Genomic DNA, 70,645 nt, shown 5'->3' with positions numbered 1-70,645 from the left:
CCCTCTCTCTCCCTCCTTCCTCTGCTGCTCTCTGTCCATGTGAGGTGATTCAGCATCAGTGGAAGTCTTTAAGGCAGCACGTGAGTGACCTCATCCTCACACATCTGCCGGAGTGTTTTACCAACCAGGGCACCATGAAGGGCCTCAGCACTCTGCAGGGGTTACGATCAGGGCTATGACACACACACACACACACATGTAAATACATTTCTTTTGATGACTGAATTCACACAGTGAACAAATATTCATCTATTCAGACACATGAACATTGGAGCACATTGGAAAACGAATGGACACATGCATGGATACACTCTGACACACACACACACACACGTCTATACAAAAGTAATTACTTTCGTATTTGCGCTGGATTTTCAATGAGGCTTGGTATAAACAGTCAGACAATAGCGACACATGTAACTGTGGAAGAAGTGCTTGTTGTCAACATTACATCAGCTTTTTAATGCCTCATTAGTGGCATAAGATGAACCTTGTTATGGACAGAACTCTACTTCAAACAGTGTAACAATATGGGTGTGTGTGTGTGTGTGTGTGTGTGTGTGTGTGTGTGTGTGTGTGTGTGTGTGTGTGTGTTTTAATAATGGTAATGATCAAATAACTGCTTTGTTAATTGAGCTGTGACATACATGCTGAAAACATAAGGATTCAATGGAAAATTTGATTTAACCCTACATATACATATTAAAGCAAAACTTTTGCAAAAATAAAAAGGCTAACCTTCATCACTATAAATAAAAAATGGTAAAAATATATTCAGTATTAAGTTATGAGGTAAGAATTTAAGACATCATTATACATTATATATTATTTATTATTACCTGGATTTCCCTAAGTATCTATCTATCTATCTGCATTAAGAAACAGGTTTTTAATAAAGGAACTGCTGTTTAAACTTAAGCAGCGGATTTTATTGGTCAACTTCAAACCCCTTGAGTACAGTGAAGCCTCTAGCCTCTAAATATATGTTCTGTGGGTTTATCTGTGCTTTTTTGCTGAAAACAGCTGCCTGCTGCCCCTGATTGATGATAGCGATGAGACTGCACTGAAACAGTAAAGTTGTGGGCTGTAAAACCAAAACAATGAGCTGAAAGATGCTAAAATGCTCTGCTGAACTGAAGCAAACTGCAGGATCGGTGATAATTCTTTGCAGGTTTGTCACTAAGAGCGACCCATCTCACATTATACATAGTAATTTGATTCATTGTTGGTATAAGATTTTGATATAAGATCAAAGCTTTAAATTAATTAGAAATCACATTATCAAAGTTGCCTCACCCAATTTTAATGCACACATTCAAACAAACAGGCGCAGCAGGCGCCTTGTCCTTGTTAAGCTGCAACCACAACATTCATAAACATCCTATGTTGTGCACCTTTTGTCCCTCCCATGTGCTTCCGTTTGTTGGCCGCCGTCTTACCTCAGCCAGCCAGCTCAGACAGCTCCTGTTGTGATGTGGCTTTTTCAACTGAGAGCTGTGAGACTCAGCCAATCAGTACGAGAAGAGCTGCTCTTTCACAACACCTCCTGGCTCCACAATCGAGGATGTTTTTTAATGCAGTGATTAATAAGACATTAAATAAAATATCGCCTTGGACCACTCCTTGGGAAACTGCATTCTAAATTTTACATGTATGACTTCCCTCTGGTACAATGGCTTTTCAAGATGTGATGTTTTTCTCTTTTTTTTTAAAATCCAGATTTAGTGGTGTGATGCAATTGCCAAGAAAGGAGGAGAACAACGCATATCTTCAATCCCCAGTTTCAGATTTTAGACAACTATAATGTCTGGATCAAGCATCGCTTCCCCTCATGGAGTCAGTGGGTATAGTCATGTTTGTATTATTTCTGTGTGTGTATTGTTTGTGTGCGATCTCTTTGCAGGCTTATGTGCAATGTATGCCTGCACACACCGAAGTACTTGTGTTTCTGTTAATTCCACATCTGTTAGGGTCCCTGTGTGTATAAATAAATCTTGTCCCTTAAGTGCTTTCCAATTATTGTTAAATGGTAAGTAACAACGTCTATCATGAGCTCAGGGACCAAGCTGATTACGTACTTGAGCAAAACTGCCGCCTATAAATCCAGATTGTTTCTATGTGTTGTTGTGTTCTCTGTCTGTCTCTTTCTTCAGCCACTGGCAAAAGGGTGTGACATTTACAACCCCAAAAAGTCAGACAGGGTGGGAGAGAGTATAAACGTCAAATAAAAGAAAATAGAAACAAGTGTTGGTGAAAAAGGACAGCAAAATATAAAATTCAACAAGGACAAGGCAAGTGTCGGTCAGAAACAATTCTTCACATTTCTTTTAACATGTGGGACAATACAATGTGCCATCAGTAAGTCGGTTTAGCATGTCTTTTGGCGGACTACCTACCCGACACCATCTGAGTTGTCTTGCTCTACCTGTGTGGCACTCGAGCATGTTTAAACAAATGCTAATAATTATTTGCAGCAACGGTTTTTGCCCATGTTTTGGCCAAGGCTGATTGACTTTGAAGGATCACAGCAGCTGAGAGGCGCTACTCAACAGCCCAGAGACATATGGGGATGAATTCCAACAGAGTAACGCACATATTCCACCTTCATCTAACACATGGCAGAGAGGAATAAGTCAACTTGTCAGATTTTCTCAGGTCTATAATGTTTCCATCCCACACTTGCATGCATAGGCAGGTCTGCTTTATGTTATGCAACTGCTAGTCATGCCTTATTTTATTGTGTTTACAATTAAACCTATTCAAATGACTTCATGTGTCTTACTGTACACAAGATTTTTGATGTAACAACCCTTCAAATTCTAAAATGTGATATTTAAGCACCAATTTAACAGTGTATTACAGTCTTTGGCTTAGACGTGAGTCATTATGACTGCATCGAAAAAGGCAACCTCCTTATTCATTTCAATGAGACCACTGTGTTGGTGAGAGGGTGTACCACAGGCAAAAGAACAGGCCAAAAAAGTTGTCTCAGTTTTTGTTTCTGCACAGTTTAACGTTATGTGGCAAAGCAGTGCATTGGCCAGCATTGGCTTTTACAGTGAAGCATTGTGCTTTAGGCCAGGGAATACTCAAAAACAACTATATATCGACCTATCATGTCACAAAAGTGTCCAAAACTTTTCAGAACAGCCACACTCAAAGAGAAATGACAGCTGTTTAATTGGGGATATAAGAACACAATTTCATACATTCTTTCGTAATGTTTTTCCAGGAAGTGTTGTACTCTGTACAATTGAAAAACAACAGAAGTAAATGTATAAAGAATACTTTAAGAGAAGATACCTTAAGAGATGTGTTCAAACCCCCTTGCCTGGCCAAGAACTGCTTGAAGTGGGTCTGAATGTTGTTGGTTTTCACATGCCTCCCCAATTCTGACATCAGAACGTTAGAAGGTAAGGGATATCTTATGCTGTTTGACCCCCCGACAGTTACTTCTCTTGGGGTACACTGGCGCCTTAACCTTACTGTCTCCAGATGGAGGAGAAAATTATTGATGCCTCAATAACTTTCAACAACAGCAACGGCCTCAAAGGAGAATGGTCCGCTGTGCAGTGTCTTGAAATCTGATGAGCCTTAAAAATACATTTCCTGGATTTACTTTTATCTTCTTACTGGTACACACCAACACAGCCTATCTCATGTTTGTTTTTTAAATTTCTGACACCTGAAGTGTTGGCTTCCACAGAGACTGTGGAACAAAGATGAAAATGCAGAGAAAGAGGAGAGAACTCCCGATGATCACATATTCTCTCCTTCATCTAAAGGGAAACAAGGAAACAAGCAACATATGGTTCGGTGCAGTGGTGACCTATATGTTCCCCTGACCTGTCATCGTAAAATAAACATGTGAATGCATTTGATGATTGGGTCCAAAAATCTAATATTTTACAAAGGCAATAGTTTGACATCTTGTGAAATATGCTTATTGGTTTCTCTCCAAGAGTTAGATGACAAAATCAATACTATTCTCATATCGTGGGTTTAATACGGAGCTGTAGCTAGAAGGTGATTAGCTTTGCTTAGCTTAGCAGCTTGGTATCTAACTCTTGGCAAGAAAGGAAATACGCATATTTCCCATTCTCTCCAAGTCTTCTTTTAATGCTGAACATCTCCCCAATGTGAATGTGTAAACATGAACCATTTGCTGAAAAACTGAGAGGCACATTAAAAATAACAACTTTATTTTGGCTACACCTGATTTTACTGGAATATTTGCACTTGTGTCTATAGTACTTTTTGCACACAATCATTATGAGATGTTAAAGTGTTTTGGAGCAATAAAGTCATATTAGAGCAGTGTGAATATTATACTACCCTTACTGATTATGATGAAATCATATCTTTGAACTAAACAATGGGGGTTTCCATGTTGGAAAGTTAACATGGAGAAAAAAATGTCTTCCAAAACAATAAAGTTGTCAAAGGTAGATACCCTTGCCAACGTTGTATTTTGATTATCAAGAAAAGCCGCTCCTGGCCTTGGCTTCCACTGGCATGGACTTTTCCAATGACGTATTTGTATCTGCTGCAGAGGTCGAGGATAATAATGAAGTAATAGAAAACTTGAGCAACTTGGCATCTGACAAGAGCAGTGGAGGTGATTTAATGAGCCTTAGTCCAAAGGTTTGTAACTATGCCCGAGGTCTGCAAAACAGTGTCAGATGAGCTCAGTATCAGATAGTTAGGCATATTCTTAAGTTAGCTCAATTGTCACTCACAAAATATACAAATTAAATTCATGTTCGTCGTCTCGACTTTTTAGCACTGATTCTTGCTCTCACACCTTCTGTAGGTACAGGTATTTGGTACAGTGTTCTGACCATAGTGAGATCAGAAGATCAATACCACTTTCATATCCCTGTTAAATAAGTTATGAACCTAGAGTCAGGTTAGCTTAGCTTCTGAAGTCTAGATCTGTCACAGGCTAACTGTCAACACTATTCCATATTTTTACACCCCAGTTTTTGTACCAATTAAACAAACAAGACATAATGTGTTAATTTGTGAGTTTTAGAGATGCACATAAGTGGATTTTGTGACCACTGGACAGAGCCAGACTCGCTGTTTCCCACTGGTTCAAGTCTTTATGCAGTTAGCAAGCAGCTAGTCAGCTAAGCTAACTGTCTCCTGGTTGTAGCCTCAAATTCAACAGACAGGAATAAGAGTGATATCAATGAGAAAAGCTGTTGTTTTTTTCAAAATGACAAACTATTATTTTAAAATCGAAGCAAATGGCAAACTCAAGAAGTCCTCCCTAGCCCATTTATCCATAAAATTGAGCCTGGCACAATAAATTAAAATACACAATGAATTAAACATTTTCTCTTTATTTCATTGCTTGCACATAAAACAGCAGAACTCTTAATGCAGTCATTTAACAGTCAGATAATTCACAAATTCTGTTAATGTGGTTCTTATTTTTGTTGTTTCGTCCATCATTTTTATCGCTTTTGATAACATTTTCAAGTAAATGCTGAGGTCCAGGAGTCAAGCAACATTGCAACAACAAAACCCAACTCAACAGGGACACGAGAGTCAGATGATCTTAAAAGTTGCAAACATTGTAAACCACTGAAAAGTAAAAGCACCAAAAATGTGGATAATAATTACTTATTGCACAGTAAAACTTTATATGCCAGTAAATCTGTCTGTAAACTGTGATGGATGTTCACAACAGACAGTTTGAATAAGAATTTTACCATTGGTCTTTGTTTTCTCTTCCAAGTTCAGCTAAGCTAAGAGTTTGTTTAAACCGGTCGGATCCTCTGACTGCTTGTGTTTGTTGCTTCGTCAGACTCTTTGTCATGTTGCCACGGTCCCAGATCGCAGCAATTATTTTGGTGATCAATGCTACTAGTCCTGATGGGAAATCTTGCCTTTATTTATTATTCTGTATCTTTCGGTATTTGTTTGTGTCGCTAAAGTATAATCATGGGTTTCAGATGTGAAATCTTTTGTACCAGGACAACAGTTGAACTCGTCAAACAGTCAAGCATAAATTAAACTTAATGTTCCCTTTCTTGAGGAGCTGGAGCTTTAGTAACCCAATTTCCCAGTCTTCTATCTTAATTTCTGTTTTTTTTTTCTTTCTCCCCTTCTCTGAATTACTTGCCTCCTCACTTCTAAAAACCAGACAGCCGGACAGCCTCTCAATACATCACCTCACACCACTGATTTATTTACAAGGCCCTAACTCTCGTCATCTGCTCAAAGAATAGAAACAAATCCAGAGGATAAAATGCATCATTCCTCTGTAGCTCTGATAGAACTGGAACTTAAAAGACGTCAGGATAGAGAAAGCACAGCAGCTGAAGTGCGTCTCTGTCCTGGCAGTCTGGAAGTTTGGAGCCTCATTAATCAATCACAGTGTCTAAAATTGACTTCATTAGGGCTGTAAAAACACCACAACTCAGTCAAACCCTCTCACTGCCTCTTTATCAGATCTATATAAGCCAACACAGTAAGATAGGATGACATAGTGGTTTAGTCAGCCAACAAACCAAAGCCATGGGAGCAATTACCCATAATCCCAAACCCTATCTTTGTGGTTTATGGGCCAATAAAAAAGAATATCATCTAGAAGCTGCCGGATTAAGGAAGATTTGCTCGGGTGAAGCTGAAATGTCATGAAGGTGTGTGTATGTGTGTGTGTGTGTGTGTGCTGTGTATTGACACACATGTAGTTGTTTATGAACAGCATGCATTGGTATGTGTTGTCGCCACTCGCCGGTGCATATAATGACTCGCGGGAGATGTTAAATGCACCTCAGACCTCACACACAGCCACAGAGTCAGTAGCAATCAACGTTAATGCTTAAGTGAAAGAAAATACCCTCCTCTCCTCGAGTAAACGATGTCTAAAATCATCTGTTTTTCCAGGTTTGTTTCCATCACATAAAGTAATTTTAGACATCCATGTCATTAAATGACTTTAGTGTTGACAGAATTGGGATATGGGGCAGCACTTCCTCCCAGCCTGACCTGATTACCTGGAAATCAGTTTGCCTTAAAGATATATCCTTATTTTACTGCCTTAGATTGTGGGACGCTGACACATAAAGCAACAAGTCTTTCCTATAAGAGTGTGTTTACTTTTTAAAGGCAAGTTGAATGAATGTTGGCAATATTTCCTGGACAACAGGAGCAGAGTTTAAAGACTTCCACAGTTCTATTTCATGACGACAATAGTATGTCTCTAATTTATAAAGCTCCCTCTAACTGTATTGTGTCTGCCCTTTTTCCTCCTGCTTCTCTCGCAATAGGAAATGAGACACTGTGGTTCGTATTTCACATTTCAGACTCTCACGTCTTCTGTGTAACCCTATACCCTTCGATGGAGATAACAAAAGTCTAACAGCTGATAATCTGAGAAGACAATGATGATTTTTGATTCCTTTACACTGACCTCTCAGTTTCCCCCGCAGTGCTTTCTTAGGTTTACACATGACTCATTCTTGTGCCAAAAGAATGATATAATGCAAGGCACAGCGGGCTGGGTTCATAAGTGACTTTTACAATGAGCTCAGACTAGTGAACACAAAAGAGCCCCCACTCTCATCCAAACACCATTAAAAGAACAGTGAGCTGAAAGCAAAATAACCAAGTCTCTATCACTGCAGCCCTCCTGTTATGTCATCCTGGAGTTCGGTAAATATTATGTCTCTGAGCAATTGAGAATTCCCAGATCTTTTACTTTCATGGCTGTTTTTTGTTTTTTTTTCATGAAAAGCTTGTTCAGAGGGATAGGCCATTTTCTCTCTCTCTCTGTTGTTTATGACTCCTGTTTGTGCGGTCCGGTACTGTCACTCCACCTGATACTGCCAAGGATAGATGATATTCCCCCAGATTCTCTAGATATCTTTTCTCTCCTGCCAGTACAACTTCTCTTCCAATACATTTTTTATTCACCTTTACAGAGCCGAAACCTTAGAACAAGGGTCTTACAACTTCCTTATCCGTCACCGAGTTGATGTTTAAACCATAGCAGCAAGGGTGACAGATTCAGTCTCATAATAAACAAAACAGCTGAGGTTTAGATTTGTCATAGAAATATTTTTCTAGAATTTGAACTCCGTAACAGAAAATGATTCCTACGTTTTTCCAGATTGTTGAAGGAAAAAATAAAATACAGAAAAAACAATCAGGCATTTGAATAAATGCCTGTGATCACTTTGGTAAATTGCTTTGATGTTGTTTTATAAAGTAATAACACAAGATATTTTGAATGTATATTCACATATTGGAACTGAAAAAACAAACAGGCCGAGGATGATTTTCCTGCTGGTGCTGTTTTCAAATATTTGCTGAGTCCACTCTTAAGAACTGGAGTGTCTCCAGTTGGCCTTTGCAGGCCTGAGTCCTGTGACCAATCTGAACAACTGGACAGCAAATGATGCCGTCAAATCAGATATCATGAACAAATAAAAGCCATATTTAAATTCACATAAAGGGAAAAGTCAAGCCTAAGCCATTTTAATAAAATAACTTTTGTAGTATTTCTAAACCTGCTCTAATCAATATTCTTACATTAACAATTGATGAAATAAGAATGTGTAATGAGAAAGGAATTGATTGTAGTTACAAACCCTCAGAGACCCAACTCTTCAGTTTCCCTCCGCTCTACAGATCATTTTAACGTGTTTCAGCTCCTTATTTATCTATTCATATATGTATTTGTTTTGATTCTGTCCCAGCCGTTCTCATCAACATCTGCAGCTGCTTTCAGCAACTGTGATAAACATACTGTACGCCATCTGCCCAGCACCAAACAGCACACTGACAAAGTTAGCGAATACAGTGGAGCATTTATCAGCTAAAGAGCCAGATATTCCCTTAGGAGTTAGTGTAGAGCAACATTTTGATAACACATTCAACACATCAACTTTATAAGGTGATAATATGTTAGTGCTGGGTTTGCAGCTTGTTGCACTGCAGCCATAAATCAATTAACGCAGGTCTTCGAATGTAAAACATGAGTGGTGAACTTTATATTTTGGTATCAGACCAAAGACACACCATGTTGCAGTGATGTTCAGCATTATAAAGGGAGAACAGGCAGATGCCAGTTTCTCCACAATGTAATGCAGCCACAGCCTTAATTAGCAGTGTGTGAGATAAAACTTTTTTTTTTTACAGATACTTTTATGTGTTCTTAAGTTAGAAAACATATATTTTGCATTTTTGAAGAATCACACTGAAGGAAAATTGATATAACAAAAAGACAACACTTTCACAATCTATCTTTCTTACTGTAAATATTTCCAAATAACAGAAATAAAACTTTTCTTGTAAAATTCTTGGTTTTGAGGATCTGATTCTCGCCCTTTTTCTTCTCTTGCTTTTCTCCCTTCAACCTTCAACTTATTCTTGCGATGATTTCAGCTCTTTAGAATTTAGTCTAACTTTTTCCAGCCCAAATAGCATGTGACCCACTTCTATCAGAAAGAAACAAAAAAGCAGCATGTGGAAAACAGCAACACAAGACCTGCATTCTTTCACAACCACATTTTTTTTCTTAATGAGGTTGTAATGTTCCAGCAATTAAGTGATTTTGTGCAATATTCAAATGTATGGAAATTAGCACTTTTTAAATGAATACAATAATGCCAAGAGTAGCTTACTGGCACTGAGGAACCGATTTGAAAAGTAGCTGACTTTATAATGGAAGATCCACGTGTGGAAAGTCAGCTGGGCCTGGTCTCAATCAAGCAAGCGTGGCCCTCTGCCCCTTTTTTTTTATAGAAAGGATCTGCAGTTTGCTCTGTGCACAGACCTTGACTGAAAGCTACAGAAGATCTGACACACAATGGAAAATTGCTGACATATGATGTTTCAGTGCTGTGTCATTATGGATAGATGTGATAGCATTAGTTTGGCTGAAAATACACTCATTTTCAACATCTCTGGACTAATTTAAAAGGCTGTGTTTGTGCATGTGTGTTTTTTGTACAAGAGCCCATGAAGCTGATATTGATGGCGGTCACAATTTCATTCTCCTGTCTCCTGATGTCAACTTTTGGCTGCACGTCTTGATTTCAAAGCAGATCCAACAAATCACAATCCAGTTCGACATCCAAAATCTAATACTAGAGTGACTAAGTAAATTCTTAATGAGAATGCAAAATGACAACATCAGATTCTGCCTTCGGTTAAATAAACTCCATCTATTCCATTTCTACGCATTTCTCCTCGAGGGGCCAATGACCACCCAGACTTAGATGAATACAAACTCCACCCAAAAGGTTAAATACATCATATAAATGTGGTTTTAAATAGGCTTTATCAAAATTGGCTTCACTGGGGAGTTGCGGTACATCACTGCACATTAGTAAAAGAATCATCATAAAAATACAACCTAGGACAACATGGCCCAAGCCTTTCTATGAATGAAATATGCTTCTTCGAACTGCATGTAGGGAAATATTTGTTTGGGTTACTTGATTTCTTTTACGCTTCAAGTGCATAAATGTGTTTTGAGTTGGATCAGCTAATGAACTTGATGCTCAAAACACCACTCTCAACATTGACTTACACAGACATTTATGTGTCTTCGGAGAATTGGAAAAATAGTTGCCTCAACATGGCAGTGGTATATTCAGGTATACTTAAGTGGTATACATTAGCCTACTTAGTTATGAATGCATGCGATTTAATGTTAGGTGCAGTTTAGTTTAGAGCTCTGCTGTAACACATTGATCGAAACCATTCAGAATTGGCACAATAAGAGACATTTTAATAGATGTTTGTTTTTCTATGTTATTGTTTTTAACTATTTGTGATATCTTTATATTTGTTAAGGTTATTGGGTTGAAATGTAAATCTTTGACAATTTAAGTCATAATTTCTTTGTGGCTTATATTTTTATAGTTATATGGAATTTTGTGTATTTTCATAGGTTTTATCTACGTGATGGTTTTATTATGGCTGCACTGAATGTTGTCCTGTCCTGTCTGAGCGAGGAAAACAACTTTGTTTGCCAATAATGTTAACTTAGCTCATCAATGTAATGGAAACATCATTTAAGTCACAATGTCTGCTGTGAAAAATGATTGTAAGTTTGTGGTAGCAAAGCTAGAACAGCTAGCCATAGATATTAGCTAAATACAGCTAGCAGTGTCCAGTAGCTAGCACAGCAGCATGGCTAATTTCAAACTCTTTTCCCAACTTCTGGTGCACACTATATCAGTGTAAGATGAAAATCACTGACAAAAACACAGAGGTAGCTAGCTGGTGGAGAAATTTAGCAAGTCAAAGAGACCCATTTTCTTGTACAAATATCACACGCTGTACATGATGTCATACGATATGATGCACATGTCTGCTGAAAAATAAAACTTGATATCAAGGTCTCTTACTTTCAGTTTGTTTTGGAGTCTACATTCTGTCGTAGTCAAAACTTGATTAAAGCAGCATGACTTGCTTACTGTGTTTGCATAACAGTATCTTGGTTTGCACTCTTGAAATCAATAAGAGCTCTTTCATCAGATTTCTATGTTAGTTCAAAACCTGTTAGTGTGAAGGCTGATTTTAGTGTTACGAGGTCAAACGTCTTGTCTGAAGCATTGGTTTTTAATGTACTGTAGTGAAAATGCTTTTAAAATGCCTCAATTAGAAACTTCAGCATCACATGCTCGAAATGTTGTGTTTCAGGCCTTTCCAAGAATCCTCGGGGGAAGCAGTAGTGTTGAGTTTAAATCTTGGACCACAGTCCTGTTTTCCTGCTTGTAGCTCTGCATCCTCCCGTTGTATTGGTTGTGGTTTATCTATTTTTCTTCTTCCCCTTGACAGCCCTCATCATTTCTGACCGGGACACACACACACACAGTGACTTTATCCTTTAACATCTGCAGCAGATGTGCTAGCCCTCATGTACACGTGTTTATGAAGTTAGTTTGTCCTCTTGTCTCTTATGTTTTTCTTTTTTCTTTTCCCCTCTTCCTTTGTTAATCTGGTATTTGTGTGCATACAACACTTGCCTAGATTTATGTATTCATTTCGTATTTTCTTGTCTGAAACTCCATCTATGGTCTCAGAGCAGGACGTGGTTGCTACATAGTGCTTAGAATTAAATATCATTATTGTTCTCAGCTCAGGTCAAATGGCACTGCAGCTTGCAGCCAATGAAAATATTTTGGGGCAAAGAGAAGCTCATCACTCACTGAAAACACATGGCAGCAGAGGCTTTCATCCACACACAGCATACCTGGAAACTGTGTTTGAAATCTGACAACCATTCACCAGAGTGATGACAAATTTGTCTGCTGTCAATCCAAAAACAACCATTATCTCTCGATCACTGCCCAGGGGAAACATTTTATGCCCTCTCCGAACTCCCTGCATTTAATGACTTTTAAATCTGACTGCCACAGCACATCGCAGCCAACTTCAACAAACTGCAAACTATCTGTACTCCTCAGATAAGGGACTGGAGGTTAGACCTCTGATAATAAGCAGAGTTCAAGTAAGGGAAAGGAAGAACTGCATGAGCTCTGCTTAATGTACTGGAATAAAAGTAATGTTTTTAGTGAAATTCTGCACTTCTACCCATATAGTTCTTGCACTAACCTGAGTTAAATTTGAATCACATCCACTAATTGAATATCAGCAAAGTAGCTGGAGTATTAGGCGTCCCAGTGATAGATGGATGGAATAATGGCAAAGTCTCTCAGTTCTCTTGGGTCATAAAGCTTCTGTTCCATTCTCGGAGGAATGACGGGGATTTATAGGAGTGATATGTTAGATCTTGCTATAAGGCAGAGTTGTGCAGTATGTGTTGAAAAGGAATATCCTGGATGCTACTGGACATCATCAATTTAGCACAAAGCTTAAAGTACTGAAAAGGGCAGTGCTGGTTCTGCTGTTAGGGCTTTAGGAAAGAGCGATCAATCTCTCTTGGAATAATGGAATAATCTATTAATGGAATAATTAATGGAATAATGATTAATTGGCAACAAACACATAATGACCTTTCCATTCAATCAGTCTTATCAGTGAAATTTTTTCCACCTGCTTTCTTGTGGTGCTGACCCACTTATGAGCATACGTTTTCCTTTCTCATCACTCTTATTTCACGCCGCTGGACTACAATTCATATTCAAACAACACAGTAAAATCTGAGCACCGCAATTGGCTGCAAGCATGAAAATGAATTTAGCAACACTAACAGCTAATTTTAACAAGTCCACCAGGTAATTGGATTAATATTTAGTTTCAAATTATCCAGAACCCATACCAAGTATAACTGGTTCTACAAATTTGTGCTGTAGGCCTTTCCAAATTGAACACAAGAGATGCAGGTTCCATTCCAAGCAGTGGTGGACTAAGTACTCAGAACCTTTAATTGAGTACCAATAGTGAAAGTACTAATGTAGCAATAAGAAAATAGTCCATTATAAATAAAAGTCAGGCACAACAAAATGTGAAATAATTGAAGGAGTCTGAACACTTTCTGACTCCACTGTAAGAACAGTCCTTGAGTAAATGTACTTACTTACTTTTTACTACAGATTTCAAGTCCAATCAAATTATGGTATAAAAGGTATGTGCTACAAATCCAGTTTGGATATTTATGGGGCAGTGTGTTAATACTCTGCACATGGCTGATGGCTCTGTCCATATTTGCTGGCATGCCTCATGCCAATGAACCGATATTTTCTCTGTTTTTCTTTTTCCCTCTCACCTGCTTCTGTCCACAATATGCTTCTTTTCGACATTTCATCAGATTTTAACAGATTCTAACAGTTGCTGTTCCAGCTGGCTCTGCCAAACTTGCTCTGTTACTCATATCTTCCATTAGGTTGATTAAGTAGATCTGGATCACGTGTGGAAGCTTTTGCTAGAAAAGAATGTGGCAGCGGGAGAATATGATATGATTCATGTTTTTGGATTGCTGTGGTTTCCATAGCGCCTTTATTCAATCTCCCACAGTTCCTGAGCAAATATTTGGTCTTTTATTCTTTGTCCGTACACATACAAAACTTACACAGTAACTCTTATTGAATTCTGGTGAATACCAAAAGGGTGTAAAAACCTGTATGCTGATTTAAGAACACAAATAAACAAAAAGTAGCTGTCAGAAGCCATTACATTATGAAATACGAATCTCACAACTGAAAATTAACAGACCTATACACACTCTAAGTGCCCATTCTTACAGTTTTCTTTGCAGCTTGTGCTTTGGTCCAATGTCACTGGTTTGACCATGTGTGTGCATTATTTGATGAGATAAATAACACTGGGTAAGGACCTGTCATCGGGACAGTTTGGAATAGTACAAGGACACTTTCAGAAAGGAGTTAAACTAAGCAAGAGCACACATGCCTCTTTTTCCCTCATATACAGACTGCTTTATATAAAAAGTGCATCGTAATGATATACACTGAGTTGTTTAAAAGTACTATATTCTCTTTCTGTGAAGCTGTAATAAACTTGTAGTGGTGTCTTTTTCTTCTGGCAGGCAAAAGTCTGTGTTCAAGGGCAGGACCAGAGAAGGTGTGAGCCTGCAGCAGGATGCAGAACAGTTGCCCTTGGTAACAATGTCTCCTCCTCCTCCTCCTGTGTTACCACTTCCCGGGGATGGGCACCCCGCATTCATACCAACCCACGAACGGATGGGATGTACGTCTGCCAATAACCCCAAATGTGACTGGCTCCTGTCTGTATGCACGATAAAACCCTGTAACAGAAGCATATAGCAAATGCTGTTTATAGCCGTTAGAAAGGTTTCCATTGTGCAAGTTTGAACTGAATTTCCAGAAAATTGGCAAAAAAAAATGCAAGTTAATGTGTGTTTCCATTGACTACGGTTATGTGAGTATTAGGAGTTAGAGTGTGTTGAGGTAGACATCTCATGGCTCATTCTCTCGATGGCCATAAATCATTGCAGAAGAAAAGAGCGCAACAAGATGTCGTAATTAAAAGAGCTGCTGCAAAACCTCAAACAAATGAAAACTAGGTGGGACACATGATAGAAATATGGTATTTATATTTGTGTCATGTATTAACTTGAGGATCATTATCGTGTCCACACTGAATCACACAGATGTGATGTTTTCCGCTGCTACTATTTTTAGTGTTTCCAGTGGACATGGAAGTCACATGCTGCATGTACGAGATTTATTCACCATGTCTGTTTCCGTTGCACTTTTATTGCGTTTTGTTATTTCTGATACACCAACTTTTCCACTTCAGGCAAGCGTAAAAACATGTTTTATGACATTTTGACCCCCCCCCAACCCAACAAAAAAAGATTCTGGCATTTCCACTTACGTTTTTTAGTTTTGAATCAAAAATGTGTGTAAAAACTGGTGAATGGAAATGCACTTATTCACAGCAATGTATTAGGACACATTAACATAGTAAAAACTGAGCATATCTAGACACATATAGTCATAACTTAACACTTTTTGGCAATCATTTGGTTATGTTCTTGAATTTGTCATGTCTACTGTCTATTGAATCAATCCCACAAACACCATCCTGCTGCTGTAAAATAGTCGCTAGAGCACCAAATGTGCATTAATACAAAGCTGAAAACAATGCACTGTTAGTTTTACTGTTAGTGTTAGTATTACTGAGGATTACTTATAAATAAAACCATGTATTTGTGACCACATGAACAAGAAATGGTCCTCAAAACATCACTTACTTTTCAACAAGATAGCTATACGGGGCTAATATAACTTTGACCAAAAAATAAAAATAAAGCCAACAATCATTAGCAACTCTCAAATATTCTCCTTATGTACCGATATGACCTGAAAACAACAATTGCCAAGAATTTAGGGCATTAGTCTGAGAAGTTATGGTATAATTAAAAAAACGGTCTGCACTAATGAAAAGCATGTGGGATTTCGAATAAAACATGCAAAACCCTGGTGGGTCTTTTAACAGGTATTCATTCAAGCATTATTCTGCATTTGTATTCGGCATAGATAAGATCGATGCAGCTGGTCCACTACGGAGCCAGAGAGACTGATCATGGGGAAAATATGATAATAGGTTAGGTCTAAATATCACAGCCATAAAGGTGCCATGTGTGTACAATCTGTTCTTGTTTACCTTGTGCTGTGGGCAGATTACTAGAGAGGTAGGCCGGGCCCGTCCTTCCATCCCTGTAGGAGTCGACAAACTGGCAATGGTCCTCTCCTTGTCCAAATGTGTCTCCTATACTGTAAAAAGGCTCTGCAAAATAACACAATTTTCAATTATTTAAGGTTGATTATCTCCACAAAAATAAATAAATAAATAAATAAAACCAAATGCTTAGGTGAAGTGAGGCCGACAAACACGTGTTGGGAGATGCTGCCGGAAGCAGTGTTGGTTACTAATTATTAAACACAGCGGTCATGTGATACGTTACCTCGAAGACCGTCTCCCATGAAGATCTTGTATCTCAGAGAGTTACACAGAACCACGCCCACAAACTTCTTGTACCATGTCCGCTTGACATACTGGCTGCCCTTACAGCTGCTGTGGGCGGAGTTATATTTGAAGGTGAAAGGGATCCAGATTGGCTCTCCACCTGAGGAGCAAGGGAGAGGATGCATCATGTTGTTGCGGTAAAATATGCACACATAGAAATATCATGTATATCAGTTGTAACTCTTATGGTTGGATATGTAATGGTCTGTTCTGAAGGTAGAGGGCGTGTGGTTCATTGGAGCAGCCAGATTCAGTTTATATCTTGTAACCTTGATGTTGTGATGATTTATGCTGCTACAGGTTTATAAAACACTGAATGTTTCAGGGCCAAAATACGTGTTTGATCTGCCGATACTTAATGACTCATCCAGACATCTCTGATCATCTGGGACTGGCCTGTTTACTGTTCCCAGTATCAAAGCAAAACATAAAGAGGGAGCATGCAGTTTTTTTGTTCCACGTCTCTGGAACAAAATCAGAGAAAACCTGAAGACTGGGATCAATTTTTACCCTCCTGTTTATTTATAATTAAGTTTTTGCTTTTCACTTTTGTCTTCTCTTTTATCTTATTCTTTTAAAATACTATTTATGTGTCTTTTTATCTTCTCTTGTGAGTCTCTTATATCTTGCCTGAATGCCTTTTTAGTATATACAATATTATGTGAAGCACTTTGAATTGCCTTCTTGAGGAAATAACCTGCAATGTCTAGGGAGGATTCAGGGTACGAAGCAGATGAGTTAGTTTAGTTTAGTTTAGTTTAGTTTGTGTTTTGTATGCAGCTTGTGTGATTATGTGTTAGTTATAAATGAAATCATATAAAAAAATGTTGCTTATGTCTCACACTACAATATCTAGCATTTATTAGCACATTTTTTGATAAAGATCCTCCACATTTGGTTATTAAAGAATTGTAAACTAAATATGGCCTGACATTTTACAGTTAAAAAATAACCTTATGACAGCTCTCCTGTAAACAAACTTTGTAACGGTTTCTAAACTAGCACTTTGACGGTTATGCAGTGCAGACTTTATGTTTCAGCACAAGCCTGACTAATTCACAACTACACAATGAACAACCTAAAACATATCTTTGGCATTTCTGTACTGCAATTTCTAACTGAAAGGCCAAAATATACACTGGATGAATGTCTGCAATAAACTAATATTGGCAGATATATCATCTTGGCTGACACAATGGTCAGACTCTGGTGTTGTCTAACTTATTCAGCGTGATGTCTAAATCCATTCAAAACAGTGTTACTGGTGTGAAATGAGTAAGGAGGAACATTCACGCAGAATTGGATCCAGACAGGTTGTTTAACAGAATGATGGCTCTCACTTTAAAAGCACATTGCGGCTTCAGTAGGACATGGCTCGGCTTGTTGACCTTAAATTAGAGATGTGCAGTCGGTGTATAGACTTACCAGGTGGCCTTTCAATGAGAAGAGGATCGTCTGAAAGAAAAGAATGCGATCAGTTCACCAGGGATGAAAAAGCGCACAGACAGCACCGCAGGTTTAATGTATCCACCTGATTATGGGAATGAAAAAGCCATAATACACATAAAAAATGTAGTGCACATCTGGGAGTCTGCTCCTACCTGGAGGATGTTTTTCTATGTGAATATCTTTTATTGCAATAAAGCGAACCCCTCAGAGTGACATTTTTGTTTGCCCACTGTGCAAACAGCGCACACTTGTGTACAGTAAAGAAAGAAAATCTAAAGCCAGTCTGACTGAGGTTTGAACTGTCAATGGGGCGTCTCAAAGTTTTCTTTTGCAGGTGCTGACAGGATACACACCTGATTCAGTGACATAGGTGAGTGTATCGCTGACTGGTCCCAAACCAAACACATTCTTGGCCTGCACTTTGAAGTAGTACCTGAAGGAAAACAAACCACAACAAAAGATTTAATGAGAGATTTAGTAGCTGAAGTGTCATTCTGCCAGTTTTGTTGTGACTGGGTGGAGGTGAGGAAAATGTTAATGACCATAGCAGATGACTGGGCATGCTTCAGTCAGGCTCATTTGAGAGTAGTCTGTTTTATATTCGCATGAATCCTAAGTGAGCGCAGCACAATAAAATGGCGATTTGGCTCATGTTGAAGGGAGAAGGGGGGGTGAGGGGGGTGCAGCGAGGGGAAAAAGAGACATCTAGACAAGTGGAGATTAACAGATAGGAGGATGAAAGACAGAAAAATGAAGGGATGTGGAAAAAGTAAAGCACAGGGACAGATGTACGCTGAAAGAATGGATAGATGGGAGAGAGAATCCTCCAAAGAGAAATTTCTCATTGAGCACTTTACTATATGTTGGACAGTGAGCTCACTTTGGCAGTGGAGGAATTAAAAAATCCAATCAGATTAAAACCAACACCCCCAATGACAACTTCCAGGGTTTACAAACTTTTCCACTGGATATATATGTTTCTGTGTGTGTGTATCCATTCATGCCGCTTCACGTGCGTATATGTTTTCTTTTACTCTGCAAGGTCACACACAGTAAGTTCACGGTGTGTCGATTTCTAGCCAAAAACTTTCACCACGTACAGCCACGAGGTCTGGATCCAATCACTGTTGTCACAGCCACGTGACAACAGCGACCAAAACATATATCACCAGAGAGAGAGAGAGGAGAGCAAGAGAGAGAGAGTATGGCAGCTGCAGAGAGATGATGTAATGAAAGTAATTGGAGAAGAAATTGGAGAAGATAGAAAAAAAAAGAAAATGTAAGCCAGAATATAGAAACAGTGAATAGACCACAAAATGTTACATCAGGCCAACCTAGCCATTTGAAACTTTCAATACAAAGATCTCTGGGCTTCGTTCACATCGCTCCTGGTGCTTCTCATCAGATGAAAACATACTGTACGACACATTCAGCTTGGCCATATTACATGCTCCTCAGTGTACATGACAGCTCAGCCACGGAAACGAATCAACTTGAAGAAATTATAAAGTGTTTAAAAGAAATGGAAGAGCAAACAAAGTCACAGCATATCTGTATACAACACTGTTTTCCTGATTACTTGTTTGATCAATAAAACACCAAAGAACAGAGTCCAAGGTTGATGTCGGCAAATGTCATGTTTTGTCAAACCAAAATCAAAAGAGAATCAATTTACTGCAAAGTAAAGGCAGAAGGTTCTCACATTTGAGAAGCTGAAAACAAACAAATGTTTGTCATTGGGCTTGAAAAATGACTTAAATGATTAATCGATTATCAAAATAGTTGCAGATTAAACAATCACAGTTATTTCCAAGAAGTTAAAAGTTCATCCAATGGGATGGAAGAAGGAAGTCTTCTCAAGCCCAGTGGTTACTTGTGGGGTATCCAGTTGTGGCATCTGTCAATATGAACAGTAGTTTTAAATTTGAGAGAAAATGTGATATCATGAAGCAGCTTTAGTAGAATATGCATGACATACATAAATATTTATGACTCAAACTCAAAAGCAAGAAAGCTTTTGGATCAAAGAAAATTCATCCACGATATGTAAATGTACATATGTGTGTGTTTAGCACCATAGTAGCTCAGTATTTCTGGCAACAAGAAGGTGCCTGCAGTGTGGGAAATGCCAACACTATCCCATAAACCATCCCGAGATCAACGGTAACCACGGGAGACACACTATCGTGAATACAAGCTGGTTGCCAGGGAGGGAAACCCCCTTTGTAGCCTCCTGGAAAACTTTACTCATGCACGCGGCTCTGCTGTTTGTGTTCAGCAGCAGGTGTTTGGTTATACAGCCAAAGATGAGACACCTATCATAACACCTCAACAGAGTCATGCTTCCACCAGGCGAGAGGTTACTTCTGCTGCTGATGAACTCACGCATCTGAACTTAGTTAACTGTTTCTCAGCGTGTAAACCACCAAGTGATGGTTAGATTATATGCTAAAAATGATTTAGACTTTTCAGACAGTGTCAGGTTGGTTATACTGTAGGTATGAAATGGTCTATGTTTACATTTTTTTTCATCTCTTGGGGAGAACTTGTGCTTATCACTGATTGACTAAATATCATGTGAGGTCCACGCACCTCACACAGACAATATGAAAACCATATGTTTTTAAGGATGGCACATTTCCAGTGAGGACTTTGATTGACTCTGTTATGTGACATACAGCTTGCTTTATGCGGCTCTCTGAAGGTACATGCCATACAGGTTCATCACTGTGTTTTAGTGGATGGCAGACAACAATTCAGATTACCTCAACTTGCATCATTTTAGTGACTATTTATGATACGTAAACACACATGTATTGAGTATGAAATCTCTAGTCTAGTCTAAAGTTACCAGCACCGTTTACACTTTCTTTAAATCTTTAAACCCCTCGATGCACGGAGGTGAATGCAAAAGAAACTGGTTTCAATAACATCTCCCCTCCTCTCTACGGCCATGTGCTAAGAGCAGTTTCCATTCATTTATTTTGAAAAACGTGACCCGTGTCTCATGAGACATTGTTGTGAAAACATGGTCTGATAACTGAAACAGCCTGAAGGGACCGAATCTGTGCTGTGTTTATTTTCCACCAAATCTTCCAGCGTCTCAACAGAGTTTTACTACATTTCGCATTTTGGTGCGAATTCAAATTTCTTTCTTAACCTGCCTCCATTTAGCTAAATGGATTTACTTCACTCTGACGGCTTTCTGACCTCTCATACAACAATTATAGTATCAGTATCCATGCTCTGATTAGTGTCAGTCTGGTTTGATATTACAATTGGCAACATACTCCTGCATAAACACAGCATAACATCAGCAGACACATCCTGTATGCAGATTATATGACTCAAACATGAAGAGAAGATGTATATTCTGTCCATTATGTGATGACAGGATAATGGTATAAACACGCCCCAGTAGAATTAAACACTCCAAAGCCACAGCCAAGCACCTGCACCCGAGGCAGCAACGTGATCATAAACGTTACACGCAGGTCAGGGTAAAGGATCTTGCAACCGAGCAAATCTTTGTTTGTAAAATAAGGTTCTTGTTTTCTATGATTCCCATGTGTGAGATGACACTGGGAATCCCTGAGCCTGAAAGCATTGTGCATATGCACGCATTAGCTTCTCTCCAAGTGTGTGTGTGTGTTGCTTGTATGTATACATGTGACACAAGCCCACACACCGGGCTGTATGCGTTACCTAGAGTTGGGTTTGAGATTCTCCACAGGCAGATGTGTCCCGCTGGAGGCTCTAGAGGACCATCTATTGTTGAGGACATCATCGTATGAAGCACTGTGAACCATGTAGCCTGCGGGGAGCAACACAAAATAAAGTGAATAGCTAATTAGCTTTTAGAAGAAACTAAAAAGCTGAATTAGAGATGATACAAAACAAAACCCTGAGGCTCAAGATTAAAAGAGCAGTTTGGAGAAACACGCTTATTTCCTTTTTTTGCCAAGATTCAATCGAGAAAATCATTACCACACTCACGTCTGTACAGGAAAAGAACTTCTAAAGCTCAACAAGTAACACACTCTTGTAGCTTGTTTATTTCACTTGTAGAAAAACCAAAGTGTAAAAACAACATGCTGTGGTTTTGTGGATTATTTTTCTTTGACTATTTTGTGGCTGGGCACAGTAACTTCCTTAAGTCTCTGACAATAGCTTTATATTTTCATTTATGCTGAACTATTCGTTTAAAAACAAGGTACTTCTACAACCTTCTTTTTTTGCTCTGTCAGTCTTGGACTCACATGCCCTATGACAATTAGTTAAGTACTAAGATTTATTTTATGGTTTCAATTATTTTGTAGGTGGTCTCCCATACACATTGAACTCTGAGGAAAATGTGAGGTTCTGGCATTTTCTGTAGCTCATGCAGACCGTCCTCCTATCTGTCAGTCCGTCTGTTTTCTTCTTCTCCTCAGTCACGCAGACTAATCTTGAGAATCCCGCGAGTAACCTGAGGTCATGCAGCCCACGATCATTCACTTTAAAACTTTTGAGGCCAGCTCTGCTGCACATCAAACTACCAACTGTTTCTATTGGACTTTCGAGTTTGAGTTTCTATTTCTACTGGATCCACACCAACACAGCTGGCTGCTGACAGGAGGGAAGGGAAATACTAGCTACTTTGTTTTTCTTCTTCTGGTTTTTCATTCCTTCTCCATTTTACATTGTTAAACTGAGGTTTCATCGAGTAATATTGCCTTTGCCATCTGCGCCTGTACTCTATCTTTCCCTACTTAAGGTAGAAATTCATTAAATTGCTTCCTTAGAAGTTGGTCCTTTGAGCCAAATGCAACACTTGTTTTGCCCAAAACCTTTAAGCAAAAGGTCGTCAATGCATCACAGTAAAAGAAACCAGAAGTTGGTATTAGGTTAAAACTCACAAAATCACCCACATGCCAACAGCTGTTTCCATGCATTTGTTTTGAAAGCCATGACCCATAACTCGTATGACATGGTTGTGCAAACACTCCCTAATAACTAAAACAGTGCCTTGTGATTGGATCTGCATGTGTGAACTATACCTGTACATGTGTGAGTCAGAAAATTTGTATTTTATTTGCAGTATATCTTAGACAGATATGCCGGATCCTCTTTTACAGTGCTACAATATTCCAGTCTAACAGAAAATCCACATGTGAAACTCATATAAGTAGATGTTCACAGAGTTTTGGGTAATAATCTTTGGTTATCATAGATTATGTCACAAAAAAAGCTATTTCCTATATCCACATCATTTAAAAGTAATTGGTTTCAGGAGTGCAACATGTTATGTATGTAGGGCAAAATACAAAGTGTGACAATAGTCATCAGGTGCCAAATGGTCCAAACAAATTAAGTAGATAATACAGAAAGTGCCATGATAACTGTGTGAGCAAAGAGGAAACACCAAGGAGAAGGAGTGGAAAGAAACTGAGGAAGAAAACACCAGTGACAGTAGAGGCCATCTATCTGTTTTACACATCAGAGTGAAGGACCAGCCCACAGCATGACCAGAAGCTTGTGTTTTCCTGCCAAAGAAAACATGCTGCCTCTCTAGCTGGCCAGACTGCTCCTTGATAGTCCATCATGTCTCACGCAGTAGGCTGTTATCTTCAGTCTCTTCTCTGTCCCTTTTTTTTTTTTTTTTTCCAAGTGTCACTTTCTAGGTCAGAGGAATTTTGGTTTTCCCTGAAAAACTGAGCAGCCCAATATTCCACGTGTTCAACACAGTCTGCTTTTCCATGATTTTATTAACAATTTACAGCTGGAGTGAGTTCTGAGTCCGGAGGGATTCTAGTAACATGTAACAATATATCCTAAATCTCTGCAGCAAATTCACACGTGAGAGGCTGGAACCAGAAGAGAGTTTGGCATTTTTCTTTGAAAATTATTTAAGTGATTCATTGATTATCAAAACAGTTACCTTTTTTTTTCATCAATCAATGAATGGATTATTGGACCAATCGTTTCAGCTTTTGGATCTATAAAATGTGTATGCCCTGGACACTTTTTTCATTCTATTGTGGAATTTTTGAGGGCACGATAAAATGGATGAATTTACACACACTGCAGGTAAAATGTAATGCACTACATAGCAAATGATTTTGAACACAGCCCTACTTAATTCAGTTTGCTGGCAGACAACCACAACGCTGACGCATGCGCAAAGGGGATATGACGCCGTTGACAGGCGACCAAATGAAACAGACTGTTTCTCACTGATTTCTCTAGGTTTGAAAATTGCTGGAGAGATTGGAATGATCTGGTCGTTTTTAGACATTTTAATGCAGAAAAGTTACATATTAACCTTTAACAGGTACTAACTTAAATTTCTTCCTATTGGAATTAAAAATTTTGCCCAAGTAAGTAAGTAGACTAGTCAAAATAAACACCGAAGATATATGTACTTATTTCTTAACAAGAATTAATTTTCAATAACTTCAGCTTCTGAAAAAACTAAATTACTTACCTGACACCATATCCCCTTTCAGTGGGCGGGCCCAATCCAGGATGATGAATGAATGGCAGCCCTCCATGGCGACAATAGTGAAGTTATGGGGCTTGTTTTTGGGAGGCTGTCTCTGACTGGCTGCCACGCTGTCCTTCTTCATAAGGTCTTCAAGGACGTCAACCTGTAGGTACTCCAGAGCCTCTGTCAAGGAGCAAGGAGCACCTGGGTCCTTCCGGATGTAGTTCACATAGGGAGCTGATGGCAGGAAAAAAATGATGGAAGGGAATCACTTCCCTTATTTCAACTACATATTTTCCTAATACATGCCTTTTAGATTTTTTCAAATCATACAATTTTAAATTTGTCAGTCCTGTTCAGTCATTTTGAAATAATTTGTGGTTTGTTGATAGACATTTTTTAGCTTGCTTGCTCATGTGACCATCCCTCTATATCTGGCTGTTTCCGAATCTCCTCCCTTCTCCACTGTCCTTCTTAAAAAAAAAAAATGTTGTTAGTGACTCTGGAAATACCAGCTGAACCTACAGCTGCGAATACTTGAGATATCCCACAATTCCTAGACTGGCTGGGAATCGGGGGGAACCAGCGGAGCCTGGAGTCACTCCCACCTCCCCAGATGATTGGCCCTCTGTGCCGGCCAAGAGTCTAACACGTGTCACTATCTGCACATCAACACACAGTCTGCGAGGCTGTGTGGCTTCAGGCTGTTGCAAGCTCTTGTTGTATGTGTAAACACAATCATATGGCTTATGTATTACGCACTCATACACTGACATACACAATCTTATGTGTCCGTTTATACACAGGGTGCTTGTAAGGCTGCTTTTCTGCACAGCATCCACATGGATCTGTGCAGACTGATTCAGTGGGAAGACCCAGATCCAGATGTTTTGCTTTGTTCATGTGTTCATTTTGAAATGCTGGAAGAACCTCCCTACAGGGACACACTGTCTTCTTCTGCTTGTCGAAAAAACCAAAATCCAAAACACGGATGAAGACTGGTATGTCTGAGCCTGACGTGGATCAAATGTGACTTGGAAACAGCATCGGGTTGGTTCACATAATGTCAGCCCTAATATCTGTCTAGTAAGGCATAAATTAGCATTTCAATAGTCCAAACATCCTGGTACTCATTTTCTTGTCCAATGTGGCAAACTCCATCCATCTGGAGCTTACTGTAAAGAAGATTCACACAACTGCTAAGAATTATTAGCGGATACTTTTTTGTACTGCCTTGGGCTAGATTCATTCAAAATAAACTGAACCTGGACAGATAAAGGGACAAAGATGAGGTCTCTTTCAGACGGTGCATGCAAAGCAGGTCTGTGGACTGGCAGGCTGCTTAAGTGGACCTAAAATATATTAAACTAATAAATAGGAAAGAGGATGTCTCCACATGGAGCCAACAGTCTCTACTCTCCGTGCTGAGGTCAGCCTCCATAACTTTTATGATTTCCACTGCTCTTCTGCTCTCGTCTGTTTTTCTCTCAGAACTTGGGAGAGTAATCACTTTCAGATGGCTCTATGAGAGGTGTGTGATCACAAGAAAGCCGTTGTTTATCAAGATAAATGGTGTCCAGAGTAAGCCTTGTTATTGTTCCACTGTTGCTTCTGGAGCAGATCCTACTGATAGTTCTGACACTGCACTGATAAAGACGCAGCCCTAAATCTAAAAAAAAAAAAAAGGTTTCTAGCAAAGATCAATATAAATGGCAGTGACAATTTTCATTTAATCTGTCATTAAGTGACAGTGGCACCATTACTCAAGGTTTTATCCACATCTGTAGACTGGCAACAGGCACACATTGAAGCTACTGGCACTCGTTGCTGATTCACATCCAGAATGATTACCCATGATTCTTAAAGGCCAGAGTCTGTCAGTTTACTTGCTATGGGGCGTACTGTGAAAGCCTGTGAAAACAATTGTACAATTTCTGCTGTGGTTCTGGAGGAAATTTGTCAACTTAGAAAATTACTCATGGGACATCTGTTGTACCTTAACTTGAGTAGACAAGGGAGGGTCTAACCAAAAATGATGTTGATTTGCATTATGGGAAGTGTAGGATCAGATGGTTTTGAGGCTTGCCAAGGGACAATATCTCTGATTTCGTGCATTGATTCTGACCATCACAAGTCGCCCCAACGTTATGGAAATGCAACACTAAATCACCCCATTAATACTCATTTATGAAAGTCACTCACTTTAGCTGTTACAAGCTTATGGCTTCTCTTCTGCTGCGGATGGACTGTCCCTCTCTTGCTCGAGCACTAAAATGTCTATGTTCTGACTATGTTAACAACACAAATTCCCAAAGCTGAAAGCACTTACCAATCATGTTCTGTAAATATACGAGCAACAATTTACTACCATAGCTACTATTTAAAGAGCTGAAACGTGACAGAAAGTGCCGCCATTAAACAAAGTAATATTAAAAGGACCTCTGACTTTAGTAGTTTTTAGGAAGGTTGGAGTGATGTAAGTTTTATTTTTATTTCTGTCAGGAGAATATTTTGGTCTGTTTGTGCAACAAGATGAAGGGATAAAGTATGAGAGGCCAAAGTAAGCACACAAGAACAGTAAAAAGAAAGCAGGGGGCCAAAGTTTACTAGGATCAAGGCTAGAGACCTTTAACAATGTGTCCTCAGTTAACTTTGTTATTTTGAGCCAATTAAGGGTAGATGGAACCAATTTGAATGAATCAGTAGTCCTGAATTGTATTTATTGCCATTTTCCACAATGTAATGTCTGAATATTCATCTATAGTATAACCATATATGTAAACAGAGTAGTCTAAAATCAATAGTTAAACTCTCTGGTGTTTGACCCTTCAGCACTTTGCGTGGGCACCATATCGTAGCAGACATTTTGATGTGGATGAGGGGTAAAAAAAACGACTTACAGTGAAGGAAAATGTTTGCAAATTTTTATTTTTTTTCTTGGCCGATTGTTTCTGTAAAGTCTGACGGGGTCATATATTTATGAGGTATTGCTAAGAGAGCCAAGATAGGGGTCCAAATTTATTACTCCTCTACGAAACAAAGCAGAACTCCCATCAGTCTGTCATGATTTATGGCACCGAGAGACCATCACACAGACTCATGAACGGGGGACCAGCAATATATATGATACTCAGAAGCCAAGCATGCATGGTCAATCATGCTCCTTTACTTTCTTTGCTAAAGACATATTCTATTCATCTTGTCGTCGGGTAAAGATAACATGTGTTATTCTTGTTAGTCTCTCTGACATCTGCAGTAGAGTAATCTCACAGAGACTAATAAAAAGATATTCTCTCCTGCTTCTTGGGAGAAGCAACATTATTGGGTGAAGGATGTTTTTTCATGCATCAGGTGAAAGTATAACTTATTGTCTATCTGAGGGGGTTAAATTCTTTTTAAAAAGAGATCCATAATGCTTAATGAGAATGTGACGGTAAACTTAAAATCTGAGTTTGGAGCTACACGGCAAACTCAAATCTTAACTCTGTAAGAGAAACCAATAGAAAATTATAATCTCCTCACTCCTTGGAAGAAGCTAAAGGGATGGTTTTACATACACTGAGCGTATGAAAAACAACCAGTGTATAAAAAAAAAAGAATTTACTGTCTGTCTGTCAGATGGGGTTAAGCTCCTTTTATAGAGAGATCCATCATTCATAATGGGAATGCGATATTAAATCTGAGGCTGGACGTGCACCGGAAACAAGGCTAAACTCTGGAAGAGATTGCATTAAGATGTACATCAAACAGTGACAGAGGCTTTTGTGCAAGAGTAAAGACATATGAGCAAAGACTCACTGACAAACACACATCTATTTCTACCATTGCGTTACCTGTGAATCGCTTCTTCCCACTGAGGTCAAACTCAGATGAAGGGCCTTGGTTCATGGGTCTGGCGCGTGGCGGCGGAGTTGCCATCTCTGTGGTGGTGGGGGTTGCTGTTGTTGTGGTGGTGGTGGTGGTGGTGGTCGGCGGCAGGGTGGTCTGGACAAAAAGCTCATCTAGCAACAACACATGTGTCAGTGAGCTTTTGATTAAAAAGAGATTTATGTTAATCACATCCCAACTCAATAACATGCTGTAGTGTTTTATTAATCCTTTGTAATGGTCGCCATCATCTGTGTAGTCAGAGTGTTAAAGAGAGTTACTTAATTATGGGCAGACATGTGAGATCACTCTCACAAAGACCAAACACCCAAAGCTGTATTCTTATGTAATGTTTTGCTACCCATATTTTCCATGTGAGGGGTGGGGGGGTGGAGCTTGAAGACAACGGCCAAGTCTCCAAGGCTGACAAATGTGAAAGGATTCAGTGGGTGAAATTCAATTAGTTCCTTCCTCTTTCATCACTGTTTTTGTCCCAGTACTGCACCAGTGGAGCTTGGCATTACATCATGGTGCACACACATGCAACCAGCTTTGAGCCGTGGCAAAGAAATGCTAAGAAAATATTGTAATGCTCACATGCTACAGATTTATTCCGAAATCCAAATGCCTATAGTGAAATTACAAGATGCAAATCCTTACAACCAAGTTTTCCATTCAGCTAGTGTTTGGCCGAAACCGGGGTTCATCTATTACATTACAAAGCAACGTTAAGAACAGCAAATACATTGCATTGAATCATAAGCCAGGGCATTCTCTTCCGCTTAGTAATACAGTTCACATGCAGCCTGGGTCCAGTTTTTTGGGATAAATGTGATGAAAAACAGCCCAGAAAGGAAAATATCCAAAATCCCAGCAATGAACTAAGACCAAACCAAACAAACGTACAAGAAGAAGAAACAGAGTGAAGACCACAGGCAAGGCAAAGAGGAAGAGACAGGAAGGGCTAGCAAACAGATCCACTGACAGATAAACAGACAATGGACCAAACAGTGCGGTAAACGGTCACCAAACAATGAGCATACAGTGCGTTTTAGTCCATCCAGCCCAGTGGCGGTAGGTTGGTCTGAAGCCAAACTCAGCCAATACCTTTCTTAAGAGCTAAAGCATCAGGCACCACGGTCACTGTAACCATGTGGTCCATTTCCATTCCTGATGATTCCTCTGTCAGAGAAGTAGAACAAGCTGTAGCATCAATCTCACATGGATATGTACACATTTGTGAACTGGCATATGCACATAAACATGTACACCCACGCATCCATGTACACAAAGCTATTTGAAAACATAGGGACAAGCACTAATACATAATTCCACACTAAAGCAAGCCTGGCTAGATCTCAGTCAACATAAGTGTGTGATGTGTGAGTGAAAAAGCATTGTAAAATCCACACTGGCGCTGTTTTCTCTCTTGTAGACTTTACAAGGAAAACATCTTTCCAGCTTGAGGTTATACATGCTGCTGCTGCTCTAATAATAGGCACTGGATGGTACAGAGCTGCCACAGTGGAGAAAAAAAATAATTGTCAACATATCTTGTTTCAATGGGAGTTTACTTGTTTTAACTAGTATATCGCCAAGACTCCAATGGCAAACCCATTTTCGCCATTACAATGAGACAGAACTGAGATATTTTTTGTTGGGACTTTATCTATTGTTGAGAATGGGATGCCAAAAACTACACTCAAGTCGTAAATAAATATCACTATCCTTCGCCAATAGAACCACAAATCCACACACTATAATTTAGCCCTAACCCAAATACCGAAATACTTCATCACTTGCTTTGAATTTTCATTCACTTACTCAGAACAACTGCTTTTCTGCTTATAGTTTAAAACCCTGGCTAATTTGAAAGATGGTGAATCTATATATTACCCTGCTGTGTGTGTTCATGCATGTGTGTGTTTAAATGAGTTTCAGTCATTGTCTATATGTCTGAATGTGATAACACTAATGTTAGTGCCTCTGACAGCTCCTAGTGCTTCTAAACCAGCAGTACTCTGACCACAGCCAGGGCCCAGATGTGGAGACTTACATATGAGTCATTTGGTCTCACACACACACACACACACACACACACACACACACACACACACACACACACACACACACACACACATAGTGTTATAGAGTTATTGGACTCTGTGGGTACAGACAGGAAATACTCATGGCCTTGGCCTAGATGGATATGACAAACAATACAAGTGAGAGATTTAGTGAAGTCATACCTATTTGTGTTCTGGCTCAAAAACACTTTGCTAAGCTTGACATCAGTTCTGTGGAAAAAACTATTTACAAATCAATATTGGAGGTACGGGTATTGCTGTATTTATCACACCTCTGTATTCAGAACCTATGTTGCTATCTGCAGTGTGTTATGAATCTCAAAATAAAGGCTCACCTTCTGGATAACAGTCCAATATTCCTTCTGGATCCAGCACTGGATTCCCATATTCATCTGTTTTGGAGAAGGTTCCAGGTGGGCAGGTTGGGAATGGAAGTGCAGTGCTAGTCTCCTCTGGCCATTCGGTGGTGGTGGGTTCAGGTGTGGTAGTAGGAGCCATGGTAGTAGTGGTGGTGGTGGTTGCGGTGGTGGTGGTGGTGGTGGAAGTCCTGAGGTGAGGCAGGTCCAAGCCAAGTACAGGTTTCCCTCCAACCATGAGGACCTTGTCTTTGGGGTTGATCACAGGCCGGCTATCTCTGCCATGGCCGAACAGAGCCATACCTTCCTGGTTCACCAGAGGACTGCCCATGTGGTCTGGTAGGCGGTGGATGGGTCAAACAAGGAGAAGGGGAGACATAATATTCATGATATTGTCTTTAACAGTAAATTATCATGAGAATAAGAGATGTTTTTCAAATACATGTTCAATCTTTATACAGTATATTTGAATTTAATGTAAGATTGTCTGCAGTGTATCACCAAAAATTGTGCGTCCATCCTCGCCAAGGACCACTCTCTTGGGTTTGCCATTGGAGTCCTGGAGAACTTGTCCATCCTGGTTCATGAGAACCCCTTGCTCCAAATCTACCACCTAGATGGACAGAAATATTCACCAAAGCTATACAGTAATCCAGTAATCTATAAAAAGGATAAACTATTGCCTCATCCTGACTGTGAGATTTAGTGAAGTCATTTCTGCAATCCACACTTTGAATGAAAACAAATGATCTGTTTTACAAGAATGGATCAAAGTTAGATGAAAAGACTCCTGCCTGGCTCTGTCCAAGGGTAAAAAAAACAAAAAACCTGCCTACCAGCAACTGTAAAGATAGCTAATTAACATGCTACATCTCGTTTGTTTAATCACTAAAAGAAAACAAATCTTAAAAACAACACCTTTTGGTTTTATTGGGCATTATGTGCCAGATTATTTCTTGGATCGACACAGTAAATTACTGGGGTATCGTCATCACTGTGAGGTTGCCGGTCTGCCAGAAGAGACTATTAGACAGAGACAAGCCTAGCTGTTTCAAGTCTGCTACCAACTTCTCCTGGCTGTGGCTTCACATTTACCACAAGGATCTCATCTAACCCTCAGCAACAAAGAAAAAAAAAAGTTTAACTAATCCTTAAAAGTGATACATTACAGTACAGTCTATGGTATGTCATGCTAGAGCATGCCAATAACAGAAGAAAGTACTTAAAGACCATTAAACATAGATACCCATTTGGTTCCATCAGGTCCAGTGATAAATCTTTGACCAACAGCTTTACTGATTCCTTGAGAGGAGGAGGAATCTTTATCGTCTGTTGCTGTCAGGTTGGGCCGCCCATTTTTACCTAAACAATTGAAAGATTAAAGCAAAGTACTTCATAGTATCAAGCTGTATTATCTACACATTATTCATCATTTAATTAGTTTTTTTGCTCATGCAAATCCTTGCATCTTCTGTGTACTTTAACAACTGACTTTACCATTTCCATTGGCAGGTTTGACTGCTCCTCCATTGGTTGGTTTCCCTCTGGAGATAGGATACCGAGGCCTTCCACCCTGTCCCCTAAAACTGTCTCTAGATGAAGATGATGATGAGGATGATGAAGATGACGATGTGGAAGGAGAGTTTCCTCCAATTATTCCCCCTGTCCTCGTCACAGTAGTGCCAGTGCCAGCTTCGCGATCTGAGGTCAAAGCTGTCTGGGGTGAATTTGATGAAGAAGAGGAATCAGACGACGATGAGGATGATCCTGATGTTGAGGAACCCAGCCTTGAGTTCTGTGCTGGTTGTGGTCTGATGGGAAGCCTGGACCCACCAAACTGCCTGCTAGCCAACAGAGGAGAGCGTACCCTCCCATTCACCCCTACGCCAGGTCGACGGTGAGTCGGTGTGATTCCAAAAGATGTGCCGGTCCTGGTCCGCGAAGGAGTTTCCCTCGTATCCACACTCTCGTTGTCCTCTGCGTTTCTGTCAGGGTCAGCTGATGTTACAGCAGGATTCTTCTGGGCGACTGTGGGGTCTGCAACTTTCCCACTAATTTCTCTACTCCTCTCATCATCATAGTCCTTACCATGACTGCTATCAGTGTCATCAGATGTTCCTCTATGAATGGGCTCACTTGAGTCTCTGTGTCCACCTGAGGAATGATGAGAATTTGGATACGTGGATGCTGAAGAGGAAGCTGAAGAAGAAGAGGAGGAGGAGGAGGATGAGGTAGTTGGGTTTCTAGTGTCAATAGATGCTGAACTTTTATCGGTCACAGAAGGCTTAACCGAGCCCACCCCAACCCCATTCTTTAGTGAATCATGAGTGGAAGGAGTCTTCAGATCTTCACTGGTCTCCTGTAATGAGGACACTCCGGCAGCACCCGTGGCCCCTGACACCCTAGTGGATGTTCCCCTCATGATGGGTCTGCCAGCCCCTACAGAGGAAGAAGTCCTGGTCCATGGGGTCCTACCATCCTGCCTGGAAGATGACGTCCTTGTTCCTGAATTGAACCGGCCTGGATAACGACTAGCTAGCCAAGGGAATCTTTCGGCAAATGAGGAGCTAATTCTGGTACGAGAACTCCCGGGATTTACATTAGTCCTCTCCTCCCTTCCCTCCTCCTCCCTTCCCTGCTCTTCTGTGGGTTGTCTTTTAGAGCTTGAAGTAGGCTCTTCAACTTCGCTTGTTTCTGTATCTGTGTTTTTATTTCTATTGGCATCACCTCCCTCACCATATGCTGTGTCTCGCTCAGGCGATGTGTGTGAACTCTCTGAATTGTGTGTGTTGTGTGAAGTTGCAGAGCTGTGAGATCCTCCCTGTGACGTTGACTGAGAAGAGCCTGATCCTGCAGTGGATGGGTGCTGTGAGCTGCTTTGTGAAGTGGATGGATTAGCGCTTGAGCTGTGTGTATCTGGCGTCGCAGAGCCGTGTGACCTGGACTGTGACCTGGACTGTGACTTGTCGAAATTATATGTACCGGATGTTGCTTGGCTGTTTGAAGCACTTCCTGAAGTTGGCTTTGATGCCGTTGGATTGAACGTATGCAATGTTTCGTGGTTTTGAGTCCTGTCTGGAACAGTGGATTGTGATGTTGCTGAAGAACGTGTGTTTGTTGCTGCTTGGTTTGGAGCTCTGCTTGGTAGATTTGACTGTGAGGTGATGGCGGGTTTGTAACCATTCAGCATTCGGGTTGAATTCCCTCTAACCAAAATTCCAGGATGTCTTCGGCTGTAACCATATCTAGAACCAAAACCAGACCCACTGGTGCGCCCTCCTGAAGCCGAACCCCTACGTACAGGTGTAGCCCCAGACTGCGGTGAATCAGTTTTTATTACAACTGGAGTTGAAGGTTTGCTGTGTGCTATGCTCGCCTTATCGTAGGTGTCTTTGTTTTCCGGGTATAAAGAAGCTACATTGTCCTTTCTACTGACTGCTGACTCTTGAATATGTGAAGAAGATGATGATGAGGTTGAAGAAGGTGAGGATGACGAGGAGGTAGAGGGAGAAGAAGATGAGGAGGAATCAGAAGAGGGGGAGGAGGAGGAGGAGGAGGAGGAGGAGGAAGTGGCAGGAGATGAGGAGGAGGATGTAGAAGAAGATGAAGAAGATGAGGAGGAGGAGGAGGAGGAGGAGGAGGAGGAGGAGGAGGAAGAAGCAGCCTTGGATCCAGGTTTTTGATGGACCCTGATCTTAATGGGCCTTCTGGCTGGGCGAGCAGGTTTAGTAGGTGAGGGCGTCAAAACTTTGAGGCTGGGGGTCTCAGTAGTCTGGGGCTCTTCACCATATCCCTCTTCATCCTCAGATTCAGGGGAAACATCGTTGTCTGGCTCTTCTGTCTCCGGTACAACCTCCATGGTTGTTGTCTCTTCTACTGGAGGGGGGGTTGTGGGCTCTTCGTCTTGCTCTTCATCTTCTCTATCTTGAGTTCTTCCTCTGGATGAACCTCTGTTGGCTGTGTTCCTGACTGAGCCTCTTACAGAGGAGAAGATGCTGTGATAGGAGCGTGTCTGGGAAAGCGGGCGTACGGGCCTGTTGAAAGGTGCAGCAGGGCGTGGCTGTGGGGGTGTGTCTGGCTCCTCTGTTGACAAGAGGTCAGACTCATCATGGTCAGTATCCTGTTTGGAAGGAGTGTGGCCGGTCCTGCGGGTGTCTTTGGTTTTTGAGAACGACGAGGCAGTGCTGATGGCTGGCAATGGACAAAAATGTATTTTGTCATGAATTTAGGATGAAACAAATTCACAAAGTACACATGCTTGAGGACACAGAATAAGAGAAGATGCTTACATCCAGGCATGGCAACACTGAAGGCTTTGCTCTGTGGTCCCTGTCCCCTCCTATTGGTGGCTCTAATCTTGAAGATGTACCGGTCTCCTGGTGTGAGGCCATCTACGGTGGCTGTGTTGCTGCTGCCACGGTGCGTCACACTTTTCATTCCAAACGGCTTCATAGCAGGAGCATAAGACAGGATGTACTCTGTTTGGAGTTAGATGATGAACAATTGTAATGAAGAGATGGGGTCAGACTCTATAAGAAGCTGAATTTAAAACTGCAAAGAAGACATTTCTTTTGCCATTTTTCAACAAGCCCACATAGCAGGAAAAACATCTGTCCCTTTCAGACTTTCAACATTTGTCTCTCTTTCATTGGTGCAGGGTGTGGTGAAGGAAATTAGCCAAATGGTCAAAAGTTACAAAACCAAGTCCTCTGGCTTCAGCACTGAGTTCATACATAACCCAGTGACCTGAGTCATGACACTAACTGCTAATATGCTGAGTAACATAGTTTTCACAGATGGGACGAAGCATATTACAAACTATGTTTTGTTTCCACCCACGTAGATATTGCACCAATCAAATTACAGTACCAACACTGTCAGCCAGAACCAAAAGTTCATGGACACTGGATGAACACTAATGAAGGGGGCGTCGTCATGGAAGAAAAATATGTGAAAAATGAAATGTCCACAAGTCAAAGAGTTAGGATATACTGTATATTTACCGATTTCTTTGCAAAAATACATTTATTTTCAATTTTACTTCAATCCTCCAGGTCTGACCTCTTATCCTCCCGTTGGGTTCCTCAGGTGGATCCCATGTTGCAATGACAGCAGTTCCTTTCCCTCGCAGTGGCTTGACCTCGAAGTTCTCCGGTGGTCCAGATGGTGCTGGTGAGTGAGGAGAACACAAGTGAACGGACAGACTGCAGTGAAAGGAGGAGCGGCGGGGGAGAAACCAGAAGCAGCAACGAGGGAACAGGGTGAGGAAATTGCTGCTTACAGTATGTAAAAACAGCGGGGCCGTTTGTGCCAGGAGGCTTGAGCTGAGGAGAATACTGCTGCCATACATTGTCAGGGAACCCTCCCCTTGAGCTCATGTATGGAAGTGCAGAAGGAGATCTGAGCTGTGAGTCAGGCAGTAAACGCTGACATTGCAATGAACCGTGGCTCAGGAGCTGCTATGGCATTGTATAAATGCTGCAATCATGACAGACCGGCAGCCAAAACTAGAATCAAATATCAAATGAGAATAATAGGGAGTGAATGTGATGAAGTGTCGTATGAGGAAATAAGCAGAAAAGAGCTAACAGACAGGGTTATGCAAGAATGAATTCTTTTCTGCGAGAATAATTTCTCTTTTCATACTCATACTAAGAAAAATGCAGGGCTTTGGCTCTCGAAAGCTACTTCTCTTAAAATGAAATCAGTTTCCATCACCATCCCTCAGCTGCAGCACAACCTACAAAATAATATTCTAAAAGCAATTCTCAAGTGGCAGTACACACCTGACTCAGGGGTCCTCTGAAAGACAGAGACGCTCCACTTGCCATGATTTTCTCCCTGGGAGATTCTGACAGAGAACTCATACATGCCGTCAGCAGACAGGGTGTCAATCATCATTCTCCTCTGGGTGCTGTCCTTGTACTCCCAGCGTGCTGACTCGCCCTTCTCCCTGTACCTAACTGCGTAGGATCTGAGTTAAGAGAGAATGAAAATGTTTCATTTCAAGTGTTAGGGTTATCTCTCACTCATTCTCTTTCTGTTAAATGGTCTTTCTTTCTCTCTCTGTCTCGTTGACAGACACATGCACTAACAATCACTTTAACAGATCCCACCTGGATGCCCCGGGGGCGACTTTCCCCATCTCGACCGCAGGGTCAACCCAGGAGATGAGGACAGACTGAGGAGACATGACCCTGACACTGATGTCCCGAGCCTCGTACTCTGGTGGCTCTGATCAACACACACATAGACAAACACACACAACGACACAGAGACAAAAAAAATGTCTAGCTATGTTTTCTTAAAATGAAACAAATCTTAAAGCAGCTTCTAAAATCACAGAATTCAGTGGTTTGTGGAGATTTTGGCACCATGATACCAAACATTCATGCACTTTCACTGAGCATACACGGATAATGATGAGCAATGTTGTTCTGTTAACAGTATAAAGAAAGACATAGAGGCAGACAAAAGCAACCTGCAAGTACCTGGTGTGGTTGTTTTGGTTACGACTGCTCTGTTGGCGGGTGCGCTCTGGCCCTGGGCTTTCTGTGCCTGCAGTGACACCACATGAACCGACTCAGATGCTATGAATAAAGAGGGATACCAGGCACGGGCAGGGTTTACACTATGGACACTAAAGATAGTACAAACAAAATTTATACATTTAGCTCAATGCTCATTGAAGAAAAAAAAAAAATCAGAGTAGGATCTGCAAAATGCAGTTTGAAGACTGCCAGTCTTCTCAACATCATATTTTACTTGAACCTAAAGGTTTGTCTTTTCAATCTGGTGTTTAAGAGTGTAAGATGTGGGTCCTCTTACTTAGTTTGGCTGTGTTTCGGTTCCTCTGATCTGACTGAGGCTTGGTGTGGTGCTGACGTCTCCTTTCCAACAGCGGGGTTCCGGCCAAAGCTCTTTCAGGCTGCCTGGGACCTGAGGAGGATTGAGGCGCCCTCCTGTGTGTCCGGGTATTAGAGACGCCCGATGGGTGAGCTGTTCTGTCCACTCTGGTGGCCCGCTGTACGGAGGGCTGATTTCTGGCTGCAGTTTGTGAAGACCTGACTGGATCTGTTGCTGGATGATAACGGAGGGGAGAAAAAAATCAGAGTGCAGTGGAGTTCATCTTACCTTCATGACCCATAGTTCATTAATTATCTGTGCTCTGTGCTGGATTTGGGGCCTCGTTGAAACTCTAAACTTCCATGGGAAATGATTGAATATAATTACTTTACCCAAGACACGTCATCTAAGTGATAACGACATAATTACATGCCAATTTCATTCAACTGTAAACATATCCACTTGTCAAAAAAGAGACATGATGTGTCATCTGATCTATCTCCTGGTGTCCTGCTTCCTGCTTTAATCCCACCCTATTGCTGACTCCATCTTGGACAATGTCTCAGACACTGACTCAGACAGCCAGAAAAAAAAAAAATCCCTCATCTGGCTGCAGTGCGAAGTGATAGTGCATGGTAATATAACAAAAAACTCTGTCACTCCCTCTCCCACTCTTTCGTCTTCTTTCCTTCCTCCTCCCCCCGTATCCCTCCGTTATCCGTTTCCCATAATCACTGTCAGATGAAAAAGATCTGCCCTGTCTCCCATCAGGATACTCCCCCAGCTGCACGCACAGCTGGATGAGTACTGACAAGTCAGCTGATGTAACAAAGTGGATCTGACGAAATTCAAAGTGGTTATAAGGTCAAAACAACATTGTGGTCTAGGGTATCCCCTCCCAACAGGTACGATAGGCAAGCTGAGAATAGTTGTCCATGAGAGGCCACAACACCCAAAATATTTTCTTTAGTTATAGCTTAAAAAAGGGAGAGAGGGAGACTTTCGGCCCTGATAGGCTTCCACCATGAAACTGTAAAAATGTGGTGGAAAGCAAAGATAAGGCAAAAAGGATATGAAGGGAAGTATAAAAACACACTAGAAAAGCTCCCGGGAAGACGGAAGTGGTTTGTTTCAATAAGACTTGGAGCGCTCTATTCATGTCTTTTTGTCTCTCTTGTCTCTATCTTCCTCTCTGTCCTGCCAGCACAGCTGAGCGAAATTCTTTTCCTTTGGATATAGAGAGCATTGACTGTTTGTTTGGTAATGCCCCCTAGAGTCAGTGTACTGTGATTAAGTCTATTTGATTCAAATTTACTGTTAAATAAATGTGTTGATTCTGTTAGCCCTATCCCCTAGATTGTTGTTTTAATTAACTTTAACATTTCTTTAAATAAACCATGTTTAATAAATGTTACACACAATAAATACAAACTTAAGTCAGTAAAGCACACTATATTATTTATTTATTCTACATCTTTCTTATTCATAGCCTTTGTGTACATTTTGGTAATTGCTGGACAAACACTGTAAACCTTATCAATCCTATGACATTGAGCCAGTGAGGTGACTGTTTGCCATTCCAGTCTGATCCTGGGATCCATACCTGTTTGACTGTGTCTGACTCCTTTTACTAGCTCTAACTTAAAACAGAAATAGCTCCATTTGGTTTTAATCAGCAGTCTTCTCCTTTTCTGTATTTTCTTCTTCCTCTCTTTCGCTCTCTGGAAAACTGTCACAGCGCATATTTTGGCCCAGGTCATCATGCCGCGGACCGCTAAACCATTTGACTCCACAATACTCTCATTGCCAGATCCTTTCTGTCTTTTCCTGGAAGCTCAATGGTCCGAGGTGCTATGAGGCTGGCCTCCAGACAGACAGACATACCACTGCTACAGCAGAGACCACCTCAGTGTATTCAGGCTGAGATGCTGAAGAATGTCACTGTTGTCCTCTTACTCCCTCCTCAAACTGAGCTGAAGAGAGCCAGGGATTTATCCTCTCTGACATTTCACCACCTTCAAAAGCAAATCCAAACTTTGCAAACATAATTTGGTGAATTTGGGTTTCATGGTGGAGCACATTGCTCAGTTTAGCCACAGTTTCATTTAACAGCTATACAAACAATTCTCAGTGGCAGAGCGTTCCTGGAGGCAGAAATAATGAAATAAGCCCCAGCTGGCAGAGACGATAGCTAACTAATGGCAGAGAAACAACTCCAGGCCAAATACGAACATTAGTGGGGCGCTCCCCGTGGCTCCACTGGTAGGGCGCGTACCACTTGTGCTCAGTATGATTAATTGTCAAAATTGTTGTGTGTTGTTCATTTATACAAACAATTTTGATTTGACAAGCTTTTTAATTATTTTTCCTGGAGGCAGAAACGATCACTCGAGCCTCAACTTACAAAGTTAGTGTTAGCTAATATAAACTAATCAACCCAAATGGAGAAGAAACAACTACAATCAAGATATGAAAATAACCCTACAACACTAATGCCAATGCCTTCATTCATTCATTAGCCTACCAAGCTAACACCTAAATAACACAAAATGTTAAGGGGCCAAATTAGCCTTAACTTATATGTTGGATCTTATTTGTCAGTTACTAGCGAGTTAGCTAGCTTCATAACAATTGGAAATGTTGACATGACATTTGCGCTTGATAAATGGCTATGAGTGTCAAAATTGTTGTGTATTATGGTTCAACTATACAAGCAAGTTTAAGTTAATAACTTGAAATGTTAACTGGGCTTATGGTAAATAGCCCAGTGTTAGCCCTAGGCACTAGATAACTTTATAAGGTTAACATAAGATAATATTTTTCAGTTAGTAGCAAGTAAGCCAACTAGACTTTATAACATTTGCTACATGTTCTTTTACCCCTTCCTTTTCACTGGGCTTTAGTCTAACATTACTTACAAACAAAGTGGTTGTTTGTCTTCACTCACTGGAGGTTTAATTCAACAAATATGATTAGTTGTGTCTCCGGAGCAGCTCTGCCTCAAACAAATAAAACTGAAACTCCAGAGCAGCGTGGTGATTCAGTGGTTAGCACTGTCGCCTCACAGCAAGAAAGTCCTGGGTTCAATTGCTGGTCCTGATCCGTTCAGTGTGGAATTTGAATGGATTTTCTCCATGTTCCTTGCCACGGCACAAAGACAAGCCAAGTCATGTGGTTTGGTGAGGCTAAACTGTCCACAAGAACAGTACAAGTGTGCGTGTGTCTATTTGTGTTAGCCCGGTGATAGACTGGTGTATGTTTACATGACTTTTTCTTAAATGTCGAAATGCTCCATGAGTGCACAGAAATAAGCAGATAACGTAATTTACTAGAAGTCTGGACAGGTGGTCTGATGTGCTTGACTTCAAGAAGAACATATGAGAAAACATCTCCTTTCCTCTCATCTTCCTTTCCATAAAGGTTAGATAAATACAGGGATGCACAATGATTCAGTATTTTCAGTATGGATTCATTTATTGATTATTTGTTTCTATTAATCAATTAATGATTCAGTATATAAATGTCCCAAAAGAACCACCACAAATTCAGAGCTCAAACTAACATATTTTTTTAAATTGCTGACAGGTAGACAGGTCACCGGCCAGTCAGAGGGCTGACGTGTAGGGACACCTACGGGTGATTTAAAGTCGCCAATTAACCTAAACCTGCTTGTTTTCTGGAGTGTGGGAGAAGCCGGAAAACCCACACGGGCACCGGGAGAAGAACATGTTCACCCCCCCCCCCTCCATCTGCACATTTGAGAACTTGAAAACAACAGATGTTTAGCATTTTGCTTGATTAATGAATGACTATTAATTAAAAATCTATTTTTGGAAGTTGTTGGCAGTTAATTATCTGTCGCTTGACTATTCAATTAACTGACGTGCGGTATAATAAATTCATCCACAGAGTGCACTTTAATCAATAAAGGTACAGATGATCTGGCAATCAGCTTATAAACAACTCCACTTGTCTGTCAACTACTCATTTTCTTTCATTTTACAGTCTGTTGAAAGCAGTGATAGGAAAATAAGTACTAATTAATGTGGTGGACACCATTAAAGGGAACAAAACTCTAAAATTGACGTTAAATTTGGATAAACTGCAAGAAAAACATACCTGGCTAAATCCAAGGGAATCTATGAGTCAGAGACAAGTGAGTGTTTTTCCCCACTGATCCCACAGGGACAAGTGAGGGAATGAAGGAAAAGGAGACTGTCGCCCCAAGACACAGGATTGTGAATCACCAACATATTAGATTTGGCGGTTTACTTCATATCCACAATGACAGCAGATCATTACAGCAAACCACTTTTAATGGATTCAACCAGATAGTTTTACATGCATGGATGTTAACTGAGACACACCGATCCCATGTATTGTTGGTAAAGATGCCTCAAGATCATTTTACCTGCTGATGAGTTGGTGACAGGTGCACCGCCCAACACGGCAAAGCCATCCAGATTAACCCATTCAGGGTCTAAAAAAAAAAGAAAAAAAAAAGAAGACAGGTATTCTTGTTAAATTATGTTGACAATGGAAACAGCAAATCTTATAAATTTAAAAAAAGGAACCCATGGCTTTACTAAATAACATCTACATGATAAGGATTTGCTCAAGTGGAAAATGGATGTACGTAATGTGTGTTTTTGTGGAGCAGGTTGACTGCATCTCTCACTGTCAGTGAGAAAGGTTTCTCAATCTCCCCGTTTCCTTTACTCTCCATCTCTTTCCCTGTTGCTCCTAATAAGTCATCTCTTCACCTCTGTTGTTCTAACAGCGGCTGGCCAGACACATTAATGATGTGGAGGCTAACAGCATGTTCTTATTTATGATGACTGATGCTGCTGAGGGAACAACACACGATCTGCAAGGAATTTCTGGAAAGGCAACACTGAGATGCAGCCCGGTTGCCAGAGATTTATGGCAAACTTCACCGGAGCTGGAGAGTCCACAAGGCCGCCACAACACACACTGTGTGACACACACACACACACACACACACACACACACACATCTATACATGCATACCTTAATTCAACACAATGCATGACTTCATTACTTGGCACCACCCGGTCCTCTGCCACAATGACCACCAAACACACATACGTTGCGCAAACACACACACACACACACAACGTCAGGTGACCACAACACAGGGGATTGGGTTATAGGCGCTGGGCTGGGTTTGGATGTGGAAAAGAAGGGTTGGCTGCAGACTTTGAGTCGCTGGTGAAGTATGGCTCTAAGATGCCAAGGACAGAGGAAAATGGAATAATGACAAAAGCAGGCTAGACTGTGTCAACACAGCAAACTGTATGTGTATAGAAACATAAGGACCTGTCTCATGTTTTACAAGGCGGGATTAAGAATTACCATAGCAGCTGTTAAGATCTAAAAATAATGTCTTCCTCTAAAGCCTAAAATAACTACTGTCTGCTGAGCTGGGATGCTGATTGTGGTCACACTGCCACCACCAGTTCTCTCTCTCTTTCTTTCTTGATTTCTTGCTTTCCTTCTTGATTTCTTTCTTGCTATCTGGCAAACCTGGATGACAAAATATCCAATGATGAATAAATCCACTGATAAAAATCAGTCACACAGTCATGCACATGTTTGTGCTCACACCTCAACATCTGATGTCTTACACAGCTCTGCAGCTCTGCTCATCCTCTCCTCTCGTCTTGACAAAGTGCAGATCTCTGGGATCTGAAAGCTCACCCCGAAATTTAAGCCAAAAAAATAAACCTTTTCTCACTCTTTGTCCATTTATTTTCCTCTTTTTTTTGTCTAGCAGATCTACCAGCACTCGTCCAGTCCCGGAGACACACATGTTTATTAGTTCCCAGTTCGTTCATTAATCTCGCAACCATTTTATATTAACATCTCACATCCCCACATTGCTCTCACCCTCTCTTTTGCACGTGTTCTCTGTTTCCGTCTTACCTACATCCTCCATTAGATGTGGGCGACTATCCTTGCCCGCTTTCGTTAAGCGATGAGATCTCGTGGGTTTGTTGGAGCTGATTACGAAGCGGTCCACAGGTCTTCCATCCAGATGGATAGAAGGCTCCCAGCTCTCCCTCAGGCCCCTGTCCACAGAGGTCTGTTTCCCATTGTGTGTCCGCAGGGGCTTCTCTGCTGCAAAACAAATGACATCTGGATAAATTTTGTCTGTATAAAGTTTTTTTAAACAGTCTTAATTTTGCATAGTCATTTATAGTAAACTTGAAGGCTTGTTGTAGTCCCACTGTTCAAGATTTGAAGCTGTAAATACACCTCTACTTCAGTGCCACCAGGACAATTTCATCTGGATTTATTATATTTGGCATTTAAAGTAACTTTGATCTTGATGAAGTATAAACTCATGCGTAAGACGGCCGTGAAAAATACAAACTCATTTGATGGTTAAATAAATAAATGAGGATTTGGTTGGATGCTAAAAGCTCAGGACAATAAGCCATCCTGATTTTCCCTCCTGGCTAGATACGCTCAAAACAAAAGAAAGAAAATAGTAACCACCATTGTGTTTTGGATAGCAACTGTCTCTTTGCTCTTCTTTTGGTTCGCATGCTTGCATAATACAACAGAGTAGTGACAGCACAATCATTCATCTGACCTACATTATACCCAGATAACAAAGTAAAGCACTGAGTGTGACATTAACACTTCAACGTGAAATGTGAATTCGGCTTGCATGAAAGGAAAAGCAGCTAAAAGGCACTAGTGAGCACAGGATACGTGGGAAATAAGGAACAACCACTTGAGATACTTAATAGACTTGATTAATCATGCACAAAATAACGGCTTCATGTCTGAGAGCTTGTATGGATTCTGGATCAACAGAAGTAAAGTGACATTAGTAAGAAGCATGGAGAGAAAAAGTGGTTACCCTATCAGTCCCGGCGGAACGAGCATGTTCATCACAGTTAAGTTGGAAAACAAGGCGGTAAAGAACTCAGTGAGTAGTGTCTTTGTTATGTATTGGTTATGACGCTATAGTAAACTTTTGACATTCTAGGTTTTGAGCCTGGACTTCTATGAAGTCAGAAAGGTCAGTGACTGGAGTAAAACCTGAGTAAAAGCTTCTGTGAGTAAAGGTTTGCTGCACTTGGTTCTGATGCTGTTGTAAGTCTTTAGTTTCTGTCTGATTTCACTCATTATTTGGATTACTATTTTGTAAAGAGCGGTCATATTTGTCACCTTCAGAATTCTAATAAAGTATATATTTTTAATTTAATTTTTCTAGGCAAACCCAAATTCTACTAATGCAGTACAGGCCATCACCAAGCTTGAAGGCAAATATTCATATTCAATATTTCTTTATTCTCAAGTAGCTTTTGTTATCCCAAAATAGAAATGTGCAATACATCTAGATTTGAAGCCAGTATGGGACTGTGGAAGTAGTACAAAAACACAGTTTTTGGCCTGGCAGTGAAAGGAGTAATACTACTTTACAAGTTTACAACCATGTATAAAATCTTATAAACAAAGCATAAAATTCTTGATCCATATGCTTCATATTAATTAAGGGAACTGTTTTGCATAGCATGTATTTAAGCATTGGCCGAATCGAGAGGATTTGCAAAACTTGAACAAAAGTAGCTTTATTAGCATGTTAGCCATTCATCGCTGTCACATATAATTGTCAGTAATGTCTGTCCATCTCATAAACAGCTTGTCCTTATGGCCCCTTTTGTTCCCCAAAGGTTTACAGCAGCAGTTTCAGTTTTGCATCAGCACAAAATCACCTCATTACTTTGAATTCTTGTTGTCTCCAGGTGCGCTCCCAGGTGGATCTGCGCTTTCGCTTTTCACATTTCGGAATAATTGTCACTCAGGCCTCTCGTGCTGCAGTTTACAGATGGTCACAGCTCTTCAGAGGCCTACATTGTTGTCTCTGCTTATCTGGAAGTTTTAGTATGTGCTGAAAGATCGTCTCATCTTTGTTTCTGCTCACTGTAGATAGCACCACTCTGGCAGCCAGCCTGGAGATACAGACTGACACCACATTGTGCTTGGGTGCATGAAGGAGTGTGAGAATGTTTTCTCAGTTAAAAAAGAAAACAAAATACAATCTCTGCTCATTATTTCCTCTTTAATGCTGGGTTACAGTGGAGTCAGTTTTATCAGCTGTCTGTGGCAGACTCCATTGACACAAGTCTGGACACACTTCAATCACTTGCACCCTGTTTCCAATAAGGCCTTGTATTACGTAGGAAGGGATCTGCTCCTCTGTCCAGACTTCATTCTATGATTTGGCCTCTTTGGAAATTTATGATCCAAGAACAAACCAGATATTTCTGATTAAACCAAGATTCCTTCGAGCACAGCAGATGCATGATTGCCATCCAAGAATAAACAGTCTGGGAAGCAGTTAAGCAACTGAGTGGTTGTAACATCATAATCTTACGGAGGAAGGCTTGGTTTCAGGGCGTTACCAGGGGAAACCGGAGCAATAATACAGCATTTTCTGTTCCGTGTTTGTGAAGGTGAAAGACAGACAGACAGAGTATGATTGAGTCCGACAGTGGAAAGTATTAAGTATGTGAAGAATGAGGGAAAAGCCTCAGGGTCATTATGTCACTGTCTTTTTGATAAAAAAAAACAAAACAAAAAAAAACAGGGACATAATGACACCATGAGTCAGCAATGCAAACCCTGTTTAAGGGCTACAGGATATGTGGCACACATGCACACTCAAACCTTTAAAGACAGACACACACATGTATGTGCATGTGTAGTTTGGGATAAGAAGCATATGCAGGTAAGCCCCGAGGTCGAAGGACTCCCGTAAAACTGTTCTAGAAAATACTTGCGCTCATGCACCTGCAGTGTGCTCCACTTTTACAAGAGCACCCTCTCACCTTCGCCACAAAATCACAGACACTGACCCTCCGCTCACCCCTAATGAGTTTGCCTTTAACCCCTAATAACTGTCATCTTCCACAAACTCCCATCAATACACAATATCACCCGTGAATGTGTGTGTGTGTGTGTGTGTGTGTGTGTGTGTGTGTGTGTGTGTGTGTGTGTGTGTGTGTGTGTGTAAGATTGTGCATTTTGTAAATTCTTAGAAATAAATAGAAAAAGATCATTTGCTGTCATAGTAACAACATGGAATGCACCCAATGACTGAGGCATCTTTTCTCTCCAGTAATTGCAAGTGACACAGAGGTTTCCACTTTCCTATTTTTGATAGATTTTTGAACTGTTGCAGGACAACAAGCATTTAACAAGAATGAGGATTCAGACATGTCTGTGCAGTATTTTCTTTGCTGGACCTTCTTGACATTGCTTAGGACACTGTATGTTCCTTTTTTTGTATGTAACGTGGCTCTTACACCGAGAGAAACACAAACTTGTTCAGTTCAGTCTGATTATTGGTAAGATTGAGTTGCATTTTCAGATTTGAGAATTCAAACCACCAGTAAAAATGACCAAAAAACACATTTTCTCAGTCACCACAAAACCGCAGTGCAGATTGTTCTGGTTTTATTTGTCCAGGTTTTGAGTGTTCAGTCTCTGAAATTACTGCTGCCCAAATACCAAAATAAAATGAGGAATAGAAAGTTTGTCTGTGGTGTTCACAATACTGAAAAATTACATTACATAAATCATCAGCATACGTGTATGTGCCCAGAAATAATGTTCCAGTTAGTCTGGATAATCCACAGAAGACACAGTCAACTATTTTTATTGGAACTACTTTCTACTGAGGAAACCGTCCATAAAACAACTGTTAACAGTGTCTTCTGTGGATTATCATGAGTAACTGGAACACATATTCTGGATCAAATTTATGGAGGTATGCTTTTTTAAGTGCTGTGAGCACCACAAACAAATTTCCATCCTCCCATGTTACATTGGTTGAAGGAAAAAAACCTAAAAGGTGGATTATCTGAAAACGTGGGCAAATAAACTCTCAGCATGGCTGGATACCTCCAGTGGTAAGTGAGAAAGTGTCTTGAGTCAGATTTTGCCGGGGGCTACAAAATTCCTGATAGCACCTCTGTCAGTCTTAAACTACTCTCTCCTCTGACCTTCAGTAAAATCTCTCCAGTAATCAACTTTGTCATAAAGCCGACACATCAGACAAAGACCGTGACCATAGATAGCTGTTGCCCTCCTCACACTGGCACATCAATGACCAGACTGTCAGAATAGATTACTGTTTTTGTATTATGTCTAGTCTTATCAACCACTCAAACCACATACACCATCAACATCCATACACACACTCGTACACTGATGGAACAATCATCTGGGGCAATTTGGGGACACTTCAAGGATCGAACCACCAACCTTCTAATGAGTGGACAACGCGCGCTACCTCGAGCCACAGCCGCAACTTTTGGGATGTTAAGCCTGATTTAACAGGGGAATGTGACATACTCTATTTACAGCAAGAACCTGAAGTGAGTAATTGTTTAGTTTGGGAGGGTTGCATGCTTACATATATGACATTTATAGCGTGTGGCATTTCAGTGTTGGTGGTCACAGCCTCACTTCTGGAACCAACACACTTCCCACATGATTCTAACATCCTCTCACTCATGAAGACTGACACGTTACAGTGTTAGTTTATGCTACATCTTCCTGCAATACACTTAGCATGCTGACATTTACTGTGCTGTGACAAGCGTGTTCATAGCCCAGGTGGTACTTGTTTAAACAACTCAAAGGGCGTCTAGGAATGACATCATGACATAAGACATGCCATCGCTGGCAGGTTTGACAGGCAGCCAAGCTGCAGGTGGGTGGAGGTGCTGGGTCAAGCTATGTCAGGTGATCAAATGTACCTAGTATTGTGGAAAGTATTAGAAATATTAGATATGTGCTGCCTCTGCCTCACTGCAACTCTCATGTTTTTCCAAAGCAAAAAAAAAAGCTGAAGTTATGAAATTCCTGATTCTGAGAGCTTTCGGCGAGATCTGTCGTGTATTCTTCCTGCAGAATTCTAGCTTGTTAAGTGGAGCAGAGAAATTAAATTCCACTGGCCTGCAAGGACATGATTCCCTCTTTCCCCCCACTCTCTATCCCAATTACTCTCCACACTCTTCACTTTCCAGGAGTTGATGAGCTGTGGCTGCATGGAAGAAGTTGGCATTATTTATGATCCAAAATACACTATGTTTCTGTTCTCTCTATTTGCACTGCTCCTGCCTTGGTGTCCAGATACTCCCACGAGCCCAATTTCATCCCCTGCTCTGAAGAATTTTAGACTGACAAGCTGATGACACGTGAGTGGAGAAAGTTAATAAGTAACACTCTCCTCTCCCTTAACAACTACTGTCAAAATGCCTGAGAGGAAGGCATTTAACTCAAAACTGCTCCGCTGCTGCTCAGTGGCCCGCAGCAGTGAACTGTGGTTGTACTAAGTAGCTCCCAGGTGTGAATGTATACAAGTGAATGAATGAGTAGCTGGGTGTTGCAGAAAAAGTGCATGACTGCTCTGAAAATACTTCCCAAAAGATGGAAAAAAAAAGAACCAAGAGGAAAAAACCACAACAAATAGCAGCTGCCTATATTCTCAGAAAGCAATGACCTCATACACTAAGTGCTTACAGTTGAAAAGGAGGCATATAGAAACTAACAGATCAACTGACACAATAAGAGGACTGAGCAAAAAAAAAAGGAAGACTGGCCTTTAAACTCTGCCAAAAGGGTTAACTTACTCCCCTCCAAAACTCCTCAAGCTTTATGGCACTTTTGTTATTTTGGATATTTTTACTGTCTGGAGAACGGGGGCTTCTTTCACTGAAAATTGATTTCACAAACAGTACTTAAACTTTAAAAACATATGTGCTACTGTGGTTTGCACAGTCGCTGCTTGTCAAAAAAAATGCTATGTGTATTTGATTTATCACTGTCCTGACGTGCAGTTTTTTTTCCTTTTTGGGATAAATTCCTGTCTGTCCCTGCACCATCAAAACCCTGAAGCAGGTTGCATTTTCTAGTGGGTAGAAAGAATTTCGATTAATTCTTTGACCCATTTGACCCATTCCTGACTGCTGGCTGATCTGACATTCAAAGCATGCAGCAAAGTAACACTGCCCAGAGGAAGTGCAACAGACAGAAAACTTGAGCCCCCCTCCATGTCTATTCTCCCATGAAACTGAATTTTCAGAGGCAGGTCATTTATCACCACCATCAGCCAGATTAGTCACCAGTTTGGCATGAAACAGCTTTTAATCTTACACCATGACTTTTGTTACAGCCCAATATTTATCACCATCTTCTAATTGCTGATCACAGCTACTCTAGGATGTGTCTACTGTATGAGGTAAGGACTTGTTCCATGACTGCTGCTAAGAGCCCAGCATCAGAGTTTCCCCCCATAAAGTAACAACAGTGAAAATACTGCCCATGCTCATATTTTCTGTAATTACTCAACTCTGTCACATCTGCAAACCATGAATCAAACTGTGCACCCTAAATTAAATATTCTAATGCACTCTACATAGGTGCAATTACTTTATTTCGTTCTTGTAATAATACACATCTGCAGAAACTAGTTATTAGAGAACTTTTTAAATATGACGTGCACGGAGATGGATATGCACGCGCGCACAGAGACACTCTGGTGTTTTCTTTAAATTACAATATCTAGTTTCTGAGTTAAAAAAAAGAAGTTACATTTTAATGCATTATAAATGCACAGTCTCAGTGTCTCATCAATCAAACTGGATCCAGAGGAGAAGGCAACAGCGCCCCAGCAATTATTCAACTGATTAACACATTAGTGCAAAACCGTGCACCTGCTCAGGAAAAATGTAAAAAATAACTCCTTTACCTGTCCATCCGCATCCTGGTGCGCAAAACGTAACGAATAGCGCCAAGAGCGTCCTGCTTGCGGCTAAAGCCATAGTGAATGTGGCGCGCTACTGCAGCGGAGCGACGCACCAGCTGGATGCAGAGGGCTGGGACACACCAGCCCTCCCCTCCCCTCTTCCGATGGGACAACTGGCTTCACCGTAAACTTGCAGCTTCTTTGCGTAAAAAGAAAAATTTTTTTGGAAAAACAAAAAAAAAAACTCAACAGCAACCAGGTAGCAATATCCACAAACCTGTCCGGTTGATTCTTATCTGAGAAAGTGATTACTTTGCAGATATTAATATGTGGTTGAATTGGGTTAAAAAAAAAAAACAGCTTTTAAACTGCGAATCAAAGTAGTGTTTGTATAAGTGAAGGCTTAGAGGTTGTCATAATTTTACCTTGTTTAAACACTATTTGCATTCCTTAACAACAGCCTACCTCTAAGATCTTTAAATGTGCTTGCAGTGTTCCTCTTTGATTTTCAATTTATGAAATCGGAAAGAAAAAAACTGACAAAATGTCTCCCTCTTCAGGGAGCGACATTGACTTCATCCTAAACGCCTGGTAGCAGGTGGAGTCTGAGAAGAAAAACCGTGCCAGTGGCTGAGTAATTCGGATCTGAGGTTATGAAAACCCTGTCCTTGATTGATCTTCCTTTTTTTCTTTACAAGTGTGTGATTTTATAGCAATTTGTGTATATCTGAATGTTATTTTTTAATGCCAGGTATCTGCCTCTGTAAAACCCTTTGTATGAGTAGTTCAGACCCACCTGTCCTGTTCTGTCCTGTTCCAGTCTTAGTCTTGCAGACCTGATCCACTTTACATTTCCATGACACCATCACTGCACCAGGTGTGAAAGAACAGACCTGTGAGCCAAGACTCCAACAAATGATCTAATCTGTGGAGACAAAGTTCACAATTACATCCATTTTCCAAATAAGTCACTTAACCACTAGATGGAGCAACAAGCCATATTTTTAAATATAGGATAGCAGCACAATAAACCAAGCCATTCTTTCACTACAATGAACAATATGCTTGTTGAATATTGAGTAGTGAGTTGAATATTTAAGTAAAATGCCTATTGTGTGGTTACATAATGGAGTTAAGATGGTTGCGTAATAGTATCTGCCTAATATGGTGCATCAATCTGTATATTAATTGTATGTTTTTGCCTTATTTTGTGCTCCTATAAGGCTGTGAACAATTCACACTGTGTAAATAATACATGATACATTCTGCCATATGTATATAAGTAACAGCACATGGTTTTGTACCCATCACATTTGTTAAGTTTCAAAATACTGTAGAAATTTAAATTGAACATGGTTGCTTCCTCTTTATTGTGGTTCCTTTTCCCTTGGAGACTATCGCACACTGGGAATTTTCTTCAGTACAACTTTGCAGCAAATTTTTTCCCCCCTTTTTTCCAGATGGGAGCTCTTCAGATCCTCTGGGTTTTGCCTTGAAACCTCTTGACCTTTCTATTATAACAGCAAACCTCCCATAAGACCAGCAGCGACGTGACAGATGGGCAATTACTGAGAGTCTTCATAGCTCAGAGGTTAATCTAGGAGTAATATTCTCATTCCAACGAGAAGAACTGTAGCATATATAGATCTGCGAATGTACTGTATATGAATATGGTAAGTAATGGGCTTACCATATTGATTAATTATATATATCTGTGTCTGCATAGGCTCCAGAAGTAATGACTTCTGTATTTGCTTGTCTGCAGGTGGTTTTACTCCAGACCAACATCTCCCTCTGTTGGCTCGGCCCTTTATCTGCACTGAAGAAAGATTTCAGTCATCACTTGTTCATCTGGAAGAAAGAAAAAACAGATATGGGAAATTATGGCTTAAATATAGGAATTGAAATTATCATACTGAAGTGACTGAAGAATCGCCGATAATTTCTGTAACGTTGTCTGCTCTTTGTGGAATTATCATATGTATCAGCCAAATTTGCCACAAAATCAATACATGTGTTACTGGCCATTTTCATGGCCCCCCAGGGGACAATGATTTAACTGAAGTGTGTTTTTTATATGATCCCTGCTCTTAAAACCTCAACTCCATAAACTCATTACTGGTGCTGATTGAGTCTCCAGCAGCCACTCTCTCTCTCTCTCTCTCAAGCACACATATACCACACACGCACACACACACACACACACACACACACACACACACACACACACACACACACACACAAACACTACTGCAGCATCTTCAGAGAGTGCATGAGTCAGCAAAAAGCGTAACACATTTTTAAACTAAAAAAAAAAAAAACCCCCCAAAAAATAAAAATCTTGTCAAAGCAGATAGTTGTCTCTTTCACTCTCTCCCTGCAAACCTGCAAATGTGCATAGACAATGTCACTCATTCACACACACACAGGGAGAGCGAGGGGAAAAGAGAGGGTTGTATTGCTCCTGAGATAACACCTACGCCAGCTCAGTATATACAGTACAAGGTGTCCTGTCTTGTTATACACATGCTTGAGGTCATTTAAGTCAGACCCTGCTTTAATTCCAAAGAGTGAAGAGACAAGATGCTTGTCATGAAATAGGACACCTCATCTGTTATACTATACGAAGTTAGGCTGACTGTCCAGCTGAGTTCATATGAATGGTTTTAAAGCAGCAGTGTGATCCAGTTCTATCAGTCTTACTTACTCATTCCTGTACACTAAAGGCATTGCATTATGCTGTTAGGCTATTTATATCTTTTTGTCTGTTGGGGCTACTCCTTTGGGTATCTGCAGCTCTCATATACAGAGATGATGAATTAGTGAACCCACTCTTGTCAACCATTGTCTTTGCAGTGTTCCCCAATGTTCTAGGAGAGCTGAGGGAAAGAAAAAAAAACAATTAAATTTAACTGCCTTAGATTTTTTTTTAAAATAGCCCAGTCCAGTAAACAGAAACACCAAGCTTCAAAGGAAGTTTATTAATTCAGGGCTTCTGTGTAGATTTTTCTACAAAATGTAACCCACTGAGATTAACTACACACTACACACACACACACACACTACAGTGACACAGTTGTGGAAACGTCCGTGTTAAAGCGTCAGACTATGCTACGTTGCCAGAAAATATATATATTTTTTGTGTGGAAGCTATGCTTAGGGGATGATCTGACTCTTTTCTGACAGTCAGTGTCCATATCTTAGCATGCTCACACTCTAACTGAGTGTGTCACTGCTGAAACGTTGAGGACCAGAAACATCACAGAGCCGCCGCCATCAATGGAAATATAACATCTGGTGAATCAATTATTCTTCATTTTTTCTCTTGTAGAAAAAAAGGAGGTGACAGGCACCTGGACACTGTTTCAAAAACCCCTGGCACAGCTGCTACCTGCTGGTTTATCCTTGGAACATGAATGCATGAATTACAGTGCAGCCAGCAGGTAAAGGGTACTGGGGTTCCTGTTGTTTGTTACTAAAGATAAAAGGAGGGCCACTGCTCTGCACTAGACAGGGACCAACTTGGCCAAGATGATTTCATCTGACCCCTGACCTCGGTCATCATCACCCAAAACCAGAAGGGTAAAAGGAGTTGCCTGGCAACTGTGTTTTACACAGCATCTGGCCTAAAAATGATAAAATCTATACAACACATTTAATTAGTCTTCATAGTAATATTAAATGATACTTAAAATGGGACATGACAAAGAATTAAACGGTCAGTTACCATTTAAAATCTGCATTTAGAAGCCTATTGTATTAAAAAATGTAAATCTGTGTTGGTAGGGAAGATGGAAATCATCCTTTGCACTTTTTTGGAATAGTCTTAATGAATATGAATATATTACGGTAAGGCATACTTATTGTAGTGCCTGCCTATATAGAAGATTTTTAACTGGGAAAAAAGGAGGCAGTGAATTTCCTTCAAATCCCAGGGTTGGTTTGATCTTTCAAAATTAGAGCATCCACCATCCCCTCGCTGTAGCTGAAACCCCCCGCCCCTGCTGCACAATGAGCAGAGTAAAAACCAAAGTGCCAGCTCAGAGATGCGCGATAGACCCAGCAGAGCCACGGAGCACAGAGCGGGAGGAAAATGTTCACTGCAGCCTGCCATTAATTCGCTCATTTTGTTGCTGTTTGGTGACAAAGTGTAAAGTATTTTCCATGCTGCCCGTATGGAAAACCATTTTTGGGTCCAGCGAATCCAGACGCAAGGAGAGGCTCACCTAAAGACCGTTGAACACAGATTGCTCGGTTCAAGTTTCATCTGTGTGGAGTAGAAAATACTCCCCTGTCAGCGTGGACCAATGATGGCTCTAATGGTTCACCTGAAGACGGTGGCTCATCTTCGGGGAAAAGGTGACCGGATCGCCAAAGTTACATTCAGAGGTAGGACATCTTTATCTGCTGGATTTCTGTAGATGTCTTGAAACCGAAGCACGCTGCGGGGTTTGCCCGGGTTTGATTTGTGTCAGACAGGATGATGGGAGATAAGTCAGCCGTCCTGCTTGCGTAAAAAGTTGGGGGAACCCCTCTTGGATCAGCGCTGCGCTCTTATGTACCAATGCGCCTTTATTTTATCCAAAGAAGCAAACTGGACAAAGGATTCGTGCTTTTCCCGCACTAACAAACATATTTATGATAGAACTGATAAAATAAATGTATAAAAAATAATTAATCTCTCCTTAAAATGATAGGATACACAAAAATCCCTAAGACTGCATAGGACTTTCATGTACAAAAATACACACTCACACACAAACAAGTGTAACTCCTTGGGAATACAGTGACATTACAGTGATTTCTTCATGTTTGATGTTTAAGAGGACACTCCCAGTGTTCACAGAAACTCTAAGCCTTTGTAAGAATATTATTTGAATATTATTGGCTATTTATTGTAACCATACAAGAGAAAAAAGAGGAGGTATAACTGTGTGTATATCTGGGAATACCATGACATCACAGTGATTTCTCATTACTGTCTTCACTTGATGTTTCCTCTCATTGTTTAATGGTTTACTTTCTACTCATAAAGCAAGAAGGGCAAGAGGCCAATTGGTTACTATAGACTAAGCATTGATGACATTGATTGCTGAAGAGGGTGTTGAGGGCGGGGGCTTGGGTGTCTTCTTTGTCATACCATCGGGGTAATTGCCAGTCCACTAGTTCAGACAGGGTCATTACCACAGCCCCTGTCCTGCTCTTTACAGGAAACAGGAATCACTGTGGTGGTGGGGTGGTGGGGGGGCAGTTGAAAAGAGTTCTGTGCATTCATTCATTGACATCCTATGTTTCTTTGTGAGAGTGTCTGTGACAGAGAGAGACAGAGAGAGATAGAGAGAGAGAGAGAGAGAGAGAAAGAGGAGATAGAGAGGGCGAGTGAGGCACAGAGGTGTGTGCGAGTACGTTTCAGCACCTCGGACAGCGATCAGTCCACTCGATGACAGATGACATGTGTTCAGTCCCAGCTGATCTCTGATTAGACTCCTGTTTTCAGTGTCAGGGTTTTGTAGGACCACCATCCCCTTCCCCCCTTTCTCACTCTCTCCTCTGGTCTGTGTGTGTGTGCATCTGGGTGTGCACTGAGTAAGGGATGCATTTCAGTGTTGTGCTCTGTGCTGCAATGAGCTCACCAGGGTTTTGATATTACATGAAGTGTGTCATCCATGTCACAGATTTGATCGTCTCCTCTTCCCGACCGGTGGCCCAACTGTGGTCAGCACAGTTGCAGCAATTCATCTCTTTATCATTTCAAATAGCCTAAGTAACGGTATGGGTGCATGTGATCCTTTCAACCCAAATTTCTGCCCTGCAGTATCTGATTCAGTCAGTGCTATTTCAAAACCTGCTAACTTCAAGACACAAGTGACGTTCACTGGTGTTTACTTATATGACATTATATGAGGGTGCACATCAGATCTTTTTCTAGTTACAGGACAGATGACAGCTTACAACCATAAAAAACAACATTTGCAAACAGTGGTTACCATAAACAGTTTGTCAATTTCTTTAAGATGCAGTACACACTTACCAGTTAAACTGATGTTAGACTGTAATATGTAACCCATCAGACTATGTGACCTGAATGCAAATGTATGATGCACTGTCACTGTAAAGGTTTATTTTTAATTTAAAATCATACTTCACATGACATATCATCAACTTTTGAATTAATATGGCGAACTTGTTAGCAAACAGCTGCTAATTTACACATTCGGCAAGTATGGAGCAACATTATCATTCATTTGAAGTAAGCCCGTCCAATATTTACTCTTCTTTAGCTCTGTTTTTAGTCTCTACGAACTCCTGAGGAAAATATTTGTCTTTATATCTGATAAATGCTTCACTATATTCACCAGCTGGTTTATATCTGCGTCTGCTGGTGCTGGGCTAGCCTCAGAGATAGCTAACCATCCACCTCTCTTCTCGCTACAAAATTTACCTGTTTGTATTTGAAAACCCTGAAACGAGGCGTCCGGTTAAAAACACACTGATGTCCAGGCGGTATATTTCTTTAAATCATTTTAAAATAGTCTGTCCGATGCATGATAAAAAAAGACTTTGTATACCTGTTTCCCAAGTTCTTCCCGGTGACTTCCTGGTGTTACACCTTATTCTGTGACCCATCAGATTCTGTGACCTTAATGGGAATTCCAGCCATATTGTCACTTTATTTATTTATTTTTTTGATTGATGGTTTGTTTTCTCTTGTTTTACTTAATTTACATACAACTTACATTCTTTAAAACATACTTAATTTCAATAGCTAGGTATTTACAAAACTGTTTTGTATTTAGCGTGGGTCATAATTTGTGTAACACCGGCCGGCCGCCATCTTTATTATGATTCTGAATCACCGGCGTAAGTTTGGAAATGGGCGGAAACCCGTTTAGAGGTCGAAGTATCCTATTATCCAGGTGGTTAGAAGAGCCACTGGAGACTGTAGGAATACCTGCAGAACAACGGTAAGTGTTTTTAAACGAACTCCCTGGTTTAACATTGCCGGTTAATTAACAGAAACTTTCTATTAAAGCTCAATAAAGCCGAGGAGAGTTGCAGAGTCAGGTGATATTTCCCTGTAGGTTCATCAGTATGAGCAATCACTTTCACGCTATCACGTTGTTTTCACAGTCATTTCATATGACAAATATAAAGAATATAGTATAAAGCATTTATACATCTCATACACATTAACATTTTTACATATTCACAAATCTCAGTACACTTGCAAATCTAAATACACATTTGCAAATATCCTTTACGCATTAAATCAGACTACGCTTACAGATTCTTGTTCACATTCACATTGACTGAGATACAGTTTAACAACTCTCCGCATTTGAAAATCATATTGAAACAATAATACAATACCCCCCATAATATTAACTATAGGTATAAGTTTGTATCTGTCACTGACATAAAATATTGTGTGTGACAACATGTTGGGCTCTCTTATTAGATATCAAGCAGTTTCTCCATTTTTAAAGTTACTTAATGTTCTTCATTTACATGGAAGCATTTAATCTGACTGTGGTATGTAGATAAGACCCTCATAACATTTACCTCAACCCTCTCCCCACAAGTTCTTACAAGGCTTCATAAATACCTCTCCACAGATCACTGAATTGCTTTGTTTTATTGTGTTCTTCAGACATTGTCCTTTCCAAATAACGATTCATCGCCTTTCCATGGCTAGTATGTACGGGCTCGATATTTCACATTAGCCTGACTCCAGCCTTTGATATTTAAGATGTATTTCAAATATCTGAAATCATTATGAAAGGGCTTCTTTATTTATAGGAGATTGTAAGTAACCCAGAGGTTGAAGACATGAGATTGAATTTAAAAAAAAAATGAAATCACTTGATCTGAGTGGTCAGATGTAAAGTAAGTATTATACATTTTGATATTTATTGATCATTAGATAACAGAGAGCAGAGAGTCACAGGAAAGGTGGGCGAGAGAGAGATTTGAGTAGGGATCAAACCTATCGTACACTGCTTCACCATGACACCCACTTTATTAGTTTCATTTAAAAAAATTCTGAACATGTATAACTTTCCATTTAAGTGGTTAGAGAAGACTAATGTCTTCAATTACATCTATGAGCAATCACTTTGCCCCAGTGGTAAGTTTATTCTTTTTTACTCCCCTGTCCATCTTCATCTGTTTCTTATACTTCATTGTATTTAAAATATGCAATTTATTGAGGACAGCGTAATCTTTATTTTTATTACTGCCTGATTCCAAAATTGATGCATATTGTGTGGCAGTTCCTCTTTTTACAATAGGGCATCAGTCTCGCATCCCCAGTCTCTTCCACTGCCACTGCTGTGGACCTTTGAGTCATACTTTTCCCTACAGGCTGTCAGTAGAGCTCCTGAGTGCTTTTGGCTCAAAAAACTTCCTGTCTGTAGAGGAAGGGGTCTGCCAGGAAGCCCCATCCCCTCCCCAGAGCACGTCAAACCATAAACGACCCCTTGAGAGACTGCTGGGAGATGTCGTGTATGCTCCACATGTCTTGTCTGACAGAAAAAGAGACCTAATGGTGTCTAACAATGCACATAATCCTGAATCAAACGTCCAGTATTTTGAGAAAAAACCTTATCTGATATATCTGAATAAAGCAAATCATCTTCAAAGGCAATGCGTCAAAACTTATTTGATTTCATGACATGTCTTTGATGAATCCTCGCTGTTATCTGCAGCTGGCTCTCGCTCTTGATGCTTATACGCAGGGCCTCTGCACTGTAGCCCGCAGGGTCACAAGCACAGTTTAAAGTGACACGCTGTACGTCAGAATTAATTGAGAAATTATGGAATTATTTCCACTTTGGTGACACAGTGTCACAGTCACTTTTTAAGATATTCAATTGCAGCTTGCCAGATTAACTATTCCTCTCCCTGTCCAACTCTTTTTACCACTTATATCAGCACTCTTCCTAAACAACAGACATTTGATATCCACACTGCCACATGGACAGCTTGTTTGTCACTTTTTAAACTGTGAATCTTTCCTATTTCTTTGACTGAAATGGAGCTCTGTGCATTCTACTGTATCGTGCAAACACGCAATTCATTTTCCTCCCTGAAGCGCTCTTTTCTATGTGCTCTCTGCTGGAACAGACATTTACTGTGGGTTTAGTTTAAATTGAGGCACCTATGTGGGATGTAAACCATTTATTGTTCGGCTCAGGAAATTACATAATATGAAATCACAGTATGGAACGACAAAGATGAGATGCTAAGATGCTGAGAGATGGGAACGGAGAATCCAATTGCACCCCTGAACGTTAGGGCAGACTTGCATAATATTATCCACTTTTCTGGTCATTACATTTTTCAGTTTTATCCCTCCTAGCTCCAGGTAAAGCTGGAGAAAAGCGGAGGAGCAGCTCTGTGCCCTTTTCATTCCTTTAGTTTGAGTTTTTCATTCGTTCTCAGTCCTTTTCAGTCACTCCTTTCATCTCAGTCGGTCTGCTCGAAATAAAAAAAAAAATGTACTCGCTGTTCCTTTTCTTCCCTCCACCACAGGATGGTTCTCTCTCTTCACTCTGCTCTCTATCACTTTATTTCCACCAAGGCCAAAAGCCAACCTGATTAGCACAATGTTGTTTTAGTTTGGTGTAGGAGCACCTTACGTAAGCTTCACATGATCTACTTTCCCAAACCCACGTCTCTAGTTAGATGAAAATGCCGGTATGACAGCAATGCCTGTGTTTTGAATAATGTAGGAGGAATATTGTCTCTCTCCCTCTCTGACATTTAAGTGGTGTTTATTTTCTGAAAATATATTTTAAAGGTTGTGGGTTTTATGAGGTTGCAGCGAGTGGAGCAGAGTGTGACAGAGATTATGAACTGGAACCAAAATGGGCTCCTTATATTGGTAAAATTATACTCATGAGTAATGTATGTTAGGTTTTGCTTTTGCATGTTTGTGTGTCTTTTTCTTTCTAAACTCAAAGGCTGTGTTCTCTGTGAATGAGTGATAAGATTCTTGCAGCCCTTATAATGATACTAATGATATGCCAGGTAGAATCTGTTTATTCCCATTCAAAGTTATTATTACAGCCAAACTGACAGGAGCTGTAATTAACTTTGTAGGTCTCTGTGCATGTGTGTGTTTGTGTGTGTGTGTGTGTGTGTGTGTGTGTGTGTGTGTGTGTGTGTGTGTGTGTGTGTGTGTGTGTATATGTTTAAATTTGCGTCAGTACACATCAGCTGTCCACCTGCAACCAAACAGACATCAACACCCACACAAAGCGTGAAATGCACAAAGCAAACTACCTCAACAAAGCAGGATGTGCACAGCGATCCGGCACCATTCATGAGCATCACAAAGCAGCCAGGTGAACAAAGGCTGGTGTGCACATGAGTGAGTGAGGTTACTGTACAGCGAGCAGCTCTCTGCTCTGTGTATAACCTTCAACATACACTGCACCAACACATTTCACAGACTTTTAAGAAGACCATGTGGAAATCTGTACATTCTTTACTCTGTAACACTGGCAAAAATCACATTTCTTTAATGTTTCTTTGATTCTGCTGAAGTATTTTTTTTTTTAATCTCCCTGTTTCTCTTCTGTCGCATAGTGAGTCACATTGTAGACGGTTAATTGTCTGCATTTCTTTTCTGTCTCCCGTGGCTCCAACCAGCCTATCGTGCCATGCTTATAAGTCATTCATTTATCTTTCCACTGGTCATTAGGGTGACAAATGTAAACTGATTGAAGACAGTAATAGAGAATTGATACATTCATGTATTAAACCTGTAGTTGACAGTGGTGGAAACAGTGTTCAGATCCTTTACTCAAGTAGAAAGTACAAATAATGCAATGTAAAAATACTCCATTACAGGTCCTTCATTCACAAGCCTACTTTTAACTATGTTTTTTTTTCTTAATCATTAAACAGAGAAGATAATTCATCAACAAAACATGAGTGTACATTGTTCATGCAGCTGGCCAATAAGGCGTAGGAGACAAGACGAGTAAAGAACAGAAATATAATTCAGATCTGATCTTATTGTGAAAAGTAGCTAAAACAGTATAAAATGGAAATAATAATAATATAAGTAAAGTACCTTAAAATTGTACATAAGTTGTATTTGAGTAAATGTACTTAGTTACTTTCTGCAACTGGGACTATATAAATGCCTTGTGCTGTGTGTCCACACAGTCAAGCTGAAATGACAACAATCACAGTGTCAATATTGGCCCACGAGTGGCACGGCGGAAAAGTGGCTAGCACTGTTGCTTCACAGCAGGAAGGTGCTGGGCTTGAACTGTTCGGCCAACCAATGTCTTTCTGTTTGGAGTTTGCATGTTCTCCCATTGCCTTTCTCCTACAATCCCAAGACGTGCAGATTAGGTTCATTGTTGACTCTTAATTGAGCCTGAATGGTTGTTTGTCTCTCTGTCAGCCCTGTGATAGACTGGTGACCTGGCTGTACCCCAATGTTAGAACAAATTGTTTCTAACCACTAGTTTCCTCCTTACCTTTCAGGTCTGTCCTTCTACAGCCATGTGGCAGAGAACTGTGAGGAGGCAGCCCACTTTAATGAGGTCAGAATCTCCATTTCCTCTCTCAAACACTAACCCACCTGGATAATGACCAATCAGCAATTATCTCTTAACTTGATAGAAACCACAACCTTCTCCAACCGTCTCTACTGCAGATAACAAAACACTGATTTCACAAGCTGCGGGATTTGTTAATGAACTGAGGTGGAAAGTTAGTAATTACAAGACAGAATTTCTATTTTTATTATTATTTTGAATCCACAGCATGTGTGCACTCAGATTGAAGTGATTGCATAATGAAACTTACAGAAAATGTATGTTATTTCAGACATGAGAGCACAGTAAGATTTCACATCTCCATTCACATCAACTGCCTTGAGAAAATGGGATGGAGACACCCTGGGATAACATAAGAAACCTTATTGTAAAGCGGCAGTGCTAACAACTGAGCCATCCAAGGATCATGTCTTATCTCCTCATTACTGTTAAAAGTTTTTTGGGGGGCATTTTTTCCTTTATTGTGATAGCTGTAGTGAGAGAGAGAGACAGGAAAGTTGAGGAGAGAGGATGACATGAAGCAAAGGGTCCAGACCGCACTCGAACCTGGTGAAGGCTTCGCCTTAATGGTATTCTCTCTACCAGGCGCCTGATCCAAAAACTGGTAGCTGGTTCTCACTTGTAAATGGCTAATGTCCTGCCGAGTGTCTCCTAATGCTCCTCTGCTTTTCGATGATGTGCTATCAGGGTCTGAGAGGCAGAGGTAGCGACCTCCAACCATGCATGACACTGAACACTTGCTCTGTTGTAATTAAACTAGACAGTCCACTCTCCACTGCTGGAGTTAGAAAGAGCTGCTCCCTTAAATAGCTTTTCTGCGCTAGAACTCTTTTAAACTTGGAAAAAAGTTTATTGGATATGAACTTTTTACCATTCCAATTTAAGTCCAGTAAATTACATTATCCTGAACAACAGCACAGAGCTGAGTAGCCTTTTAAAATCCAAACGGATTGCAGTCGAGCCCTTGTGGTACTGGTTGGTCAGTCTCTTTTCACTGTGGCTGCTGTGAGATTCTGGGAAATCTTCGTAATAGGATTCCCATAGGCTCCTGTCACACTGAGAAAAACCAGCATTATGATGGATTCAAATGCATAGAGTCATATAAGGGAGCAGAGGGTGGAAATGAGAAAGAGACGAGGGCTGAGGGATCAAGACAGAAGTGTTGGAAGTAATCCTTCAGAACAGAAGCAAAAGAGACACAACAGAGGTAGGGGATGAAGTCAGGGAATGTAATAAGAAAAACAAAAGAGAAAGCGCCTCAAACACCTCCCCACCTTCCCAGGGGAGGCTTGACTAAAGTTTTTTTTTTCTTTTTTGTTCTTTGCTCTCTTGCTTTTAAGGAGAAAGCACATTTTTCCTTTGATCGACTCACAAGCAGGGAGCTGCTTCCTTTGCTGATAACCATGGCTTTTGTTTTCAGTGTAATCAGGAAAATGGCTAAATGACTGTACTCTTTTGGCCAGTTGCATCGTCTCACACACACACACACACACACACACACACACACACACACACACACACACAAAGTCCCTGCAGAAATATTGCTTTTTTTTTGTAGTGTCACTGGTGAAATATAAGACAGAAAAGTAGACAAAAGGGAGAAATGTGTCAGAAATGTTTACACTAGTGTATTTTATTATTCCTGAGGCCTCGCTATATTAACTGGTATACAACTGAGTGGCTGGCGCTGATATGTGATCTCTTGTGACAGCCTCACCCGATGCTCCTGTAGCGCTTGGGAGGTCGTTAGCGTCACTCAGCATCAATAACATGTCCAGGCTTCCCTTGGGACAAATTGTGCTTCCAGTAGTCCCTGAGACTGTGTGTATAATGTGTGTGGGTGTATTGCATTCTGCTGGTGCCCAAGTGTACATGCACTGTTTGCCTAGCCGCCCATCCACTGCCCCAAACATTGTTGCAATTCCTCTTCACACCCTCTTCATCTGACGTCTTCATCCTCTGCACTGGAACACTTGCATGGTTCAGTAAGCTCAGTCCAGCCCCTGGAATTGAGGGCCATTAGCATAGAGTTGTGTGTCTTGTTGCTTTATGCATGGATTAGCAGGACGCCTTTGAAATAGTGTGCGGATAGACTGGATGGGGAATCTGTATTCATTATTCATTCTGTGGTAGGACTTGGCTTTTAGCTGCAGTACACCAGGGCTTCCCTCTCACTAGTTAGACATGACTGGAGCAAAGAATAGAAAGCCCTGCAAGCACTGGATGTGGCCACTGGGTTCACTGAGTATGGGCCTGTGGATATATTGTAGCTACTGTGCATGTGTTTGTGTCCGTGTCAAAATGTGTGTTTAAGATGGAGAGAGAGAGAGAGTGTGGTAAGGTTTAGATTTTGAATGTGTGTTTGTTTGGTTTACACACAAGATGTTAAGAGATTTGAACTTATGCCGACAAAGCAAAGGGAATTATTATTCAAACATAATGAGTGCAAGAATATTCCTTCTCCAGCTGCTGCAGCACTACAGGGTAGTAAGTGCACAGTCTGACTTCTTTTTTTAATGCGAGTCTTGCTATTACGCAACACCAGATGACTTTTTTTGTTGTGTACATACTGCTGCTGCCTCAAGTGGTGGCAGCGTTATGTTTCATGAATGATTGTTGATCCCAAAAAATTTGCAGAGAACAAAAGAAAATCCATTGTCAGTGAACATTTCACTGATCCGTTCAGTATCTGCATTTTTGCTCTTGTAGCTTCTCCACTGAAAACCTCACCAGCCTCATCCGGATTCTGACTTCGAGGGCATGTTGTGGCTGACCTAAAGAGAGTAGGAAGAGACCACAGTGAGATCACTTCCTCAGAACTTCCCTCGGTAATCAGGTTTGGGAAGTTAGCAGGCTCGAGTAAGGCGTATCTGTTATTTGAGAGCATATCACTAACAGGGTGAGGTTTTTTAAACTAATATACATCATACCCTGTAGCAGGATTCATATCCTGCACTCCACCGGAGAGTAAAAGACTCTCAAAACACAAACTGATGCATCAAGGTGATCCACTTCTCCAGGTCATATTTCAGCTGCTGCTTTATTGATCACTTGACCACCGATAAGTAGAAGAGGAGTAGCAGTGGCCTATGGGCTTGAAACTAGCTGGAATATTTTTAGTGCTCAAAACTTCACCAGTTTTCAAGATTCAGGGCTGCTCCAGGGAGGTGCTTTCCCATCTCTGAGTGCACTGAATAAATGATGATCTAACCAGAATATTTTCTTTGCCGGCTTAGAGTTGGAGGGAAGCTGAAAGCAGATTTTGAATTTAGAGCGACAAAACAGCTGAATTTTAACAAGTATGCTGATGTGCACAGGCACACAGGTGCACACACAGACAGATGACAAAAACATTATTTCTGTAGGGAATGGTGTATTTTCTTCATTATTGTGAGCCCTTTGTAAAATATATATATAAATAAACACCCATTTCTCTTTGGCGGTGTCTGTGTGTGCCCATGTGCATCAGCTTGTAACTCCTCTGCTTTAAGGAGTCTCTCTCAGGAGTGACAAGGTGCCTCAATAAACACTGACGCCAAAATCAAGGAGACAAAGTAAAGTAATCCACGGAAAAGTCACGTAACTAAAATATTATCTGGTAAGAACAAAATATGTACAAAAACAGAAACAGCACTAAGTCCAGTTGTTTTCTTTAGCTACAGTTTCGGCATCGGAGCAGTTTCACTTCACGGCCACTGTACATTTGAATGGCTTTCTGTCTCAAAGCATCCGACTTAGAAACCAACTGGAATGAAGCCAAATAGATTTCCTTGTTTGTATTGTGGAAAAAAGTGGTCCCAATAGATGAGACCAGTGAACGTTTTTATTTGTAACTGCGTGGTTCTAGTGAGCAGCAGGTGAGACATGTTTAGCTGAAAGCCTTTTGGTGGCACTGACCTGCATCGTTATGCTATAAACAGTTTGGGGCTTTGTGTCAGGGCAACTCTGCTCGAATACAATCAATTGACAGATTTTTTTGTCCTCCACAAATACATGATTTCTAATTAATAGATACAATGAATACACTCCCAGCTGATGTTTTGCCACTTGTAACACTACACATTTGGGCATACCGGCACCAGAGCAACAGAAGTTTGAGCTTCTGTTGCTGGAAAGTAAAAGAAACAATCCATCTCAGCAGAAAAGTTTTTAATCGAGGGGTGAGCACTATCTCCCAGAACGACACCGTCTATTTTCAAGGACAAGAGGCAGCTTACTTGACAAGTGTGCAGTTCATTATCTCTGCACCATCTGGTCCTCCACAGCAGAAACTGGGGAGATAATTGCAGTTATATTAGATGAGCTTGAAACAAAATGAGATTTCATTTAATTAAGTGGATAAAGATTCTCATACCTGTCCAGACTGCCAGTCAATTTCAAGAGAGGAGGAGGAGTGTTTGATTCCCTCTCTGCTGTTATGTTTTTGAGTGATTAAATTTAATGTAATGGTAGTATTCTGGAATAATAAATGTTCATAGCATTAATGCGACAACAATTAATAACACAGGAAACATGACCAACAAAAACTATCAAAGCATGGTTTGTGGCTGCCACAATCATTTACATTGTGAGTGTATGAAATATTCTTACTCAATTAATGTCAGTATGTCCACGCCCGCGGCATTTCATTTGACACGTCCTATAAATTAGACTGAGATGAATGGAGAAACATTGGAGCATGCAGAGAAAGTGACATACGAGAAACAGAGCGGGATGGAAATGAAAACAGGGATGGACAGCCCAATTGCAAAAAGTAAATTGAGACTGGGTTGGGAGTGGTGTTGGTGGTAGGTGGGGGGTATGTAGGCAACAATGTCAGTGAATTGGACAAGATCGAGTTTCTTATCAGAGGTGCTGTTTCCTCCAGGCTGTCACACACATTTACACGTCGTGTGTGTGTGTAAGCACTCGACAAAGTAAGACAATATTTGATCTGATGATAACAATAAATGAACAATCAGTGGGATCATCAAAGTGCTTACAATTCATCCTGAGGGGAATGTGAATGTCTACAAAATTTCATGACAATCCCTTCTATAGTTGTTGAGCAATTAGGACTCATTAGGACTCTCCCTCTGGAGACCAGAAATGACTGTACAATATTTTAGGCCGATCCAGTCAAAAATTGTTGCTATAAATCAGCGTGGAGCCAAATTGTGAATCAAATGACACTGAGAGGTTTTGCTTTTTTTTCCCAACTCATTACTTTTTGGATTAACATAAATGACTGAGTACTCTATAGGAATGCATAATACAGACTATACACTATGTCCTGTGCAAGAGTGCTGCATATGCTCACTCAGTATCAGTGTAAATGCAAAGGTTTAGGCACAGACAGAATGCAGACAGTTTTTTTTATTAGAGATTTTCTCAGAATTTACTCCTTAAGTGTCAGACATGAAGATAAATGTCACCAAAATGAGAATTTGAAGCGTTTCAAACTGACAGGATTGTCGTATAGTTAAAACCACATTCACAGAAAGGAATGAAGGAGAATGTGACTGAAAGAAACAGAATAATGAAAGGTAATGTCAGCTTACTGTATGTGGGCGAGTGAAGTTCCAGCATTTAATAATTTACTGTTGCAGAGGTGGACTCGCTTGTATTGTACACGACGGCAAATTCAGAATCTTGTCTGACTATCCTAAATGATATACGGTATCGCATATGGAGCTGAGTGGTAAACCCTGCTGTAATGATAGGGTTGCTTATACTGCTTCTTTATGCAGTCTACTCTTATTTCCTTTATCCTTTCAGAATATATCTAAAGCTGCAGAATCCAAGTGTAGAGCGCTGCATGATCATAAGATCACAACAAGCCTGAAAACACAGCAGAGAAGACTACAGGCTGCACAGAAAATGCTCTTACTGTAAATATAACACGTTGCTCCCAACCTTTGTTGTGAGTGAGTGTGAAAGAGGGAACATATTGTTCATAATTAATCATAGAGGTGTTTTCATCCTCTGTGTCCATGGCAACAGTTATAAGATATCAAAGGATTGGGGGGGGGGGGGGGGGGTGACTGCCTGGTCACTCATCTGCTTGCCACAATACTCCAGCGTGGGTTCACAGCAGTTATAGCTGCTCTTCAGTTGAACATTTAGCCCCTCTGATTGGCCACTGTGGCCTCAAGGCTTCCGGGTAGCGAGATCATACCTGTCACTTTTAATGAGCGCCCCTTACTCCACCAATTAGGGTGTGTTTCATCTGGTACAGAGGGGGGATCTGGGAATAGTAATGTGTGTTCTTCAGACAGGCTATATAGAGATGAGGATTTAAAATAAGACCAGCGGTATTTTTATATATATATATATATATATATATATATATATATATATATATATATATATACTGTATATCAGTGCAGTGGTTATTGCCTTTCCAATTTCTATCGCACATTTCTTTATGCCCAGAATTTTGTGATACATATTCATAAACAGAGTATGACTGAATGTTGGTGTGGGCGCATTGCAGCAGGTTTACATCAGTCAGTGTTTGAGGCACAGTGACTACTTGACAGCTTCAAGTCCGAGCTGTGCAGAGCTTGGCGCTGTACAAAACAGAAGAAGAACACAGTGTAACCTCATATTGATGATTGTTTGTGTTTCTTCTCATTTTGTTGCATTGCAAGGCCCTGCACAGCCCTACAGGAGTTTTCATAAACTGCTGCTGATTAGACTTCAGACTAAGGTCATGTGGAGCTATACTGTAGATAACATGATGTCACCAAACTCACAGTTGTGTGAGTGATTTTCACAGCAGGCATTTTGACTTGTCACAGTTTGAAAAGCACAGGCGTAACATTAACAATGACTCTACTACGTGTCCCAGTGAGCCATGACAGTGTGACAGTGAACCAGCATGCACAACAACAGGGCCCTTAAACTGAGGCAGCTTAATGGAGTTCAGCCTTCATCAATTGTATTATTTATCACACCTGTATTTGTCAAAGCGTCCTCTGTGAAAAAGTCCTGTGATAAAGGTCTAATATTTCCCACCCTAAAGGCTCAACAAAGCTAACAGGATATTGAGGGGAATGTCAGTCAACCACAGTCTGTACACTCCCACATACCCACATATAAATTACTTCTAATAAGCCAAAAGAAGTGCAAACACCTATGTGGGTGTACCTGGGGTGCAGACATTTGTGAAAAGTGACGTTATTTTTGTTTGGTTTGTAGACTACACATTTTTTTCAAAATGGGGCGATAGAGTTTGAAAGATGTGGTGACTTTGGTGAGTGATGCTGTTGAGTTTCATTATGGGAAGTGTAGGATCCAGTGTTTTTGGAACTGGACCCATACTAGGAACCAAAAGTTAGATCTCTTGGCTATTTCTTTGACAACTCTTCTGTTGTCCCTTACCTTTATGGAAGTGCAATACTAAATAGCCGGACTGCTCCTTTAAATTGTGAAAAAGTAGCACTATTTACACAAAGTGTGCCTGTATGAATTTACCTGTGTTGTTACACCATTTGAGAGCTGATGATTAGAAAAACATTCTCCATTTGCTACCTCAGAAATATTGTTTTGTAATTTACTTTCATATGAATAACTTGCCATTCCTGCATTAAGGCATTTATGAGTAGGTTTTTTTATTGGTCCATGAAAAGTCAGTTTGGTAAAAGTTATTGGGAGACTTTAATATTAACTTTGTCACATTTGTGTCATTAAGATATAACATGGACAATCATCTGTTGTCTAAAGGTCATATCATATTCTAAAAAAATGGGTCACCATCTCTGGGATCTTTTACCCACTGGCAGTTCAGTTAATCTTAACTCTGTGACCTGATTATTATCATTTGTCAAAGGCAGCCTTATAACCCTCATGTATTTGTCTGTCCACGAGGGTCACCTGACGGGTAATATAGTGATCTCATAAATGTTTTATTGGGGTAACCATGACAACGCTGAATTAAACATAATGAATGCCGATAAATTGCATCCAGTCCCTGCATCCATTCAGTGCGCTGATGTAGCATGGCAGTGTGCTTCTGAACATACATTTGAACTTCATGCTGCTCAGAGACGGCAGATTTGGTTAAATCACGGTCATCAAATCATGTTATTTATTCATGTCTGTAGTACCTGTGAAATAAATAAACAGAGCTGAGTAAAAGAAATCTGGAATGAGTGTGCAGGCGGAATATCTGAATAAAAATGATAAGACTCTCCTTTTGAATAACAGAAGAGCATGAGCTTTTGCAGACCTATTTTTTCCAGAAAATAATTGTATTGGAGAACTGCTTATCTTGACAAATGTGAATATTTTGCAGCTTAATGTTGCATAACCCTGTCTGAAATTGCTTTCCTCTGAGAAAAATGGCACCTTTTTGAAACTGCAGTGGTCAATATTGTATTGTATTGTCTGACGTTTCTAACCGCATAGCCAAATGCCATTCGATCGCTTACTGTGCTGCTGCTCTGTTGAAAACTTTGAAACACATTAAAATTTCCACTTTCTCACCTTAATGGATTCCCCACTCTCATTTTACTTGTCTGCGCTGTGCGGGTATTTAAACAACGGTAAGTACTTTTGTCTGTGACCGTGACTGTAAAAGCATTATGCAACGTAAACAGCTTACTCCTTCATGTTGTGGATTCTTGAATGTGTGTTACTCTAGAGATTAGTAGCCTTGGACATTATAGCAGAGAATGAAGACGAGCAAAGCACTGAGACACATGTGATGGAGTTAACATGGCTGCAAGCGGAAGCTTAAAGTTGGTAAATCTGTGTTTGTGTGAGTAGAAAAGAGA

General features: G+C 40.5%; 2 protein-coding genes across 4 annotated transcripts in view; one reads left to right on the top strand and one right to left on the bottom strand.

The window, feature by feature from the left end:
* Positions 1-13,887: 13,887 nt before the first annotated feature.
* fndc1 (fibronectin type III domain containing 1) lies at positions 13,888-50,802 on the bottom strand. 3 transcript variants are annotated; one of them, XM_087172372.1, is made up of 22 exons: positions 50,311-50,802; positions 43,461-43,655; positions 41,926-41,994; positions 37,497-37,748; positions 37,160-37,258; positions 36,785-36,902; positions 36,455-36,642; positions 35,730-35,837; positions 34,958-35,146; positions 32,166-34,859; positions 31,915-32,030; positions 31,170-31,281; positions 30,648-31,004; positions 29,333-29,407; positions 28,192-28,359; positions 24,359-24,595; positions 21,598-21,706; positions 18,246-18,325; positions 17,869-17,898; positions 16,382-16,543; positions 16,081-16,203; positions 13,888-14,695 (listed from the first exon to the last, which is right to left on the bottom strand). In XM_087172372.1, exons 1-22 carry the CDS (start codon positions 50,381-50,383, stop codon positions 14,580-14,582), a joined length of 5,670 nt encoding a protein of 1,889 aa, XP_087028498.1. In that variant the 5' UTR covers positions 50,384-50,802; the 3' UTR covers positions 13,888-14,579. The 3 variants fall into 3 exon arrangements, with proteins under 3 accessions (XP_087028498.1, XP_087028499.1, XP_087028500.1); XM_087172373.1 differs by having other exon boundaries at positions 43,461-43,652; XM_087172374.1 differs by lacking the exon at positions 29,333-29,407 and having other exon boundaries at positions 50,311-50,801.
* Positions 50,803-54,385: 3,583 nt separating this feature from the next.
* Positions 54,386-70,645, top strand: part of otofa (otoferlin a) — a gene marked incomplete at its 3' end in the record, with an annotated part of 53,295 nt that continues 37,035 nt past the window's right edge. The window contains exons 1-2 of the mRNA XM_023400444.2: positions 54,386-54,696; positions 61,813-61,871. Of these exons, the coding sequence (XP_023256212.2) occupies positions 54,615-54,696; positions 61,813-61,871 (141 nt within the window). The remainder of the gene's footprint in view (positions 54,697-61,812; positions 61,872-70,645) is intronic.

This window comes from Seriola lalandi, unplaced genomic scaffold (genome assembly GCF_002814215.2).
Source record: "Seriola lalandi dorsalis isolate HSWRI2012SDOR001 ecotype SW California unplaced genomic scaffold, Sedor1 jcf7180002052469, whole genome shotgun sequence".
NCBI classification, from domain to species: domain Eukaryota; kingdom Metazoa; phylum Chordata; class Actinopteri; order Carangiformes; family Carangidae; genus Seriola; species Seriola lalandi.
This window is presented reverse-complemented; position numbering and strand designations above follow the sequence as displayed.

Excerpts from the sequence above, each read along its gene's own strand:
- fndc1 (XM_087172372.1), bottom strand. The coding sequence starts at position 50,383 with ATGGCTTTAGCCGCAAGCAGGACGCTCTTGGCGCTATTCGTTACGTTT. Across the intron at positions 36,643-36,784 it reads GTCGCCCCCGGGGCATCCAG|ATCCTACGCAGTTAGGTACA; the intron begins GTGGGATCTGTT and ends CTCTTAACTCAG. Across the intron at positions 29,408-30,647 it reads ATTGGACTGTTATCCAGAAG|AGGAATCATCAGGAATGGAA; the intron begins GTGAGCCTTTAT and ends CTTCTCTGACAG.